Source organism: Saccopteryx bilineata, chromosome 6 (assembly GCF_036850765.1).
Source record: "Saccopteryx bilineata isolate mSacBil1 chromosome 6, mSacBil1_pri_phased_curated, whole genome shotgun sequence".
Classification (NCBI taxonomy): domain Eukaryota; kingdom Metazoa; phylum Chordata; class Mammalia; order Chiroptera; family Emballonuridae; genus Saccopteryx; species Saccopteryx bilineata.
Window position 1 is genome coordinate 38519003 of NC_089495.1, and position 72089 is coordinate 38591091.

The 72089-nt window shown below is 41.0% G+C and overlaps 1 protein-coding gene and 1 non-coding gene across 4 annotated transcripts; one reads left to right on the forward strand and one right to left on the reverse strand.

Moving 5' to 3' along the window:
* The first annotated feature begins 12716 nt into the window (after window positions 1-12716).
* ANKRD10 (ankyrin repeat domain 10) lies at window positions 12717-49343 on the forward strand. 3 transcript variants are annotated; one of them, XM_066236503.1, is made up of 7 exons: window positions 12717-13079; window positions 17287-17439; window positions 22701-22792; window positions 24011-24046; window positions 34510-34745; window positions 44497-44592; window positions 47738-49343. In XM_066236503.1, the coding sequence occupies exons 1-7, from the start codon at window positions 12870-12872 to the stop codon at window positions 48211-48213; spliced, it is 1299 nt and encodes a 432-aa protein (XP_066092600.1). In that variant the 5' UTR covers window positions 12717-12869; the 3' UTR covers window positions 48214-49343. The 3 variants fall into 3 exon arrangements, with proteins under 3 accessions (XP_066092600.1, XP_066092601.1, XP_066092602.1); XM_066236505.1 differs by lacking the exon at window positions 12717-13079 and adding an exon at window positions 13198-13797; XM_066236504.1 differs by lacking the exon at window positions 24011-24046 and having other exon boundaries at window positions 12718-13079.
* A 16014-nt stretch (window positions 49344-65357) lies between these two features.
* TRNAS-GGA (transfer RNA serine (anticodon GGA)) lies at window positions 65358-65433 on the reverse strand. The gene has a single exon. It is a non-coding gene; the product is annotated as a tRNA-Ser (tRNA).
* Window positions 65434-72089: the final 6656 nt, after the last annotated feature.

A 72089-nucleotide genomic window follows, 5' to 3' on the forward strand; every position in this document is an offset into this window, starting at 1 on the left:
TACAGAATGAATATGAAGCTATAAAATAAGTGAAAGAAATGTAATAGTAATGTAACTGAAAGAAAACAGACTCAAAAGACTATATATTATATAATTCTATTTACATAAGATACTGACAATAGGCAAATCTATAGAGACAGTAGATATTAAGGGTTTTCTAGGGTAGGAGGTATTATTGATGGGGGCATAAAGGGAAGCAACCGAGCTATTGTGGCATTTCTTTTAGGGGTAATTAAAATGTTCTAAAATTGATTGTGGTGATGGTTGCACAATTCAAGATATACTAAAAGCCACTGAATTGTTCACTTTAAATATTTGAATTTGTAGTGTATGTAAATTATCTCAAGACATTTGGTATTCGCAGAGGGATAGACACAGGCAGAAATGAAATAGAATAGAGAATCCAGAAATATTTTTTTGATAAATACGTAAAAGCAATTTAGTGAAGGAAAGATAACTTTTTCAACAAATGGTACTGAAGCAATTGGACATCATATACAAAAATTTAAAGCTTGACCTAAATCTTATATAGTATAAAACATTACTGTAAAGTGAAGCATGGAGTTAATTATAAAATAGAAAACTACAAAGCTTTCAAAAGAAAATACAGAAGAAGAATTTCAAAACCTAAAAGTTGGCAAAGAGCTATTAAAGATGACATAAAAAAGCAAAAAGAAGGATAAACTACTCCATCAAATGTTTTTGCATTAAATCAAAAATTTTGGGGCTGTGATATACCCGTTAGGGTGATGAAAAGGAAAGCTATAAACTAGGAAAAAACTATTTGCAAACTATGTATTTGAGAAAAGTTTTACATATAGTAGTTATACATTCTTTTCATAGCCTTTTATCGCTTTCCTTAGCTATGCCTCTCTGACTTACTAGAATAAAAAATACATAGCACTTTTACTCTTGTATAGACAAGCAAAGACAATAGGGTAGTTAACTCCTCTGCTCTTTTTCCTACATTTTCCATTCTTTTTCTTCTTTGGGCTCTAATCTGGATATGGAAAATTTGAAAAAGGAACCCCTGCTCCAGCGGCCACCCCTTGCTTGCTACAGGATGTGACAAGTAGTGGGAGCTGGGCTTCAGCCCCCAGCTGTGTCCTTGGGCAAGTGCTCCTCAGGTATGAGCCCCACCCAGATCAAGAGCTCAGAGAGGACTGGTCAGTCTTGGCAAGGAGAAGACATTCCATCTTCTGAGTAATCAGCAGAGGAGTAGGAGACATTCCATCTTCCAAGTAATCAGCAGAGGAGGAACGAATGAGGAGAAGGAGGGCTTAGGCCAGAGTATGACGTGGCATTCCGGAGACATGGCTTCTGCTACTTGCCACTGCCCGTGTTCTCTGCAGAACAGAGGGAGGTACTCCTCTCGTTCCAAATCAGACTTCAGTGGATTTTATGGCCAGAGCTGCATTTGCATCTTTGTTTTGCTGGCTTCTAGGTACAAGAGGCATAGTTTGTTTGGAAAGATGTACAACACCTTGTAGGTTTTTATACAGTGTGTTTTGTTGATAATTCTAACTACTATGTAACTGCAGTTATTTTTTTTTTGCTTCTGAAACAAGTTAGAATTTTTAATTTTCTAATAGGTTACTTTTGTCTATTGTTATTTTTAAATTTTATAATGAACCTAGATCACCTGATATTTGGAAGAAAGGAACTTACTGGTGATTGTTGAGGTTTCTTTTGGGAACAAAAAAGTGAAAGGGAGTTTGGCCAACTGTACTTTAAAGTGTGTTACAAAGCTACAGTGTATTAAAGAGGGTGGCACAGGAACAGACAGAAAGAAATCAGTGGAATGGAATCAAGTGTTCAGAAATTTTGATAGTTGTGATATTTAGTATATGACAAAGAATTATTTCAGACCTATATAAGATGTTTAGGAAAAATGGGTGAACTTCTGGAAAAACATTAAGTTAGAGCTTTAACACATCTACACAGAAAAACAAACTGAGATGAATTAAATATTTAAATATCAAAAATAAAAGCATTCAGCGGTAGAGCGTCGGCCTAGCGTGCGGAGGACCCGGGTTCGATTCCCGGCCAGGGCACATAGGAGAAGCGCCCATTTGCTTCTCCACCCCTCCGCCGCGCCTTCCTCTCTGTCTCTCTCTTCCCCTCCCGCAGCCAAGGCTCCATTGGAGCAAAGATGGCCCGGGCACTGGGGATGGCTCTGTGGCCTCTGCCCCAGGCGTTAGAGTGGCTCTGGTCGCAACATGGCGACACCCAGGAGGGTCGCAACATGGCGACGCCCAGGATGGGCAGAGCATCGCCCCCTGGTGGGCAGAGCGTCTCCCCTGGTGGGCGTGCCGGGTGGATCCCGGTCGGGCGCATGCGGGAGTCTGTCTGTCTCTCCCTGTTTCCAGCTTCAGAAAAATGCAAAAAATAAAAATAAAAAATAAATAAAAGCATTGCAATGAGTGATAGAAAATATAAAGGAATTGTACCAGTCTGGGTCCAGTCAGTAATTTAAACCAAATTATTGTGATAGGATGGTAATGAAAAGGATGGAGAGAGAACACTGAAGGGTGCCCCAGGGGTGAGGGAGAGTGCTCAAGGAGGACAAACTTGGGAACTGAGACCAGCACTCAGACTCCATGGAGCAGGTCTACCTGCGGACCACCGGGCAGCGGAGAAATTGCGGTCAGAGCTGGTCCCTAGTCGCAGGGCAGCAGGAAACAGACTCTAGGCTGGGCTCCGAGGGGCTGTGAAGCTGTACCCTCTCTCTGCCACATGCTCTCCCACCTTGCACCAGCAACAGACCTCACAGAAGGGACAAGAAAGAGAATAAACACAGCACTCCCAGACCATGAGGAAAGGATGTCATCTCTGGCCGTATTCCTCTAGCATCTCCTACTATCGAAGCTCAACATTGTGCCTACCACAAGGGAGAAATGCTTAGAGCATCTAGTCCATTATGATAGAGTGGATACCAAAGCAGATCGAATAAATTCCTAACTAGCACAGAGATATTTTAATAACTTCAGCAAACTTAGCCCAACTCCAAGGATAAGTTTCCATGAAGAAAAATGTCATACCTGACGACATAAAAGACAATTTTAGCAAAGTAAAAGGATCCATTATAATGATTAAGACAATTCTTTGTGATATAACTGAATTGATATTCTTTTTTTTTTTAATAAATTTTTATTAATGGTAATGGGATGACATTAATAAATCAGGGTACATATATTCAAAGAAAACATGTCTAGGTTATTTTGTCATTAAATTATGTTGCATACCCCTCGCCCAAAGTCAGATTGTCCTCCGCCACCCTCTATCTAGTTCTCTGTGCCCCTCCCCCTCCCCCTGAATTGATATTCTTAATGAAAGGCTCTTATACATTAATATTTACAAATAATCAAAGCCTAGCAAGTGGCAACTCAGCAGCAATACACAACATATGGAAACACAAAACACATAGAAAGATGCTCAATAGCAGTCTCATGAGTAAGTTTACAAGAGCAAGTTAAAAAGAGCATGTGGCAGTCTGACCAGGCGGTGGCGCAGTGGATAGAGTGTCAGATTGGGATGTGGAGGACCCAGGTTCGAGACCCTAAGCTCGCCAGCTGAGCATGGGCTTACCTGGTTTGAGCAAGGCTCACCAGCTTGGACCCAAGGCCCCTGGCTTGAGCAAGGGGTCACTCGGTCTGCTGTAGCCCCCCCCCCCCCCAGTCAAGGCACATATGAGAAATCAATCAATGAACAACTAAGGAGCTACAACAAAGAATTGATGTTTTTCATCTCTCTCCCTTCCTGTCTGTCTGTCCCTATCTGTCCCTCTCTCTGACTCTGTCACACACACACACACACACACACACACACACAAAGAACATGTGGCAGGTGCTTGATAAATACTTGCTGAATGACTCATTTTTACACATCAGATTTGCTAAATTTAAAAACATGATTAATTCCCAGTACTGATAGGGTTGTATACAAACAGGCACTCTCAAACATCGTTGATGAGAGTATAAATTAGCCCAGACTTTCTGAATGGCAACTTGGGAATGTATGAAAAGCCATTAAAATGTGCAGAAAATTGACCTAGAGATTCTACATCAGAAAATGAGACAAGTATGCCAAGAACTATATATAAGTATATTCATTGCACCATTGCTTATAATTGCAAAAAAAAGTTCATCAATAAAGGATGAGTAAATAAATTATGTTACAGACACACATCTGTGTACTACATAGCTATTAAAAAGAATAATAGCAAATTCTATTACCAGCAAGGAAAATTGCCTAAACTTTAGTAAGCAATGACTGTGCTACAGACAGTCTGTAATATGATTCCAGTTTACATGAAAACAATCTTGGGTAGTTAATATATAAGTATACTTATATTTGTGTGTGTGTGTATGAAAATGTATACAACAAATATGACAGCGTCTGGTATGGAATTACAGGAGATTATTCTATTTTGGGGATGAAGAGACCAGGGGTGGGCAGTGCCTCCTGGCCATAGGTCAGCATGCTGTCACCAGCAGCCTTGTAGACGCCAGTGCCTAGGAAGGGCCATTGGTCTTAGGAACAGGGCAGGGTCCAGGAGACACACACAGTAGCTGGCAGGCGCTTAAAGTGGTGCCACTTTCTGACAACAAGGCCTTTGGAGGCCTTGACCACTGTAATTTAGCCTTTAAGAGAAAGAATGAATCTAACGGCAATACCAGGAAAAACTAGTAACTAAAATTTTTATAAATTGCCTGGTGGCAGAGTCAATAATAAAGTTCTTTGCAGAACATATAATAACCTGCATCTTCACAATCTAAAAATCCTCTTCATATCCGCAATCTTATCTGATCCTGACAACGACCATTGTGCCCAAATTAGGTCATTTTTGTCTTCCTTTAACGAATGAGGAGACTAAGGTAGAAAGACTGAGAGATACTCCTCCCTCCAGCAAGGGAGACCCATTAATCTTTCCTAAGATACCACGCAGCCCTCAGAAATGGAGAAAGGGGGAGAAGTCACCAAAATGAGAGGTGTAAGTACCCAGCTGCAGTGCCCTGGGCCACCACTGCAGGATGGCGCTGTGTCTCCACTCCCACTCTGACTGCTCCCCCTCAGGCTCCACAGTCACTCCCGTGTTTGAAAGGACCAGGGGTGCAGGGTTCTAGTAGAGTGGATAAAAAGACAGATGCTCATGTGTTTGTCTTCCAGGTACAGACCATCTTGAGACCCGAGTGACAGGATGTTTTCGCTCCAACCTCACTCCCTGGTAGCCTCTGCGTTCCTGGCTCACATGGCCTCTCCATGCTGCCTCGGTTCTCCTGCATCCACTCACTTAAGTTCCTCTCTGTTAGACAGTGATGGGTAAGAGTACTTTTAATTTGACGACTTACTTCCTGTTATTTTATCAAATGTTTGGGATTACGTTATCCTTGGTAACAGAGAATCCTGTTAGGCTAAATGCTCTTGTTTCTGGAACATTCTTAAGGAATAAATTCAACAGTGGGAATTTCAGGGAGGGTGAGGAAGATGCGGTCGCACCAGGTGCCTGGGTCTGGTCCAGTGAGCATGATTAGCTGCCTCCTTCTGAGAACTATGGCTATGTCTGGAGGGAAATAGGCCTCAGGGTGGCCACGTGGGGGATTTCCTGGCCAGCTCTGCTGAGGGAAGTCACCAACCCCACCCAGTGGCAATGTTGAAGCACACTTTAATAATAGTGATGACTCACTAGGGACTTTTCTCTCCAGTAATAACACTGGGAAATTAAGGAATAGGCTAAAACATTTGAAAGGACTTCATGGTTGCCAAGTTAAAGGTCAAGGGGACAGCAGACTACATGTGATCATCATTGGTGGTCAGCCGGCCCCTCCTCAGGAGCAGCCCTAACCCTGGCTGCCTTTGCCTTTAGGATGGCAGGTACCTGACCATCCTGCTGTTTCTTCTTTCTTCAGAACTTACACCCCTTCATCCCCAAGTATTCTACTATCACAAATCTGCTTCTGAATGGAGCATAGGTCCTTTTGGCCTCTGTCCACAGTTCCCAGGAGAGCTCCTAAATCCATTGTAATTTCCTAAGTGATAAGATACTATTAGAATCTCTTATTCTAAATCACCACATATTTGTTGACCGGAGTGTTTAAAGTGAATGTTCTCTCTGAAGATAGAGACACACAGGGAAGAAACACACAGTAGGGAAAAACTAGGGTTTGCCCTAGTGTTTTTGCCTAGGAAGGAAAAAAATCTTTTTCCATTATACTGCTAGTCACTTTTTAAACGAGATATAAGTAAGACACAGGACAATCAATAAGATTCTAGAATTTTTATGTTCCTTATAACCAAAATCCCTGGTCCATAGCAGGCCTCCCCTTTCTGAAAATGAGCCGCCAACTGATCTGAGATTCAGCCTGCAATTTCATGTCAGTTAACAAATTTGTGTTGGGGGCTTACTGTGGATGGGGCACTGTCCTGGTGGAAGGGATACAGGGATGATGGAGAGAGACATAGAGACAGAGAGGTACGGAGACAGAAAGAAAGGGAGAGAGACCGAGGGAGAAAGAGAGAGAGAGAGAGAGAGAGAGAGAGAGAGACAGAGACAGAGACAGAGAGGGACAGAGAGGAAGAGACAGAAAGAGAGGAAGAGATGAAGAGAAGGAATAAAAGAGATGAAAAGAGAGAAACAGAGATAGGAAGAGGGAGAAGCAGAGAGATAGTAACAGAGAAAGATGCTGAGACAGATAGAGGGAGAAACAGAGAGAGAGAGAGAGAGAGAGAGACTGAGGTGGAAACAGAGACAGACCTGGAGAGAGAGAGGGAGCGAGGCATCAATCCATAATTTTATTCAACAGAACACCTGGTAGGAAGTGGAAATCACAGTATTTTCAGAGTGAGTTCTCTGACATGCCTGGGGGCTCCCTTCCAGAGCAGACAGAGGCAACCTCTGGAGACAAGCATCTGCTTTCACACTTAGAGCCTCCAGGAGCAAACTGAGGGCATGTTTCTACTCATCAACGGACCCACCAATGTGGAGGCAGTCTCAGGGCACGCCTCTTGCTATCAAGATTTCCTTTATTTCCTTTTTCATTTTGTGGTTTTTTAAATTTTATTTTATAATTTAAAATAAATAACATTTATCTGTCGAGTTTTAAATTTTTTTCACTTGGGGGTGACTGGAAACATCTGGAAACTCTCCTCCCAGAAGTGTCTTGTGAGGAACAAAGCTCCTGTTGTCATCAGGGTCATGGCTTTTGAAAGAAGACAGAGGAGTCAGGTACATTCAAAGGTGTCTAAGCAGATCTGTGAGGGAGTCTCCCAGTCTTTGGTGTCTCCAGAGCAAACCAGGACAGTAGGATGTGTTGGTGCTGCCATAATAAAGTACCACAAACAGGGAGCTTGAACAACAAAATATGTACATTCTCTCAGTCTGAAGTCCAGAAGTCCAGAATGAAGGTATCCACAGGTTGACTGCTCCTAAGGCTGTGAGGGAGAATCCACCCCATGCCTTCCCCCAGCTTCTGGTGCTTCCTAGCCTCCTTGGTGCCTCTTGGCCTCTGCTGCATTACCCTGATCTCTGACTTCATCTTCCCATGGTGTTCTTCCTCTGTGTGCATCTGTGCCCCAAATTTCCCTTTTTTTATAAGGACACCAGTCACATTGGATTAGGGGCCTGTTCTCTACTATGATCACATCTTAACTAGTTACATCTGCAACAACCCCGTTTCCAAATAAAGGCACATTTTGAGAGACTAGGGGTTAGATGTCAACACACAATTTTGGGGGGAATACAGGTCAACCCAAAACAGAGAGAGTATACTGGGGACAGGGCAGGAAAAGCTTCTGGCAGAGGCAAACTCAGTTTTAAGAACTGAGTAAACAGCCTTTCATGGGCAATAGACGGACAGGCCTCAGCTGTAGATTTTATTGCTTGGGGAGCAATTTCCAAAGCAAGGTGTGAGTACCACTAACGGTGAGAGCAGACAGATTTGGAAAGCACTTAAACAAACTTTATTTTGTTGTGTATTTGTTTAAATGGGTAGGAAAGAATATGTAACCAGCACCATAACTTGTGAATGTTTTGTTAATAAAGATATAAAGTTGGTAAGTTTTAAAAAGTTAACCTATTTTAAGAAAAATGTGCATAGCACAGATCCTACATGGATATAAAAATCCACATAGAAGTGGTGAAAATTCAGTTGGCATCTGAATGACCAAAGTTTGGAAAATTGTTTGCTATGGACTGAATATTTGTGTCTCCCCAAAACTCATACCAATGTGATGCGATTTGGAGTTGGGCCTTTTGGAGGTGGTTAGGGTTAGAAGAGGTCAGGAGGGCAGGCCCCTTGATGGGATTAGTGCCCTTATACAGTATGAGGAGACCTGAGAGAGATCGCTCCCCCTCTCCCAAATGAGGACACAGCAAGAAGGTGACCATCTATGGATCAGGAAGAGGCTTCTTACCAGAACCCAATGGTATTGGCACCCTGATCTCAGACTTCCAGCCTCCAGAACTGTGAGAAACACATTTCTGTTGTTTAAGGTCTCTAGTCTGTTTTGTTTTTTTTAATTGATTGACTTTAGAGAAACAGAAAGAGACATCAATTGTGGTTCCATTATTTATGCATTCATAGGTTGATTCTTGTGCCCTGACCAGGGATTAAAACCTCAACTTTGGTGTATCAGGATGATGCTCTGATGCTCAAACTAAGTTACCCAGCCAAAGCCTATGGTATTTTGTTATGGCAGCCTGAACAGACCAAGATACAATTATGTCCAATTTTAAGCAGATTTGCCTTCTTAAAAGATGGATCTGGCAACATGGTGGGAAATGGATGGGAGGGGAGAAAAAATAGATGATAGAACAGTAACATTCTGGTCTCACTTTTAGAGCAGGGTGAGGGCACCATCAGAATGGGACTTCCCACCCTCTAGAATCAACTGTAAGTCACGCCTGTTTCTCTCTATGAGCCCCACACCCTCCTCTTACCTGGCACCATAGCAAAGCACCTCACTGGTCCAGACAGAACATAATCAACTGTTCAAATGATGTGGAGATATTTACCTGAAACCTATGTACGCTTATTGATCAATGTCACCCTGTTAAATTTAATTTTCTAAATAATTAAAAAAATAAATGACAGCTCCTTTGTATGGTTACACATCCAATTTGAGCAATTCCTCACACAAAGCAATTCTTTCTTTTGGAAAACCACAATGCCAATCTTACACACAGGGTTTTGGGGTTTGGTTTTGATATTCAGTGGTACCTTGAGATACGAACAGACCAACATTTTTTTAAGATACGAGCTGCAATTTGGTCCGTGTTTTTGTTCGAGATCGGAGCAAAATTCCGAAATGAGTTGTGATTCGGGAAGCTGCCACTAGTTGGCGCACTGGTGCATGGGTTCAGTATCGGCCTTTTGATATACTAGTTGACTTACGAGCTTGGTTACAGAACCAATTAAGTTCGTATCTCAAGGTATCACTGTACTGAGTCTTGTGTCTTCTTGCTTTCTTTTGTTTATTTAAATCATATCTTTAAATACCCAAGTTTGCTAGGTTAAAAAAAATTATTCAAACAATTAAAGAAGAAAATTGTTCAGTGATTCTTGTTAAGGCATGGTAGGGTATTTACTCAAGTAGGGCCATCACAATGGGTGTAGGGACCACTGTAATGGGTAAGACCCTATTATTTCTTACAGTGGGGGAGATTGGACTCAATTCTCAACACAGCATGTACAAGTTGGAATGTATAGCCACAACACAAGCTGGGTGTCTATGGATGGAAAATGGAAACATCAGCTAAACATCAGGAATTCTGGCTAAACCAACTTGACAGGATTCTTGCTGAAGGCAGGAGAGGGTGAGCAGATAGCAGCTGAGGGCTGTAGGGAATGAGGAACTGATTAGACATCAGGGGTGATCATATATGGGGGATGGGGATTCTAACTAATCCAACTTAATAGCCTTGCTCAAACTGGACAATGAGGAGACGAATGCACAAGTCCAAAAATGGAGGCCTCGTTGAAATTCAGGGAGCCAGAATAGAGTGGGGTCAGGAAGAGAAACTTTGTCATTTATTTCTGGTTGCTTTGTCAAATAAAATCAAAAGATGTGAGTTATGAATCTACTATTTTTTCCTGTTTTTCCTAGAACTTTTTAGAAACAAGAGTCCTAAAGATAATCAGAAATTGAAAAAAGTTTTAAGAGGTGCATTTGGAAACACTCAATAGACTCCCCCTTATAATTCTCATATCCACAATTATGAGACATATCGTAGAGATCTATCATCATATATATATGCTGTCCTATTTCTCTACAGCTACTTAAATGTGTATATAGTCCAAGTAACCCTAAAAAAACATAAAGTCATATTAATTGAGGAAGGATGCCCTCTATGAATCCTATCACTATAACCTACTTTATTTTTCTTTATGCAAAATAAATTCCAAGGTTAAAAAAACTTAACACTGGGGTGGAAACTAGGTCTGGATATTATTCTAACCTCTGGCACAGTCACGCAGGAAGTTTGTCCTTGGGCAAGTTCCTTAGCTTATCTGTGTCTCAGTTTCATCATTTGCAGAATGCAGGGTAAGAAAGAGTAATCCCTCCCTCTGCTTACTATGGATCAGAAGGCAGGATTTTGTCCTTTCCCAAAATGGAATGCCTCTTTCTTAGGAAGGGTGGGAATCATTATAAGGATGTATATCATAAATAGATAATTTAATTAATATCAGCATAGTGTATACAAAAAGAAATGACTGAATTCTGGAATAGATCAAGCTTGAAATGCATTTAAGCATATTTCTACTTTTTTGGTCCAAACAAAAGTATATTGCTTGAACTACTGAAATATTCTTTCTTGCCACATTTAATAAATTATAAGCTCAAGAGAAGACAGTATAAATCTCATTAGTATTTCCCATTTATTAGTAATCGCTCACTGAATTGAAATATTTGCTAGTTTTTATCACTTTATCTAGAGCAGGGATACCCAAACTACGGCCCATGGGCCACATGTGGCCCCCTGAGGCCATTTATCCGGCCAGCTGCACTTCCGGAAGGGGCCCTTCTTTCATAGGTGGTCAGTGAGAGGAGCACAGGATGCATCCTGGAGTACTGTATGTGGCAGCGCCGCAAAGCACGGCATCGCTCACATACAGTACTATTTACGGTGAAGCGGGACTCACGCGTCACGACTCCAGAAGCGCGTCATATCACTTGTTACAGCTAGCAGTGACAAATATGGAACCAGACATTGACCATCTCATTAGCCAAAAGCAGGCCTATAGTTCCCATTGAAATACTGGTCAGTTTGTTGATTTTAATTTACTTGTTCTTTATTTTAAATATTGTATTTGTTCCCGTTTTGTTTTTTTACTTTAAAATAAGATATGTGCAGTGTGCATAGAGATTTGTTCAGTTTTTTTTATAGTCCGGCCCTCCAACGGTCTGAGGGACAGTGAACTGGCCCCCTGTGTAAAAAGTTTGGGGACCCCTGATCTAGAGCACTTCCCAATGTGTTTCATTCACCATTGTACTCAACACATTTCTTGTATGGATAGCTGTTGTTCATACTATAAGTTAACAATTTCCCTTTGTGAGGCGCTATTTTTAATTTGTTGTTTTATTAACTAATGAGGCAATGTCCTATTTATGCATCAGACATGTGGTTGCCCACTTAGTTTGATTACTGTGATTAGAATCTTGTAAAAGAAAAAAAAAAGGAAGCAATATACACAAGGAAAAAGAATATATACAAATCAAACTCTCTTTATATATAGAAAAGTACTATAAGTAAATACCCATAAACGTTAAGTGGTTATTTCTCGATAGTAAAAATTATTGATAATTTTCTCATTTTACTCATTATCAGAAAAAAAAAATCTATTTAAAAAACAAACAAAATAACAATGATTATCCCTGGCCTGGTAACTCACTTGGTCACTTGGCTGGAGCATCCTCCAGATATGCCAAGGTTGCGTGCCATCCGGTCAGGGCACATACAAGAATCAACCAAGAATGCATCAGTGGAACAACAAATCGATGTTCCTCTTTCTCCTCTTTTCTCTCTCTCCCTCAAGTCAATAAAATAAAAAAATATTTTAGTGACTGAAGTAGAATTTACTATTTCATTGCATGCAGCAATTTTTTCCCTCAGCATTGTAGCTGTCCATTCTCGCAAACGACCAGCAGGCGCCCTAGTTAGGGCAGAAAGCGCGGGAACTGGTCCTCTGCTCCCGGACCGGGATCTCGGGTCTTAAGGAGCAGTGGTCTCCCACTGGGCGATTATAAGCGCGCGACCGAAACCTCCCGGGGACCAGCATCCCGCTTGTGGGAAGGTCACAAAACCCCAAACCTGAGGCTCCGAGGCATTTTATTAAGGCAGGCGGGCTTCTTCCTAAAGGCCCCGCTGCCGGGCCGCCCGCCGCGGAACCAACAGCACCCTGGCGGCCCAGTGTCTGGAGGGGCGCCCCGCGGCCCCGCCCTCAGCCCCTTCCCGGGCCGCCATGCCCCGCCCCCACTCCCGGCCCTCTCCACTGCTGCCGGCCCCACCCCGACCCCCGAGCACCGCGGCACCGCCTCCAGCTCCCGGCCCCCGCCCCCGGCCCGGGTCGCTCTCAGCCCCCACCGCCCTAGGCGTCTGCAGCACCGCGGACCCCGCCAGGCCCCGCCCACACCGTGCCAAGCCTCCCTCAGACCCCGCGTCTCCGGGCGCCAGCCTCAGGCCCGGCCGCTGCGACCCCGCCCTCAGCCCCGCCCCCCGTGCGCGCTCCGCTCGGCAGCCGGCGGGACGCGGCGGTGGCGGCGGCAGCGGCTGCTTGTGCTCCTTTGTGCTCGGGCGGCGGCGGCGGCATCTCAAGTCGTCACCGACGCGTCCTCCTAGCCCGGCGGCGCACGCTCTTCGGTGACGGACCATGTCGGCGGCGGGAGCGGGCCCGGGTGTGGAAGCGGGCTTCTCTAGCGAGGAGCTGCTGTCGCTCCGCTTCCCGCTGCACCGCGCCTGCCGCGACGGGGACCTGGCCGCGCTCTGCTCGCTGCTGCAGCAGACGCTGCCTGCCCACTTAGCCGCCGAGGACTCCTTCTACGGCTGGACGCCCGTGCACTGGGCCGCGCACTTCGGCAAGGTGGGCGCGGGCGCTTTAAGGCGCCATTTTCCGCTGCTTCTCTGTGAGGGTCGGGGAAGATGGGGGCTGAGGCGCGGGAATGCAGCGACGGCGCCCCGAGGGGCCCGGGGCGTGCCGGGAGCGCGGGGCGGAAGTGGGCCCGGAGGCGCCCGGAGGGGCCTGGGGCGCTTGTGCGGCGGCGCAAGTTTCAAACGGGGGCGGCCTCCCGGAGGCGCCGGCTTCCCGGAGGCGCCGCCCCTGGCCGAGTGAGGAGCGGCGCCTGTGGTCGGGAGGGAGGCTCGGGCCCACCCCCGCTCGCCTGCGCCGAGAACCCGGGCCTCTCGCGGCCGGCCGGCCCCGCGGGTGGCGGTGCGGAGACGAGGCCCTCGAGGGGGCGCGCGGCTGCCCGAGTCCCGGCGCGCCTGGGGGACGCCGCGGGCGCCGGGACCCGGGCGCTGTGTGACTGCGGGCCCTGCAGGTCTTCTCGCTCCCGCTCTGACCCAGGGGAGGATTACAGGCGCCGGGAGCGGAGCCGCGCGAAATGCGGAGGATCGGTGGGCCAGGTTAACGTCCCTAAATGCCGAGTGTCGCCAGCGTGGAGCCGCGTCCGCGGGAGCCGGAGCCGGAAGGGGTCTGCGGCTGTCGGAATCCCTGCCCCGCGCTGCTTCGGTCGGAGGCGCCCCCTCCCCTGTCCCCTGCTCCGCGGCCCGGGCCTGCGTCCTGGTCCCGCGTGAACGAGGTGACCACGAGCTATCTGGAGAAAGCTTCTCTGTTAGCTGAAGGTTGTATTACAGATGATTTCGGTGATGGAATAAATAACCTGATTGAATTGTCAAGTCACCGGGCCGTTGTGTAAAATGAACGGTGACACTTGAAAGTAAAAGGTTTGGGGGAGTGTTTAGAATGTTGTCCGTGTGCTGCGGAGACATTTAGTTCTCCTAGGTCTACTAGAGTTAGCGAGGGTTGTATCATCTTACGTGTAAATTACTGTAAAGGTGTTAAACAAGGTAGGATTGTCTTTCTTTGGTAATTTGATAACAGATTGCTACTTTAAAATTTTTAAAGATCAGACGAACTTTTTCCAGTCAGTGCAGTAAATGAGTTTGTTTGATCAGAGAAGCAGTCATTAAGTGAGATTTACAGTGCATTTCAGAAAGGACTAAGATTTATCTGCCAAATATCAGGGGCAGTTAAAAATGTTTCCCTTGGAAGTGATGAGGTTAGATTGAAGCAAAGAAATGTTTTTGCAGAAATAGATGCAGGATAATGCAGGACAATGCGACCACAGCTTATTTCAAGATCTTAACATTTGAATTTGCAGTTGATGAAGTTTCTTTACTTTTCACTTCTTGGTGCTGCACTCACAATACCATTGTGTCCTTTGGGAAACAGTTTCTGATTCACCTCATGAAGTGGGAAAGTCAGAGGTATATTTTATTGAACGAAATGAAAGGGAGTTAAGATAGTAAGGGTGAGGCAAGTAACCTAATCAACTGTAAGATCCCATGGCACAGGTTTCTAAAGTTGTGTTACTGTAGTACCAGTTACTGAAAATGGGCACCCGTGGGAAATCAGTGTCTTAAACAAAGTAATAGAACCCTTTTCTGCCCTTCCCTTTGTAGCCTTGAATGTAGATTTCCCAAGGCAATCAGTAATCTGAGGCATTATCTCCCTCCGGAGTACATCTTGCTCTGATTTATTTTTACATTAAACTGTAGGTAACTCAAAGCATTGATTCTCAACATTTTTTGCCCCTCTTTGTTTTGGGGGGAACCTTGTAACCGGCAAGGACAGGTTTGTTTGTTTTTTAAAGATTCCCCTGTTGATGCCTATCTTTCCTACCCTGGTAGAGAATGACACAGTATTGTGTGTTAAGCCAGTACATTCTGTAGAATGCTTAAGCCTCACTACAAATGGTCATTTAGAGTATTTACTAATCCAAGGGTGACTTTGAGTATAGTTTCTAGGGAATAATAATGGCCATGACTACTTTAAAATGCTTAAATGGTAAATGTTACCTTGTGTGTATTTTGACAAAAGTAAAAGACTTTTGTAGGTCTCTTTTACAGAACAAACTTCATAGATGAACCAAAGAGGGCAAATGCTATAACTAGAGACAGTCACTGTAGTGTTTTCAGCTGTCTTTAATCATGATTGTAGAGCCTTTGATACAGAAGGGGCCATAGAAAAAGCATCATTCAGTCTTTGAGAAAAAACTGTTTGGACAGAAATTAGACCAGGATTCAGGGCTATAGGTGCCCAATCCAGTAAGTACCCCCACCCCTTGAAAACAGCTTTCCTTATTTTATATACATCTATGCCTGCACTGTTCTTGGCCTGTGCAAAACCGAACTTAACATTTAACATATTATTAAGTATTCCCAACTTTCAAGCTTGTGTTCCTGGAAATGTGCCAATTGTGCACAAGTCGCCTAACTTTTTAAGAGGCTTATTTATTTGTTCCCAGAGCACTAAACATTTAAAATCTCTAATTATACCTTGCTTTTACAAGCTATTAAACAATATTTTTCCAGAATTCCAAGCCTAATATCCTAAATTGAACTGAGAGATAACAGATTTCAGTCCAGGGAGCTCTCAATTGATATTAAGATGAACTGTTTTTAGCCTGCCTATTGATTTTCATCTGTTTCATTTTTGTTGAATTTGGCAGCTGTTCATTTTATCACTAGTATTGGCACTTTTTCACTTAGTACATTAATAAAGGTAATATATAAAAATATACCCAAGTTGTCTATCAGCTGCCACTCCAGATTCAAGTTCCTTGAAGACAGAGGTCATGTTTTAAATTGGTATACTCCCAACTGTGAGAGTTCCTCTCACAAAAATGTTGATTGCAGTAATCTGTCCTTTGCAAGGAAAGGCGTGAATTGCTGAAAGAGGATAGGGAGGTGGGGTAAGATGGGAATGTAGCTATTTGTTCTTCATTTGAGGTCTGTCCTCTGGAAGAGAAAGAATTTTGGCAATTAATGTGCATGGTGCTTCGTGAGGGGAAACAGGGCAGTCTGGAGTCCAGCATCTGAGGACACACCAGGTGGAAGAGTGTAAGTCCTTGAGAACAACAGGCCTTCTTGGACAGTGCTTGGCATGTGGTAGGCATTTGTTAAATGTTTGTTTGAGTGTGAATTCTTTTACCCAGAGGCTAGTATAATATGGCACCTGGCTGCAAAGTCTTATCTTGACTCCTGTCTTGCTTTCAGTCACCTGCTAGGTACAGAGCTCAGCAATGCTCTAACCCTTTTTTTGTATTTTTTTCTCTGTACAATCAGTTTGAAAAGACTTAAGCCCTGCCCTCTCACTCTCTCACTCTACACATCTTTTTTTCTGAGAAAATAATCTTAAGGGTGGGCCTCAATTGAGTATTCATCAAATGCTGCATTTTATAAAGGTGTACAATTGTACAGACTGCAGAAAACAGCCTTTGACTATGAGGAGTTTACCAGGGCTACACAAACTTTTTTGTGTATATCTTTCCGAAGTTAGAAGCGGGGGAGGCAGCCAGACAGACTCCCGGTATGTGTCTGACCGGGATCCACTCAGCATGCCCCCCAGGGGCGATGTTGCTCCTTTGCTGCCTGAGCCATTCTAGCGCCTCAGGCGGAGGCTATGGAGCCATCTTCAGCGCCTGGGCCAACTTTGCTTCAATGGAGCGTTGACTGCAGGAGGGGAAGAGAGAGGTAGAGAGGAAGAAGAGGGGGAGGGGTGGAGAAGCAGATGGGTGCTTCTCCTGTGTGCCTTGATCCAGACTCGAATCCGGGACCTCCACCTGCCAGCAGACACTCTTTAACGCTGAGCCAACCGGCCAGGGCCCACAAACTTTTTTTAAACACCAATCACTGTAACATTTTTATTCTTTAAAATAATATATGAAGTGGCAAAACGTAGTTTTGATAGAAGTCTGAATATGCAATCAAATCTTATTTTGTCTTTTTCAAGTGTAGGAAAAACAAAGTGTTTAAATTTGTGTAGTATCAATATTTTTGACTATCAGTCCTGTGACTTTTTTACAAGGAAAAATGTTCTTTTAAATGCCTTTTAAAATTTGCATGGTATTAGGATGGAATGACTTACTTTGTTTCCTTAAATAGAAAAAACAATTTTGTAACAGAAAATGCCACTTAATCTCTTATAGAATTTAGATTGTGTAACAGTTAATGGTATACCGACATTTATGCATGTTTCATTTCTCCTCCTCCTCCTGTCTTTGAAGTTGGAGTGCTTAATACAGTTGGTGAGAGCAGGAGCCACACTTGATGTCTCCACTACGCGCTATGCACAGACCCCAGCCCACATCGCTGCTTTTGGGGGACATCCTCAGTGCCTCCTGTGGTTGATTCAAGCAGGGGCCAGCATTAACAAACCGGTAAGGGAGTGCCAATGTTGACTTGGTTTGTTTTGTTTTCTTTTTCCAGTTATAATTACGTGATGTTGAGTTTTCAATCAAGGCCTTAATTAGAACTTGATACTTCTACCTGTGGGCTAGTTAGAATTTATGTTTAAGTTACATGTGGATAACAGGCCTTTCATATAGCAATGCTTTCTGCTTTTAGAGTAGTCTCACCTGTTATAAGCCTTACTGTGAACCACAGTGACCCAACTGATTTGCTCAAGGTTATAGCTGTAACTGAAGGAATCTGGCCTTGAGCCCAGCTTTCCTGGCTTCCCTGCTCACAGCTGCCTTAGTGTCATTTCCACTGATAATTGTGAAAACATATCCATGCTAGCAAAAGAATGGCTATTAAATCACCCCTGTGGTTCAGTTAGCCTTAGCAGAGTGACCAACTTGAGTTAATGTTGCTTCAGATATAAATTGGGAGTGATGATGATGCAGATAAGTAGCCATGTATCTATAGGAAGTGACTCCTGAACACCAAATGGAAGGATTTTTGTATTCAAGCAGACATACATGAACATGAGAGCGGAAGTTTTTTTCATGGTGTGTTTTCAGTATTCCTTGTCAGTTGTTAAAAAAACCCACCACACTAGAAGAGAGTTTAGCTTATTTAAGGGAACTGCCCTGAACAAGCATTTGGTAAAAGACTTCATGGACGGTCTGACTGGAGTGTCCCCAGTCTCAGTACCCTGCTCCAGGATGGATTCTTCTAAGGGACTTGTGCCTCAGGATTTGTAGCTAGTCTTTATGCCTCTCTGCTTTTAGTTTTTCCCTTTGACCTATTTTTATGTCCTTTTCCTACTAATAATTATCAAGGGCCTACTGTTTGTAAATGAACTGTTATTTCCTCTTCTTTTTTGTCTTTCCTTAGATTCATCCCTTGATAATCACTTATAACGTATTTGAGAGCCACTCTCCTAGAGATAATAACACAGCTACCCACCTACAAAGCAAGTAATTGAGAAAAGGTGTTCTAGCAGTAATGTAACACAAGGATCAGTGGGAAAGGGGAATGAGAGATAGAGAGGGAATTTGCTCTTCATAATAGACTTTTCGGAGTGAGGACTGTATAGGGAGAGCCCTGGATTTTAGGCCTGTTTCGGTTATAAACTGGAATTCGAGGTGGCACAATTTTTAGGCTTACTGTGCTACTCCTTTCTCTTCCTTCCTTCTCAACACATGGATGCCTTTATACATACAGACCACTCTGCTTTGTTACTGTTACCCACTAATTCAGGAGTCACTGACTTTATCATTATTGATCTAGGCAGTACCTGTCTCCCAGTAGAAAGGGCACTGGGGCCTGATTCCACACTTTGCTTCCTCATCTCTCTCTGGCCTTGGGCAAATAATTTACTTGTTCTATGGCTTAATCTTCATATCAAAAAAATATGGACAAGCCATGAATGGCAGTAATTAATATTTAATATGGAATTTACAGAATATTCTGTATGTTCTCATTAAGTTATTCTGTAGCCTCTGATTTATAGCTAAAGAAATTGTCTAATGCTATTTTTCAGACTTTAAAATCTAGATGTCCACTTTCCGTGTAACGTTTTTAGCAGCTCAGTATTTTTCACAGGTAAAATGTTTGCTCCCCCCACCTCCTCTAGAGAGAACACTGTGTGGAAATCTCTCCTGCACTCTGCTCCCAGGGCTACCGTCCCCAGATTCCACCTCCTCACAGCCCTTTCTATGTTTTTGTTGTTGTTGATTTGAGAGAGAAACATCGATTTGGTTGATTGTCGTCTGTGCCCTGACTGGGGATCTAACATGTAACATTGGCACATCGAGGTGATGCTCTAACCAGCTGAGCCACCCAACCAGGGTGCCCTCTATTTTAACTGCTCTCCTGGCTCAATATCCCCAAATTATCTCATGTGTGAGGATGTTGCTTGTATTTACTAAGCATCCTGGCATTGCTCCTGAGAAGATTTCAGTTGGCTGTGGTCCCATGTGCTGAGCTTCGGTCTGAATCTTTGATGTCATCTTACTCCACTAGGTAACCGTAGGACTGCTGTGACAGGTACTCAGTGACCTTTGAGGTCCCAGTAGCCCTTTTCTTGATTCCTTCAACACACTGTTGACTCATCTTGAGGTAGATGGTTTTTCTAATTTAACAGATAAACTATTACAAAGCCAAATCCAGGTTTTTCTTAGCTTTTTTTGTTTGTTTGCTTGTATACATGTAAGTTTTTTGAACCTAGCATTATATTTCTTAATAATATTTTGTTTTAACCCATCTATTAGTTTTAATCTTTTGGCATGTTAATGACTAACCTTTTTTTCAAGTTTAGTAGATACTATCTGCCATTTCTAAGGTTGCCATGGGGGTTTCTGAAACTTAGATGTATTGTCTAGAGATTCAGTGTTCTAAATTTACACAAAGGAAGTGAAGTTAGTTTTCAAGTGATTTATTTTTGTAAGTCTGTAGCAGCGTTTCTCCCCATGACACATAAAAACTAATTACTAAAATTCTGTAGCACACCAAAAAATATATTTTTTGCTGATCTGACCAAAAAAATAGGTATAATTTTGATTCATTCACACCAGACAGCTATTATGTAGGCTATTGTCATTTTTTTATTTGACAATCTAAGGGAAAAGAGGTCAGTGTCCCTGACTAAATAGTCAGGTATTACGTGTTTTAAAAATTCCTGCAGTGCGCTGGTTGAAAATTACTGGTTTATAGTGACTACCCACGAGTGTAATTTTTTATATTTGCAATACTCCTTTTACAGTTTTGCTGGCATATGATGTTGCTTTTATTTTTTCTTATAACTAGATTAGATTATAATTTTTTTTTTTTTTAATGAAAATTAAAGGTGACTTGTCTGTGTTCAGACTTCTGGTAACTTCTCTCACTTCCTTTATTAGTCAGCATTAGCAACAATACTTCTAGAATCATACTATAAACTGTTTGGTACGTATTTTTGAAATGTTGTTGGTCTGAAATGTAACCGTAAAATGGCTCTTTACTCATACTCTCTTGGCTGCAGAGCTTCTTTTGATTGTTTGCTTTTTGTTTTATTTTAATTGATTTTAGAGAGAGAAGGAAAGAGAGAAAACAGAAATATCCATCTGTTTCTTTATGTGCCATGACCAGGGATCGAACCAGCAACCTTTGGGTATCCAGACATTGCCCTAACCAATCAAGCCGGGACTTGGCTGCAATTTTCTTTAGTGTTTATTCTGCCCTTTATATTAATGATGTTTTCCTTTTGTAACAGAACAGGAGCAGGGTAGTTTTGCTTTTTCTCTGTTATCTGTTAATTGCTCCTTCATCTTTTGGAAATAGCAAAAACCCTTGCTTTTTTCTTCTTGTTCTAAAGGTAGCTTTTAAAAAAACAAAACAATACTATATTTCTTGAGGGATTTTGTTGTTGTTTTGCTTTGTGTTTTGTTCCCTGCAAAATCTCATCTAAATCTCAGTTCTACTTTTTATGGCAATACTTGTGTGGAATTTTTATTTGTCCTCATTATGTACCTGCCCCCCCAATTTTGAGGAGGGGTAGGAGTATGTTTTTGTTTTTTATAAAATCTGAGTTCAGTAGATAGTTCTTTGTATAGCTACATGGTTTTATGTGTTTCTTCAAAAATGGGATTATTATATTTAGTCTACATCACTTTTGAGTGTACTTTAAAATAAATGTGCACACATTTCCCTCTACTAAACAGTCAGGCCTTTCGGGGGGTGTGTGTGTGTGTGTGTGTGTGTGTGTGTGTGTGTAAACTAATGTAACACTTTCCACTTTAGCCCTCACCTCAGTTCTCCTGTGAGCTACTCTGCATTGGTGAGGAGCTCAAATATTAACTGGGTTTATCAACAAACTGTTTTCTAAGTACTAGATAATTTTCGCAGTTGCCCCACTCCTACTTTATGTCTTTATCCTTAATTAATGTGGTATTCTTCTTCAGCCAAGTTCAGCTTCCAGTGACTTTGAAGTGTGACCGATTCAGGAACTGTTGCTGCTTAGCCACTTGGAATTTCCCAGGCAAAAGTCCTAAATCAATGTATTTAGCAAAATAACTTCTCTTGATTGTTGTATCTTTCTTTACCTCTTGTTTACATAAGAGCCTACAAATGAAGTTGTGTTTCAGATTTTTTTCCATTTGTGCAGTGTAAACTAATGCATATTTTTTTTTGAATGACTACAAGTAGTGTTCAGAACTGTTTCCCGGAGTCTGTTCCTTCCTCTACCTCCTCCAGCATTGTTTTTTGAAGCACAAATCTGGTTCTAATGCAGCCTTTCTAAGCGAAGGCCTTGAACAGCGTTTCCATCACAAACAGCCTGCATTGTATACAAGCTACCTATGTTTGACACCCGTGCTCTTCTTTCCAATCATTTCCTGACCCTTTAACCTCAGCCAGTTTTCTAAAGTATAGTCTTAATTCAAGTTCAGGTTTTAAAAAAAAAGACCCTAGGGAGGCTCTGATGATATCTTGACTCAAGCTAGCCTTGTGGTAGGTAGATACAGGTAAACCAGACTACACATTAGATACTGGTGCTATTTCTTGGCCTTGATTACTTTTTTTTACTTGTCAGAAGATAATTATTTTGGCTCTTATTTGCAATATATTTGTGCTAAGATTCAGCATAAAGTTATTTCCAAACCATCTAGAGCAGTGGTAGTCAACCTGGTCCCTACCACCCACTAGTGGGCGTTCCAGCTTTCATGGTGGGCAACCAAAGTATAAATAAAAAGATAGATTTAACTATAGTAAGTTGTTTTATAAAGATTTATTCTGCCAAACTTAGCGAAAATCTGACATAAAGTACTTGATAAGTAATTATTATTATATGCTTTAACTTGCTGTAACTCTGCTTTATAAATTTTATAAAGTTACTTCCCTACTTTATAAATCACCATTACTGTGGAACCAGTGGGCGATTAGAAAATTTTACTACTAACAGAGATACAGAAGTGGGCGGTAGGTATAAAAAGGTTGACTACCCCTGATCTAGAGTATACATGCTATCATATTAGCTCTCACTGCTATAGAAGCCCCACAGATTTTTTTGTTCTTGATTGAATCGTTGCCCTTTTCCTGGTCTGCTCTTATTTTCTCTTCACATCTACATTTCTTTGTGTTCTGCTTTAAATTGGGATTATCACATTGTTTTATTTCAAAGTTGAATGATATGATGCATGGACTATGTTAATTATTTACTTGAAAATCAGAAGTCTTGTGTCTGCATATTTATGTGTGTTGCTTTTTGTTGTTTTAGGACTGTGAGGGCGAGACTCCTATTCACAAAGCAGCTCGCTCTGGGAGCCTAGACTGCATCAGTGCCCTGGTGGCTAACGGGGCTCACATCGAGTAAGTGTCTTTGTTTATTCTTCCCAACTAAGATGTAGTAAAGGGTGTTGTGTTTAGAGACAGTATTTAGAGCAAGCAAACTAAACTTTGATTTTAATGTTAGTAATATAATTTTGATTTTTAGATCGGTCGATGATAGCAGAATTGTGTAGGTTAAGTTGACCAGCAGAAGGGGCCTTGGTTTCATAGCACTATCAGAATTCTTGCCATGAGAGAGAGCATACTAGGATAGAAAGAACAATTGACTAATAACATTTGAAACCTAGCAACAATGACTTTGCCACTAACTAGTATCTCTGTGGGCAAGTCTTAAAACTTTCCTTGCTAAATTGTAATTTCAAAACAAAGGCCTTGGATTGGATTTAAGCATTGGCTCAAAAACTCTTGCAGACAGTTAGCTTTTCTAAATTTTATTTCCTCATCTTTTAGCAGATGTGACCTATTACGACTTTTGATGATATATAACATTGTAAAATGTTAACTATCCATTAAAAACATCAAACTCGCTCTGAGCTTTTGATACTGATGGCATTATTTTAGTATATCCTTGTTGTAGCCCAGTTAGCATCAACTAGCTTATTTATGACTTGTAAAACAATATTTTTAAGAATATCTATTTCACAATGTTATTTTGTATTTGAATCATTAGCTAGCAGTGACATTATACATTTATTTTAGGTAGTAAATTTATTTGTATTTATTTTCTCTTAAAGATTTTATGTTATAAAATTTTTTCTTCTGCAGTTCACAGCATTAACAAAATGGATGCGGTTTTCACCCTTAAATGTTGAGTGTAAGCTATAGAGCTATAATAACCAAAATAACTATGATAATATCAGCTTTTTTGTTTTACCTTGAGTGTCTTGAATATTTCATAAAAATTAATTACAAGCCACTTTATTCTAATTGGAAATGTGAAATTTTAAACACTGGGAGAAACAAAACCCACCAAACTAACTTAGTTTAACCCTTTGGTTTCCACTTCATTGTTTTGACTCTATTTAATCAATACTGAAAATAGACCCTGAACAGTAAAAAATCATATAGGTTGATGCAAGACCTGTCTAATACCAGGGGCTATCATTAGGCTCTTAGTATCTTAGCTTCTGTTTCATTAAGTATTGTTGTGAAGATTAGTCATTAGTTTGGGCTTGGATCATTTACTTATGTAGTGATTTAGTATTATAAATATGACCTGTATTAACTGTTACATTGCAGGGAACCTCGTGATTTCATATGTAGTTATGACTTAAGGTAACGTAAAAACAATTGAATATCTATTATATGATGTTAAAAACATTGAGATGATTCTCAGTGGATTGCTTTAAAGCAAAGATACATATGCAGTTTTCTTAGCTGTATTCAGATTAAAAACTCGTTTTTAACAATAAGCTTTGCTTATAAAATAGTCATAAAATAATTGATTAAATTGCTTGTCATTTATTGAAATAATTAGAAGTTGATCTTTTTAATGATTTATTTTTTTAAACAATATTAATTGGTCCTGAACATTTTATTACTAAAATGTTAGTTATACTCATTTTAATGGATAGCTTAATCCTTTAAGACAATAAATATCTATTGCTATGTCCTTTTAATAGGTGTCTTTAAAATGAGATCATTTTATTTACAATTCTGTCCTTGGTTACAGGACCTTCGAGTGTCTCTTTTCCACCAAGTGTGACTGAGCATGGCCTCGAGTGCCAGTCTGTTTTTCCTTCTCAGTATAAGAGCCACTCCCTCGAGACCCTGCATTATGGTGATTTCCCTTGACTGAACTTTAAAATATTTTTTAGAAATATTTAGCCTGAGCCACCTAGCCAAAAGCGATTATTAAAATTATTATTAGTCTTTGGCCTGGAGATGGAGCACAAGTAATCATTAATTTTATATGGGGTTATTTAGTTTTAACATCTAGATAAAATGTCAATTGTGCTAGTAAGCTAAATTGTAAATTGCTTTTTGATGTTTGTTCTGTGCGTTTTTATAGTTTTAACAGTTTTAGTCTACCAACAAATCAATAATAGTTTGATTTCCCCAAATTATGATACCTGGATCTATTGTACTTGTTATCCAGTAATGCTGCTTATATAGTAAAGTGTAGTTTTAGCAAATGTCATTTTCTTGTTTTAAGATCAAGGGGCACATCATTAATTTACTTAAAATTATTTGTTTTTTTTAGTTCAGAACAGGCTAGATTATTAGTTCTTCACATTACATGCCATAATACTTAGGAGATAATAAAATATTTTTTCTCTTCCTGTGAATAAATTAAAAACTGTCTTACCAATATTTTATCACACTTGGTGGTATTTAATAATTTTGATAATTCCTATTTTGTTTTTTATCCACTGCATAAAGTGGCCAAAGTCTTAAGTTGCTGCTTTTTGATCATTGATGTAGATAGTGGTGAGGGCAAGTGTACCACACATCTGTGGCTAGAATGGTTTGTTGTATAACTAACTTGTCAATGTAGGCTGCATCTCTAAGATAACGCATGTCAACTGCTGTGCATCGTATTACATTTTCTAGCACCACACGTGAGTATATTGATGGAGTTTCTTTTTCTTCTCTTATTTTACATCTTGAGTTTTGGTGCCAAGTTTTCTTTTTCATGTATGGTTTGTTTCTACTTATATGATGGTCATTATTGTTTAGATCTAAAACTAAAATTACACAGGATTAAATGTCAGTTCTGTGACCTCACTAAATGTTTGTATACTTAAAAATGATCTAAACTTCTAGATGCTTCTCATTTTTTTTCTCAAATATGTCAAGTATGGAGTTTTCATTAAGTTTGTCATCCTTAATTTCATTTATTCAGTTTTTCATGGCAGCCAGTATTTGAGTGCTGCTTGTTTCACATCTAGGATTTTTGATTGGTAGGAGAACATATACTAACATGGAAAAGTTGTTGCCTCATTTTTTATTTTGTGATCAAAGTAGTTACAATATAAGATCGTTTTGCTATGATTTTACTACAAGGTGTTTGGAAACTTGCTATCTGCTAATAATTTAGAAGGTGATTTTATTACCAACATTGTAAAGTGCAGATTTTGAGCCTTGTATTGTCTTTTAGTATGTTGGCACTGATTAATTTTGGTTACTTTGTATTTATTTTCTTGAGTGATTAAAGTGGAGAATGTTCCCATATCAACCAGGTATTAACGTAACATTTTTATGCCTCAGTAAAAATAAGGGATTTAGCAGAATTTAGAGTGAAGCCAGACTTACTTAAACGTCTCAGGCAAATTTCCTAGACCATTTTAATACCACATTATACAGTACTAGGGTTTGATTAGATTATGACAAGTCTCATAATTTTGTATAGGATAATATTTCTGTAGAAGCCGTTAATTCTGTGGTAACCAGATTTTCAAATGGACTACATGTATTTTAACTTAATTATTTTGGTCCCAAGAATAACTTAACTATGATCATCAGATAGCTGAAGAAGCATCTGTAGCCTTATATAAACAAGTTCAGTGACTCAACTCTAAAAAGTCTTTCTTGCCTAATTTAGAAAACAGGCACAGTCGGCTATAATAAAAGTCCAAAATGTGATATTAATAGACTTTGTTTTAATGTTGCAAAAAAAAAAAGTATGTTGCTGAACTTTTAGAAATTTTTTTATTGAAATGGAGTTGGTTTAGTTTGATTCATAATTGGTGACCATATATATGACCCACCTTTATTTGTTTACCCATAGAGCCCCGTCTGGAAGCAAAATTTTCATGAGGGCAAATCATGTGATAAGCATATTTTTAATATTAGTGTAAGAAGTGTCTTTACAACTTTTGCCTATGGCAAGATGTAACTCAGATTTACTTTATTAACCATTCATTTATGTTTGAAATTTGTGGTTTCTTTTACTTTTTGTGGTTTCTTTTTATTCACTTATTTGTCCTACAGAGTAATAATAGTCCAACTATGAAATTTATTAGAATTAAAACTCTGAATTAGTAGTTTCTGATTTTGGATCCTGTGTTTAGTCACTCTTACCTAGTGTTGCCTCCCTTAACTATTATTATTTTGGCAAACTTGTTGGATCTTGCTATTCCCTGGGTCTTTTTTTCTTGTATTAAAGTGTTACAAGCAAGATAAAGGAATTAACTTCCTGAAATAGCTATTAAAGTTCAGCCTGCTGGGCAAGAGCAGATGGTGGTCTGATAATATTGTAGAGTTGTTGACAAAGTAGTTTAGAATTTTTATTATTTTCATATTTGAATATTCAAGTTATTAGGTTTTAATAGTTAACTATTGCTTCTATAAATAGTGCTTTCAAATAAAACCAGTGATTTCTAAATATAAATATTATTTTTCCTTTCCTAAAATATAGTGGGAGCATGTTAAATATTTCATCATTTTTGAATGATGCTCTTATATTTTAATGTATGCAAACATAATTGGGGTTCATTAAAATGTACAGCTATTCTTATTAATGTTGAACTTAAAATGAAAACTTGGCACCAAATTTATTTAGGTAGAAACTTTAAAAAATAGTTTCTTCCTATTGTTACCTAAAGAATATGTTTAAGAAAGTCTTCATAATTATATAAGAATTTGGATACCAAAGGGTTAAAAATACACATTTTCTTTTACTGAAGAAATTTTAAGATGTTTGCTAATGTTTTGTTGTACAAATGGACATTTAGTAATGTTTTTAATCTTTTTTTTTAATGATTCCATATTTGCTTATTTCCATCTAGGAATAGTTACTAATGTATTTGAGATACAGCATACCAAATTTTAAAGTAACCAGAATCGTGAGTTAATAATGGTTTTTAGTCCATACTGTTAAATTTTGTTGAAATGACAATTAAATTGGCTTCATGCTAAAAATTATTACAAGTGATTAACAAAGGCAGTGTTTTAGAGCAATAACTTTTGGTCAAGGAGGTCACATGACAATGGCTTACGCTCAATAAATGTGCTTCTGCACCTTATGTATGTATATGTATTTTTAATCCAAATGTTGCCTGCAAATATGTGATCCCTTATTATTTAAGTTTCCTGTTTTATGAACCATTGCCCATTTTAAATCACACAGAAGATTCTGAATCTGTAAAAACTACACATGTCAATGTTTTACAGCTACGTAATTCGAATTGACTTGATTTTTTCAAGTAATCCTAGAAAGGGGGAGCATTCCATATAGAAACTGCTGAAACTGCCACAGGTGCTTCTCCGAAAACCTTACAGTTGTGGCATTGAATGTTCAGTATGGCTTCCTTTCTCCACACGAGGCATACTGTTGAGGTATTTGTTGCGGTGATTGGTTTTAATGCTAATCTAGGAATTCAGATATAGATTCTTTAGATTTGCATGCTTTGCTTACCCTAATTTATGATATCTACCTTTTTATTTGTAAACTAACAGTAGTTAAGTTGAGATCAGAACTTTAACAGAAATATTATTTATATAAAAATTTGTGGTTATTCTTTATTGTCACATGGCATTAACAAAAAGAAAACGTCCTGAAGGTGATGTGACAAGTCAGATTCTAAAAATTATCTTTCAGGTATTTCCTGATCTGTGGTTTTTCAGGTTAAAAATAAAAAGTTCTTATTAGAATGGCTTCTCATATAGTCTAATGTTGTGACACTGTAAGTGGAAAATAGATGGGGGGAGTGTTTTAGAGTTCTTTGGATAGAGATTCTTAGATATAATAAGTTTAATATTCTATTCAGAATTTTACAGAAAATGTCTGTATGTATGTATATGTATATGTATATATATGCATTTATATTTTAACTTTAATCAAGTTTTAAAAAAGAAAATCTTGATTTTGCCAGTTATTCAGCAAAGCAAGTAATTTATAGTAAAGATTATTTTATGTCTCCCCTGTTTTTATATTCTAATTTTGAAAGAATATTAGGAACTATTGGGAGAAAATGGGTGTCTGCCCAAAGATGGCTTTTCATCTTCTGGCTCACTGGTACAGAAACTAGAACCTGCAGATCACTTCCATTATAAATAGTAGCAAATTGATCTGACTAGCCTAAACATCTGATTATGTCAACTTTCATTTAAAGAAAATAAATTTTAAACCTTAACATACTAGACCCAGTTTGGAAATCAAGTTAACAGATACCTGATCTCTTTACATTTCTGCCCGTTTTCAAAGATTTTTAAATTGGATGTTAGGACCAGAGATGGTAACTTAGAGCTATTAAACAACTGGTCCCGTGGGGGACCCTCTTATTTTCAGAAATAGACAAAGGAAGATTTTAGATCAGGTGTAGTCTGTTTACCCAAGTATATCAAACTGAAGATGCTAAATTAAAAAGTGGATGTTTTTAAAAATAGTGTAAAAATAATGTCTGTACTGTCGTTACTGCCCCAATTATCATGCACAATAAGTTTTTGGCAGTGATTTTGAACATTTTTTTCCAAATACTGTACTTTTTTAAATTAGTGTATAAAGTCTACAGTTCACATTAACCCTTATCTTAACGAGTACCTCACTTGAGGTTGATAGTAATGGCCAACAGTTAGTGCACTGTGGCCTTATCGTACACCCACAGCGAATATCTGTGAATTGATTGAAGGGTGAAGGCTTGACTGTTAAAAGTGTTCTGATAGAACATAGTACCACATTTGAATATGAAATTACAGAACCTTTTAATTCTAAATCACATTAATATGCCCAGCTCCCATTGAATTTTAGGAAACTAACATGATACTTTAGGTTTAATACCTACTGAAACCTGAAACTGAGTAGAGTTTGGAGGTTTAATGCATTGACAATTCATTTTAACCAGTATTACTGTTTCAGCTCTTAAAACAAAATTTTAAAACATCAAAATTGAAATATTCTTAAAAATAGAACAGCTTATATAAGAAAAATTTAAGACTTGAGCTTCTTTTATTAACAATTAAAATGTTTTGAGAATAATTATATTATTCGTATTAAACACATTGCGTAACTGAATTGTAAAACAGAACTTTAAACAGGGAACTCTCAAATGGAATAAAAATGATTGTATTCTACATGCTCTCTCAAGGTCCTTTATTTTACATTCTTGTAAAGAATGTAAGTTTACCTTTAGATATTTTTCTTGGTATTTAACATTTAGTGATTTAATAGATTTGGCAACTTTTTAAAAGGTTTTATTTTTGTTTGAATTGAATAGTTTATGACACTACTAGAAAGACTTTTTTCAGGAATCCATAGACAGCTGTTAAGAATAGAGAGGACTGCCTGACCGGTGGTAGTGCAGTGGATAGAGCATTGACCTGGGACGCTGAGGTCCCAGGTTCAAAATTATGAGGTTGCCGCTTGAGCACACAGGATGACCGGGTTGACCATGGGATCAACAACAGGACATATCAGAAGCAATCAATGAACAACTAAAGTGCCACAACTATGAGTTGATGCTTCTCATCTCATTTCCTTCCTGTCTGTCTCGCTAGGAAAAAAAAAAAGGACTGGTTACCAGTTTTGTTTATTAGTTAAATGTTAACAGACCCACCGTGCTGCTTGTTTTTGAATGACCTGTAAACTAAGAATGATTTTTACATATTTAATGGTTGAACAAAAAAATTTAAAAATATTTTGTGACTCTCATATTAAATTTTAATTTCAATACTCCTCAATAAAGGTTTGTTAATATATAGTTGAGCTCAGTTGTTTACATATTGTCTAAGGCTGCTTTCAGGCTACAATGACAGAGTAGTTGTGATTGAGACTGGCTTCTAAGGCCTAAAATAGTTATTTTCTAGCCATTTGCAGAAACAGTACCTAACCCTGGATTAGATGATGCCTAACATTCCTTTCCAGTTTCTGAAATATGCATTCAACAATTGAACAGCCACTTGCAAGTTTTTAAACGTGAGCAAAGCAGAATTAGTGAGTTAAACATTTCACAGGGGTGGGGACTAGAGTAATGAATGTAGGTAAGGAGGAGAGGAAATGGGAAAGAGAACATTTAGGCAGAAGAGGGGTTTTGGAGGGTTTGGTTGTTGTGTATCAGTGTCAAGTATTAGTAATCTTTTGCTTGAGAGGAATATCAAGGCTATTAAACTGTGTATTATGTACATTCAGTCCTTAGTAACATGAGAAATAATATAATTTAAATCTTAGCACTCACAGGAAGCAGGGAAAGGATACTTTTTGTCTATCTCCTATAATACTATTGGAATGTGGCCAAAATTATAATCTCCTAATTGATTTTCCCAGTTATCAAATGCCCCAGATTCTGGTACCTGTTCATACATTTTATAGAATGTTTAGACGTCCCTATGGGTTACCGACTTCCAGTTCCCCAAAGTTAATATGAGAAACCAGTAGAAGTTCAGTTTGACTTGTGGTTGTTCTCTCTTTCTTGTGTGGTCCATGCATAGGGAGTATATAGCATGAATTGGCTGTAGTTCCTTTGAGTTTTGAATATAATACTTCACACAGCCTCAAAAATTGGTTAACTCTTTCTCAATCAGGTTCTGTTCAAGTGGTTGACTACTTTTGGTAGGAGAGGAGGCAGGGTAAGGTGATGTTGGCTGTATTATCTTAGATTTAGACAGATACTCCTCCTGCTCAGATATTTACGGTATTTCCCCATGTTTAAGATGCTCCCATGTATAAGAGGCAACCTTAATTTTGGGGCCCAGAATTTGAAAAAAATGTATTACATAAAGTTAATTGAACTAAAGTTTTATTCGACATAAAATCCATACAACTTCCTGTCTCTGTCAAAACTCCCATTCATTAGCTTGTCCTTATCTGTGTCTGATGATGAATCACTGTCTTCAACAATGAGCGCAAAACAAGCATGAAAAGGCGGGAAATGCAAGTGAAAAAACTACAACCAGTATAAAAGGCACACCCAAGTTTTAGACCCCAAATTTTTCAGGATAAAGTGCATCTTACACATGGGGAAATACGGTACACTCTATGGCAGGGGTCCCCAAACTAAGGCCCGTGGGCCACATGCGGCCCCCTGAGGCCATTTATCTGGCCCCCGCCGCACTTTCCGAAGGGGCACCTCTTTCATTGGTGGTCAGTGAGAGGAGCATAGTTCCCATTGAAATACTGGTCAGTTTATTGATTTAAATTTACTTGTTCTTTATTTTAAATATTGTATTTGTTCCTGTTTTGGTTTTTTTACTTTAAAATAAGATACATGCAGTGTGCATAGAGATTTGTTCATAGTTTTTTTTTAATGTCCGGCCCTCCAACAGTCTGAGGGACAGTGAACTGGCCCCCTGTGTAAAAAGTTTGGGGACCCCTGCTCTATAGTCTCTGGATATTGGAACTAATTTGTTGCTTATTTTTCTTTAAGGTTATATTTTCTTGAAAGAACAGTAAACTTGCTATTCTAACCCAATTCAATCTACTGTTTAGTTTCTGAATGAAGAGTAAAGGATTAAGTGTATTTTGAATGTTACTCTTTTTAACAACTTTAGAATGTTAGCATGCTCCTTAAACAAGCTTTCCTTGGTGAACTGGAACTTGTGGTAAATGCTAACATTAAAAAAAAAATCTATGTTTTGTTCTTTTTTATTCTCTGATAAGGAGTAATCCTCATTCGCAATTTTATTCTAATATTAAGCAGCAGCTTCTCATTTCTGTATTTGATTTTGGAAAGGACGCCCATATTTAGTTAGAAATGATCATTGTGTAAACTTTGCTTATGTTCTGGGTCTTTTTCTTCAAATTTTCAAAGTTAGATTTTTTTTTTTTTTTAATTTTCAGGTGGCAACTTATTTTTTTGTTTATATTCTTGATGGACCTTTTTGGACCATCTTCACTTGTGATACCTTCTGAAAATTAAACACACCATTTGAAAATCATCCCTATACGCTTACTTTAATAACATAAAAAAGTGTTAATATTTGAATAACATGTTAATATTAAAAAGTATATGGTCATTTTGTATACATGTAATTTGCTATGCCTAAACCTCAGTGTTTACTTTTAATTTATATATCAAAATAAAAATACTAAGAATTATAGAATAATATTCATCAGAATTCACAGCTATTAGGTAAAATTAAAATGTCAGTGTTAGTCCCCAGTAGTTGCTCACAACTGCCTTACATGTTTAAGAAAATATTGTGGGTTTCTGGGATTCTTAAATCTTGTCTCTTTTAGATCTAATAAAATTGAATTTGGCTTTTGCCTTTCTTTAAAATGTATGATACGTTTATCTCATCTCCTGAGAAGTGAAGACATGTTTAGTGATAACCCAAAAATAAATAGATTTTTCATTCCTGAGGTTGGAGTTTTATGAGTATGATGACTGGAAATAATGATTTCTAGGCTTACTGTTATCTTTTAAAATGAGAAACCCTTATTTGTCCCTGATTTTCCAGTTTTTTTAAAAAATATATTTTTAAATATTAACCTAGGAAATAAGCATCGAGGGTTCTGCATTGGTTATTTCCCTTACACAGAATAAAACCTTATTTGATACCATCATACATTTTCTCTGTTCTTAGCATAGCTTGCTGAGTAGGTATAGGAGGTTTCTTTGCTGTTGATACTTCTGCAGTTTCAGTTTATCAACCTGTAGTTAACATTTGTTTTGCTTTTTTTGCAGATCTATTGCACAGAGTGTATTTTCTTGTCCTCCAGGGAAACTTCAACATGGAGTTGCTTTCATTCTCTAAATTTTTATTTTTTTCTAATATCTACAAACTCAACTGGTTCTTTTATATTCATCTTACTCAGTTATATCACTTACGTTCTGCCACCACTTCTTTAATTTGAATCTTAGCTTTTGTAGTAGAAGATATCAGACTTCTACTTGTTAGGGTTATTAACCACATAAGATGTTGATTCTTTTCAGTAGTAGGACTCTTAGCCTAGGGCATGAGTTCCTAGAATAGTTATTAGGCTTTCACAGGAAACATTCACTCAAATGCTCTAGAATGCCAATTCCTACAAGTTTTTTCTAAGCAAGACCAAAAAATAAAAATAAAACATAAACCCTCAGCTTTTCACACCTCCAGTTTGATGATACATTATTTAAATGTCAGGATATCCTTTTTTTTTTATTTTTTTTTATTTATTCATTTTTTTTAGAGAGGAGAGAGAGAGGGAGAGAGAGAGAGACAGACAGAGAGAGAAGGGGGGAGGAGCTGGAAGCATCAACTCCCATATGTGCCTTGACCAGGCAAGCCCAGGGTTTTGAACTGGCGACCTCAGCATTTCCAGGTCGACGCTTTATCCACTGCGCCACCACAGGTCAGGCTGTCAGGATATCCTTTTAAACTTCCACTTATAGTGTCACATGTTAGCATAAAATCTGGCTTGTCGGTAAGTAAATTACACACCTTTGTTTTTAGGAAGCCAATTGTTATGAATGCCATGGACAATTTCAGTACATGTTTGTTTGTTATGATCTTATTCAAGCTAAAGAAATGAATTATTAAAATTAAGTGCAGATAGTATAGAATTCAGGTTAAGTCTGAAGTTAGCATAAATTTAGGTTCTTCAGACTAACAAAAAATTATTTGAGAAGTTAAATAGGAAGATGCCTTTTTTTAAAGTGTACTATATTGATTTTTAAATTACTATCTCCCAAATCTTGCTTAGTAATCGAATGTGCATAAGAGAGAAGTTAGTTACAGAACTAGGATGAGTAACTCCTTCTTTAATGAAGTAAATCTGTATACTCTTTCATATCACCTTCAGATAGTTAGTCAGTTCGGCAGGAGCAGAGACCAGATGAAAATGCTAATGGGGTGTAATTCAGTGTTTTTGTGTTGTACAGCCTGAGAAATGCCAGTGGCCTGACAGCAGCAGACATTGCTCAAACCCAGGGTTTCCAAGAATGTACCCAGTTTCTCTTGAACCTCCAGAATTGTCATCTGAACCGTTTCTATGATAATGGCACCTTAAATGGGGGCCATCAGAATATATTTCCTAATCATGTTAGTGTGGGAACAAATCGCAAGAGATGCTTGGAAGATTCGGAACCTTTTGGAGTGAAGAAAGCTAGAACCGAAGGTGAGACCACTTTGTGGGCGGGAGAGAGCACACTTGTTTCCTTTTTATTTTTACTTATTTTTTATTTTTTAACACGTTTTACTTTTTCATGGCTGAAAGCACCTTCAAGATGAGACCTTCACTTAAGGTGGCACTGTTCCCGGAGGATTCTGGTGCAGTGTTGGTGGAGTTTTTCCTGTATTGCTACTTTGAAGATTGGCCATTTAACAAAAAGGGGAGGATGTAACAGGACAGTGTTGACAGCTCAAATATAAATGTGTGTATATAACTTTTCTGCACACCGGGTTTACCTGCCATGAATTAGATTTTTCTGATTGTTGTATCTGTTGGAAATATAACTATTAAAAAAATCTGCCACTGTGCCTGATTTTTTTGTTTTCCTGTAAATGTTCCTGAGCTTGTAACAATTGTTGGTCTGGTAGTAAAACATAGTTTCACATCTGGGAAGGTAGATGTTGGTTGTACTCTTCTACCTGCACGTGATTTAGCCTCAGCTGGTCTTCATACCCCACATTGTAGTGTTGTGTGTTTGTCACATGATCTGGTGTATCTTTTTGCCATTGAGGACTTAAGTCTCTAAGGTAAGTCAAGTTTTAGGTATCCTTCCAAACCTTTTTATCTTAGTTTTGGAGTTTGCAAATAATCAGAATCAGCTAGTTGCTCTTTAAGTTGAAAAAAACCTTCCTTGTATCTAGGAAAAAAATTATGTATACATATACCTATATGTAAAATATCTTAATGAGAAGACTAATAGTTTGGCAGGAATGTTTAGCAAACTTATTTAGAAGAAAATTTAGAGATGGCAGTAAAAAGTAATCACTGAAATTATGCACTCAGATAAGATTTGCTGAAATTAAATACAAGTTGTGCCTTTTGGCTTTTAAAAAAAGTCAAGTAATACTAGTGTGAGAAAAGCCGGCTGGCTCAAGGTTTTAGTTGACTTTAAATTTGATGTGGGTCAACACTATCCTTTTTTCAGTGCTCTGTCTCTTTACTTTAACTGAAGTATATCCAGATGAAAAGAGAGTTATTTTAGGACAAATTGTGTTCCCTACTTCATAACTTTTAAGGTCTTGGTCATTATAAAAACTTGTGATTATGTGACATTTTTGTAGAAATGAATGCATGAAAACTCAAATGTAAGAGTTTATCAAATTCATAGTGTTTATAAATTATGAGCCTAATAATCTAGAAGGTGCAAAGTTTAAAAGTGGCGTTTTTTAATGGTGAAGTATTACTCAACATTTATTTGTAACATGTTTCAATATATTCTAATGTATTTTAAAAAGCTCTTTAAGAGCATCCACTTTTTAAAAATAATTCTTTTTTGTTTATTTAATGCCTGATTAATATGTTGGAATGATATTATGTTAGCTTCATCATGCCTTCATGCAAGAATTGTGTGTCTTTGTCCATGTATGTAAGTTTATAGGATAAATTTTAAATTCTGGGGTTTATTTTTGTTTTGTTTATTTGTTTTTAAGGCTTGTCACTTAATCTAAAAAGACACAGAAATGTACCTAGAGTGATTTTTAAACTTGTTTCTGAAGGTTTTGCAGTTAGCTGATTTGGCTAATACCTCAGTGTTTTAAGTGTACTAATAAGCCTTTCCAAGGATTCTTGAAACTTGAATTTAATTTTTCTAAACCCTATTACTACACACACTTGGTTTGAAGCATCATGAAGATTCTCAGGGGATTTTATTTTGCTTCTCCAGACGAGGATTCATTTTGATGAACCAGGGTTAGCGATTCACATTTTGCACATTAAATTCACCATGCAGCATTCCCAAATTGCCCATTCCTAATAGCCTGAGGATTTCAATTCAGAATAAAAGGGGTTGACGTCTGGCATTCATTTAAGTTTGCAGGAAATAATAATGCAAACCTAAGGCTGAGCGCTGCTCCACATGTGCATGAAGTGATGGCAACCTCATTTCTCCTCTTCCAGTGTTAATCATTTGTCTACTGAGCATTATTTTAGTTATTTACTCCCTAAACTTTCTAATATTCCCGCCTTTGGTGGTGAGATTAAGTCCTGAGATTATCCCACATGTCACTTAAGAGTGTGTATAATTCATATTTGTAAGCAGAGATAGGTATATTCATTCCACCCCCACTCCTACCACTGCTCTCTCTGGGGAAGGAAGAGTAGGTTTTTTCTTTTTTTATGTCACCATTACATACTTGCTGTGAGTGGTGTATTGGGGCAGTAATTCTTGATTACTAAAATAAGATCTTGCCCCCCCCCCTGCATGAGTGTTTTGCGTGAAATTGTTCATGGCTTCATAGGTCATTTCTATTTGACCAATTTTTTAGTATGCAATTCAAGCTTGATTACTTTAGTTCATTAAATTTCTGGCATTTTGTCTTTATTTGCTCTTTTAAATACGTGATTTTTTAATGGAAATTTTATCTTAGATTTTTATTTATTCATTTTTATTAGAGAGAGAGAAAGAGAGAGAGAACAGGGAGGAGCAGGAAGCATTAACTCCCATATGTGCCTTAACCAGGCAAGCCTGGGGTTTTGAACCAGCAACCTCAGCATTCTAGGTTGATGTTTTATCCACTGTGCCACCACAGGTCAGGCCTAAATATGTGATCTTAAGTCTTGACTCATTCTGAGTTCATTTTGAAGATTAATTTTTGGTTCTGCCAAAGTGGAAGTATTTTTTTCTAATGTATTGTGCATATAAAATACTTCTAAAATAGCTACATGTGAACGTATTTAGTAGAGTGTAAAATCTTTTTTTTTCTTCGTTGAAGTACAAGTTTGATTTCTCCTATGGGCATCTAATATAATATCTTAGCTACATAAAGCATAGTTTGAACCAACTCTTAAAGATATGCCCTGTAAAATTCACTCTTTAATTCTTACTTTACTATGGAATCATGTCTGAAAGTAACTCTTCTCCACAGAAAATAGTATCTCTTGTTAATAAACTTTTCAAACATTTTAAGGTAATTGGAGTGATTTTCCCTTGGAAACTATATTGATGTAAAAGAACTAAAATGAGTAATAATGCCTACTCCTGGTCAGCAAACTCATTAGTCAACAGAGCCAAATACCAACAGTACAACGATTGAAATTTCTTTTGAGAGCCAAGTTTTTTAAACTTAAACTATACAGGTAGGTACATTACTTATTGAGGTAGCGCCTGCATGTGGTACTTTGTGGAAGAGCCATACTCAAGGGGCCAAAGAGCCGCATGTGGCTCGCGAGCTGCAGTTTGCCAACCAGGGGTAGGCCTTTTGTACTGCTCAAATATAAACTGTCCTTTGGAAGCAAGTTATACTATAAAATAATGTAAAGTGTATTTACACTTTAAAATATCTTCCATGCAGTCATTTATGCAAATATCAGAATGCACTTTGGTCAGAACACAGATGGTAATAGATGTGGCCATGAACTCCAGTGTAAAATAAAATCCAGTTATTTGAGCGGTTAATTTTGATGCAAAGTATTTTGGGATGATATTTCCCCAATATGGGATTTAGTTCATTTATGATGTGCAAGGAAGTATCTATATAATTAGGTTTGGGGTTTTCCCCCATTTATAAACCATTTGCTCAAGATCAAATGAAAGGACTTCAGATGGAGCTGCTTTGTACAGGTTGGTTTAGTTAGCTTAATCTTCAGGACTAACACACAATAAATACAATTATCCATATATGTATTTCTTAAGAGTTACTGTTCAAATTATCAGTGATCCTGGTTTTGAAAAGAACTGTCCCACCCGTGACGGAAACCTTTATCTTGTTTTAGCCAATAACTTTTGGGGGTGCAGCTCTAGAACCTTGAGTGGGGAGAGGCACTGAATGACAGGCCAAGTCACTTACAGATTTATTTTGGAGACAATTTCCATAAGAAGTAGGTTTGGTAATACCAGGTCTCAGATGTTTACTAGTTTTGTTTTACTCAAATAGGTAGGTATATTACTGATTTTAGCATCTCATACATAACCTGTAGGTACTTATATAAAAACATCTTTTAGGAAATTATCTTCAATGTGACTCACTTTAAAATTAGTGAGAAAGTTTCTCAACACACTTCCAGGGTGAATTTAACTTTTTTTTTTTTTTTACTTAATTGTTCATGTTGACAGCCTTAATGATGGGGACAGGAGGGTGGGTGTAGCTGAGCACATAAGTAGAGTATGTTAGCTAGTTATTTAAATGTGAGATTCAAGAAATCATTTTTTTTTTTTTGTATTTTTCTGAAGCTGGAAACGGGGAGAGAGAGTTAGACTCCCGCATGCGCCTGACCAGGATCCACCCGACACGCCCACCAGGGGTGACACTCTGTCGCGACCAGAGCCACTCTAGCGCCAGGGGCAGAGGCCAAGGAGCCATTCCCAGCGCCCGGGCCATCCTTGCTCCAATGGAGCCTCGGCTACGGGAGGGGAAGAGAGAGACAGAGAGGAAGGAGGGGGGGTGGAGAAGCAAATGGGCGCTTCTCCTATGTGCCCTGGCCGGGAATCGAACCCGGGTCCCCCGCACGCCAGGCCAACGCTCTACCACTGAGCCAACCAGCCAGGGCCTCAAGAAATCAGTTTTTCAATGTAGTTCTTTATTCTATAGACATGAGGTGGAGTCTCATTTATATTAGTGTTCTCAAACCTGAAGTAAATGGCTATATTTCTAAAAATTTGACCAGTTAGAGAATACCTAATTGTGTTTGAATAACAATTGGTTTTTTTAATCCCTAAAGATCCTATAGCATTTTATAACTGATCTCAGTGAATTACACTTAACCAAGCGATTTCTATGATTCCTACTGTTGCAACTTTGAATTCAGCCAACCTCAGGTGCCCCGTCACTTCCCAGCAGTGGACAGCTACCGCTACTGTGGGAATCAACCGCTGGCACCTCTTCAGGATGGTCTGCTTCACGTGTACCTTTCATTCGAGTTATTTTTTTTATTATTTTTGTATTTTTCCGAAGTTGGAAATGGGGAGGCAGACAGACTCCTGCATGTGCAGGACCGGGATCCACCTGGCATGCCCACCAAGGGGGCAATGCTCTGACCATCTTGGGGCGGAGCTCTGCCACAATCAGAGCCATTCTAGAACCTGAGGCAGAGGCCACAGAGCCATCCTCAGCATCCGGGCAAACTGCTCCAATGGAGCCTTGGCTGCAGGAGGGGAAGAGAGAGAGAGAGGAAGGAGAGGGGGAGGGGTGGAGAAGCAGATAGGCGCCTCTCCTGTGTGCCCTGGCCGGGAATCAGACCTGGGACTCCCGCACGCCAGGCCGACGCTCTACCACTGAGCCAACTAGCCAGGGCCACATTCGAGTTATTTTAACGCCAAACATCTTAGTGTTTCCAGTATTGTCAGTGCTACTCCATGTCCTTTCCACCTCCACTGCCCCACCCCCTGGTCTGCTGCAGTATGGACTGTCAAAAGTGCCAGAAGACGTTCCCTTAGAGTAGAACCACCTTCACACTAGCTTAAGTACTATTTTTATCAACATGACCTTTATTTTAAAGGTAGTCATTTGGGTTAAAAGTGCTCTGTAGAACAGAATAGTTCTAATTAGTAATGGCTGGTGGGAAATACTGCTTTCTGGTTCTTTTTATGGGTAACTGAGGTCAATTCCCAGTTAAGTGACCTGCGCCTGACCCCCACCATTGCCCCTTAGGTGGTGTAGGTCTGCACCTGGGAAGGCCCTCTGGCATCGTAAAAATGCACAAAGAAAGGTCACTACCCCAAACTTCACTTAAACCACTGTATGAAACTACTTGGCAGTTTTTGTACATCAGATGGTGTTCCTGGTATAGGGAATGTCTGGGTGTTAAATAGGGCCGTTCCTACGTTTTAAACTGCTTTCTCAGTTTATGTAGTTTTAGAAGTTCCCTGAGAATTGGCTTTAGAGGGTTTTTTCAACCCTTGACTTTTAGATGGGAATATAAATGCAGAACTCTTTTGTCCTGGGCACTTCCCTGAATGGAATATTAGCTCCTGAGTTCAAGGATGAGAGGATTTGGGCAGTAACTATGCCTGTGGGGAAAGGAAGCTGTTTATCTTGAGCCAGTTTTAGATTGTTTTTCTTCATAAGTGTGTATTGTTTAATGTGTACTAGAAGCTCAACAAATACCTGCTTTGGCAGCAACTAAAAGGTAAGGACACAATAAAATAATCAGTAATTTTCCTTTTTAACTGTGGAAGTTAATAGAAAACAGGAAGGTGCTCTTCTAAAACAAATACAATAAAAATTTACAGTTTTGGAAGGAGGCTTTTTCTGATGGGTTTCAGGTCACCTTTCTCAAATGCAACGTGGAATGTTTAAACAGTTCCTGTGGCAATGGCAGTAGATACATGTGGGAGAAAATATCACAAGTGACATCTGTGGTTATAGGGAAAGGAGTCAAGTTCAGGTTCAATGTTAATATTCTGAGAAACTAGTTTTAATTTTATGACAATTTTAAAAAGCAGGTGCAACCTTAGTGTCCCCACCTAGCTAATTTGAGTACTCTGTGGGTGCTGAGAAGAAGTGAAGACTATAGAATATATTACCCAAGCTTCTGGGGGAGCTGTATTAACAGCAAAGTAATGAAATAGCCATGCAGCTATTTTGTGGGAACAGCTCGCTACAAAGATTATCTATCTACAGAGGAAGAAATTCTTGGCTGGCTGTGTTAACATATGCCTAGCACATTAAAGAGCTTCCCACATTGAAAAGTTTGACTAGCAAAATATAAAAGCATTTGGTTTTGTTTAATTTTTATCCTCTAATGAGAAATTACCTATGTTAACAAAAGATAATCTGCTAAATGGAACCTTACTGTACCTCATAGGCCTTGAGTGAAGGGGCTAGTTTTTGCTTTAAAATGGCATTGTGTCCCAGCTCCTTTTTATATACACATTTTTGTGTTGAATGTCCCCAAACTAACTTGGCCACTGACTCGGGACCCCCTCGTGGCTGGTCTTCCTTCATGTCCCACTTCACCTCTCCCCTGAAATGGTGATTCATTTTGGTTTTACTGGTTGCTTTCTGTGTTTGTGCCATTTATGGCTAGAGTGTGCGCTTCATTTATTGACATTGGGTACTAGACTAGGCACAGGTCTCAAGGAATGAATTGACAAATGTCCTTTTACAAAGATTTTGGGGGTGGCCTTCATGTCCATCTGTCCACGTTTTTTTTTAAACCTGCTCTTCACAGATCCGGAATTGCAGATACAACTTGGTTGTCATTTTCCCCAGCAGACAGTGGCACTGGAATTCCAAAACAAAACCAGACAAGGATGTGGCTACTTAAAGCATTATTGCATCCCCAGTGATGTCTTTTTTACAAGAATGTTTGTGGGTTTGCCACGATAGTCTGCACCAGTTCTCAGTTAACTGCTTATTTGGCTTATCTGACAATGGAGAGGGTTGAAGGAAGAAACCAGACCCACACTGACTGCAGGTTTATCTCTCAAGAACTGAGAGTTGTGTGGATTTTGTCCGTTGGTATCGGATTGACCTCCTGTCACATCTCCACCCTTTTTTAAGGTGGCCTATTTACCACTAATCTCTTAAAAGTTCCTTGTTTCATACTGATTTGGGGCCTGTGGAGGATTACAAAAAGCATTGAGTGGAAAAGGCTAAAAATCCATGGTTTAATGCCTCTGGTTTTTCAAAGCATCTATATTTGTAGAATGCTTTTGGCCTCGTCACCTGCACAGACATGTTTTTTTGCAACAACACAAAATAACACTGTTCTGACCTGTGGTGGCACAGTGGATCAAGCGTCGACCTGGAACGCTGAGGTCGCTGGTTTGAAACCCTAGGCTTTATCGGTGAAGGTACATAGGGGAGTTGATGCTTCCTTCTCCTCCCCTCTCTCTTTACTCTCTCTCTCCTCTCTAAAATAAATAAAATCTGAAAAACAATTTTTTTTTTTTTTCTATTTTTCTGAAGCTGGAAACAGGGAGAGACAGTCAGACAGACTCCCGCATGCGCCCGACCGGGATCCACCCGGCACGCCCACCATGGGGCGACGCTCTGCCCACCAGGGGGCGATGCTCTGCCCATCCTGGGCGTCGCCATGTTGCGACCAGAGCCACTCTAGCGCCCGGGCCATCTTTGCTCCAATGGAGCCTTGGCTGCGGGAGGGGAAGAGAGAGACAGAGAGGAAGGTGCGGCGGAGGGGTGGAGAAGCAAATGGGTGCTTCTCCTGTGTGCCCTAGCCGGGAATCGAACCCGGGTCCTCTGCACGCTAGGCCGACGCTCTACCGCTGAGCCAACCGGCCAGGGCCAAAAACAAATATTTTTAAAACCCCAAAATAACACTGTTCTATTCCACATACTAATTCAGAATCTGGGTTTCTCTTTCACTAAGACTACATTGTCATCTATGGTCTTAACAGTTAAGGGAATAATCTGCAATATGCTAATTTCTATATTGAAAATGACTTGTCCCTGACCACAGTGGCGCAGTGGATAGAACGTCGACCTGGGATGCTGAGGTCCTAGATTTGAAACCCTGAGGTTGCTGGCTTGGGCAAGGGGTCACTGACTCAGCTGGGGCCTTCCCATTCCCCGTCAAGGCCTGTTTGCAAAGCAGTGAACAACCAAAAAGTGGCACAACTAAGAGTTGATGCATCTCATCTCCTTTCTCGCCACTCTGCTCTCACAGAAGAAATGACTTGTGTGCTTCTAAACTAGTAATTAAAGCTGCTCAAAGTTCAAGTCCCTACTTACTTGAAATACTTAGCACTAAAAGTTGTTACTTATTTGTTGTATATATTTTTGACCCCAAAATAATGCTGGATATTTATCTGAGTAAAGAACCAGAAATGTGTACAAAGGTGCTTTTTTTATAAGGATAGTTAAGATATTCATGATAGGAAAGAAAACTGAAGCAACCCAAACTGGAAATTTGGTGGTAGGAGAGTTATAATACAGTAGATTTCTAACTTCAAATATTCTTTTGTACCTAGTTGATGGCATACACTCATGCCATGGTAAGTGAATAAAGCATAAAAGTGATTGTTAGGATCTGATTTTGGAAAAACATGTTGAAGACTAGATTTGTCCTTATCAGATGGAAGTGGCTGCTCCTGAGAAGTGAGGGTTACTAGGGTTTGCAGGAAGAAGTGGTGTGGTTTGGTTTGGTTTGGTTTGCACAGAATTTATAATACTTGGAGGGAAAGTATCTCTAAGATACCGGGAATGACAGTTTTATAAGAAATGTACATGTAGCTTCAGCTCCAAATATCTTGAAACTAAGACTAATGTATCCCCCCCCCCCCCAGTTTTACTGTATCTTGAAGCTCAGGGGCTAGTGCCACATCGGGATAGCATTGACAGGCCTGTCGTGAGGTGACTTGTACTTTATTTCCTGTTACTGAAATTACTGAATATTTTCTTGTGTGTGAATCATTTCCATGGTATTTATTTTGTTACTCAAGAATTGTTCTAGTATTTCTTTATGAAAAACAAATGAATATTTTGGAGCAGAATTTAGAGTGCTGAATTTTAGAGATGTTTTTGTAAATGTCTCTGGATGATAACAGTCTAAAATGAGAGTTTAAGTTATCAGTAAAACTAAAATAGGCATCTTAAATTCCTTGACTTCATTGAAACTGCATACTTTGGGAAATACACTGGAAAGGTTTCTTGGTAGTGTACTAAGTTCATCATCTGTTGATTATGAAATTATTTGACAATTGTGGAATGTTCAGTGCCCTAACAAAAAGAATGAGGAACATCTGTTGTAAAGTCTTGTATGTACAGGCAATCTAAAACTGTGTTTGTTTCCTGTGCAGCTCAGAGCTTGGATTACTCCATGCCACCAGTGAACGGCGAGGTGGAAGACGATCCTGACAAAATGCTCGTTGATAGAGAATTTGCTGTTGTAACAGGTGGGAGTGGACAGTTTCCCGTTAGCTGCAACAACAGTCCAATGGTCGAAGACACCAAACAGCAGGAGGGTGGTTCTGTTGGACTAAAAGAAATAGAAATATATACTGTTTCAGCAATGCAGACCCCTTGTCGTTGCAAGAATCAGTATGCATATTATTTCTAACATAAGCTTCTCTCAATCGACTTTTGCACTTTGTTGTCCAGTGTTTTAAAGAATGTTATAATTTGCATATCTTGGGCAAGTTTGTAGATACAAGGATAAGTGTTTTTGATGCATTCTGTGGATATGAAAAATATAAGTGCAATCTTTCTATTTTGATTTTAAACTTTTGCTTAATGTGCCTTGTTTAATTTTAATAAGATTTTGCATTTTTAATTTTCTGTTGGAGGACTTTGGGTGAATATATCAAAGGATTATCTGGTGCTGGTAATTACAAAGTGATAAACAGCAAGAAGGATGACTCGCTATAAACATTGAGAACTAGTAAACATTGTGGTTTTGACTTGTAACCAGTCAGGCCAGTACAGAGTCTGTCACTTGACACTCAGTGGTGGTTCTGCTTTCTGTGCCTTGCACTCTAGGCCTAGTAAAACAATGAACACCATGTTTCACAACACATTCTATTGCTAACATTTTTAGTACATTAAATTTTAGTATTGATAATCATCAGTTTTTAAAATGCAAAGGCTTAGTTTCTTTTAGCTTTTAGAATAAAGTTTTATCCATTTAGTTAATGCTTTTTTTTAATCATCCTTTGATTTAGGTGACCATGAAAACATTTTAGCCATTCTTTTAACATGGTACCATATTTAGAAATACTGGCTTTTAAAAAGTTTTATTAATACATCTTTATGCTAAATTCTTCACTGAGGATAAAAGATTACATATTTTGTTCCCCTGAAATGAAAAAAATCATTTCAGTAAAATAAATGTGTATCATTCTAGGAGCTACAATTGTTGTTTTTGCCAAATAATTAAATGAAACAAAGCTCAAAGTTAGCTTTTAAAAAATGGCATTGCTACATGCTTTAAAAGAGACAGGCATAATCATTCTTGAATCTTCAAACGTTTTGGGTTAAATTTAATACCAGGCTTGAACATAACATTGAAAAGCCACACTCTTTTCAAGCCCAGCTTATCCCATATACAGGTGCCAAGTAAGCATTCCCATATATTCCACCATTTCATTTATAAAACCGTCTGACTGAATAAACAAAAATTTTAAATCACTAGAGATGACTTGTAGATAAGCCAGCGAGTGAGAGGGAGGTGTGCGTCCTGAAAGGCTGTTTGGGGCAGAACGAAGGACAAGATTAGAGATGGCCAGAGGTATGAGAGTCCTGGCCACGTGAGGTGGTGTCTAGCTAGTCTCTAGCGTGTCTGCTATTCTCATGCTCAGTTTTATTAGATTTTTCATAATGAATCAAGGTTATCAACTAACCTTGATTTTGAGATTGTATAATAGAACTAATTTACTTTAACTGGCCACTACAGGAAAACTGCACACAGAGCATTAAATGAAAAAGCGAGTCTCGTACATTCATCTCTGAGGCGGTGCTTATTACTTTTGCAGACCCATCACCCAGAAATGCAGTTTTCATCTTTGTTAGTGGTATACCAGTATTTGTCTTCCTAACTATCAAAGTTGTCGCTAGCTCTGTGAGTTTTATCAACCAAGAACAGTTTATACTTTTATTTTTTGTTAAAAGTTAATATAAATATTTCCCTGGAACAACTTGTTTATTTTTCTTTTTATTTTACTTCATGTTCAGTTCTTGAAATACTTGTTCTCTAGCCTTGAGTTTTATCTAAATAGAAAAGCTGTCATTTAATTTTTTTTTAATTTCACAATCCTCTGAAGAATTTATAGCAATTATTAAACCATAATTGTCACTTAAATTGCCAGAAAATCAATGATTAATGGAATGTTTAGAAGATATTTTTGTTCACTGAACAAGCCGTGATTTTTTTGTTGGCAGGGAGGTTTGCAGGACATGCAGAAACCTGTGTTCAAATGCAGATCAGAGGTCTGTAGGTGGTGAACCTGAAAGGAGGCGCTTCCTGGGGAGAGTCACACGTTGTGCGCTGTGTTAGGGTGATCTTATGTACAAAACGGGCCCTCATCTCATAGCTCAGCTTTTCTGTGTTTACTATCATACCATGCTTCAACAGTGCAGAACGTTGTGATAAACTTTAGTGTTATCGAGCAAGACGTAATTTTAGATCATTCTCTATACTATATACTATTCTGTGAATTCCTGTGAAATTGACTAACTCTAGTTGCATTATACAGAAAAATACCTTAAATTGCCTATTCTCTTGTGCCCACGTGTTCTGTGATTGACTTTTTTTTTTTTTTTTTTTGGTAAGACATCCTTCTCTTAATGGATGCAGATTAAACTAGCAACATTTTCCAACCTAAGTTGGTTTTGAAAGTGGAACCTTGGATATCATAATCACCGTAATTGCTGAACTCAGAAGAAACTCTTCAGAACTGCTATTGGCCCAAGACTGTATGCATGAGAACCATTAGCTCCTTCCTGTAGTCTCTGTACTCTGCGGAGCTGCTATGTGGCATTTTGCAGAAGTACTATATAGCCTTGAGTGTCATGAGGAAAAACAATTCCTTTTCATATTCCTGTGTATGCTTCCCTACTTGTGAGGTGTGACACTAGCTCACCTAGTCCGAGGAGCTGCCTTAATTCACCTGCTTCATGAGAGCTGGAGAGTTTGTGGGGGTTTTTCAGCCCTCTGTGGAATCCTTAACATTCGGTTCTGAAGGACTTTTTCAGGGGTGATTTTCAAAACCATTCTTTGAAACTAGTCTCTAATGGGAAGTTTTTATGACAGCTTTTCTGTACTATTGGTATTTTTCATACAGTAGATTTGTCAACTTACATTTTTTCATTTGGCTCCCGAACACTACTGAAATTTATAAGTGTTTCCTATCTTACCAGGCAAGTGCTACTGTTGTGTTTTATTTTTAAACCTATGTACAGTTTTTACTTTGGAAAAGGAACTGGTTTGTTTAAAAGGAAAGAAACTAAATAAATTCCTTAAAATTGTAGCAGCAATGAAGCATTTTATAGTTTTTTCTCCCCTCTGGTTCTGAATTTTGGTGACAGGTGTATTTCTTAATGCAGATATGAAAAACAGTAGCTCCGTATCGAATACATTGACAAATGGATGTGTCATCAATGGACATTTGGACTTCCCTTCCACGACTCAGCTCAATGGGATGGAATGCAGGAATGACCAGTGCTTAACAGGATCTAATGGAATTAGCAATGGATTAGTTCCGGGACGGCCATTTCCGAGTAGCCAGGGTTCTCTCTGTGTTAATGGGACTGAGGAGTCAGAAAAGACCATGAGCGTTAACCCCGAGATGTGCGGTTCTCTGCACCTGAACGGGAGTCCGAGTAGCTGCATAGCTAACAGGCCTTCCTGGGTAGAAGATATTGGGGAAAACTTGCACTATGGACATTACCATGGGTTTGGGGACACTGCTGAAAGCATCCCTGAGCTTAATAGTGTAATAGAGCATTCCAATTCTGTGAAGGTGGAAGAAAGATACGACAGTGCCGTCCTGGGCACCATGAACCTCTACCGCGGCTCTTAGACAAGTGGCCCGGCAGTGTCTGCAAGCATCAATCCTTCCTAGTAACCGACTCAGAATACTAATACTGCATCAACTTAAAGGAATGCCACAACTTGTCCTATTTTTTTATACTTTAACTTTCTGAAAAAATAAACGTATTTGACAAGTTTCTTGTGAGTCCTAGTGCATGCACAAGTAGGGTTTATTTAGTGCACAGTTGTTTCTTCCAAGGACAGCAGGCCTCTTAAACGATGCACTTTCGGAATTTAATTTTTCTACTGCCTGTCTCAATATTTTCTTTTGAATACTGTTGCCATAAATTGGCATTTTTTCCTTTTGTCAAATTATATCTGATCAAGATGAATTGGAGGCAGTCAGTGAGGTGCTTGGTAATTTAACTCTTTGCACATGGGCATCATTTTGAAAAGCTTGCTTTCACTCATTCCTGCAGAGTTTTTGACAGGACAGCTGTTACCCTATGCAAGGTACAGCTTTACAAAGATTATTTGCAGTGCTTTGTATAAAGAAAAGAACATTTGTGTTTTTGAAAGTCTTTCATTGAAACTTCGCAGCTTGCCTTGTGAAGGTTTTACTTGTAGACATACATAGTGGTTTGGAGGCATAAGTCATGTCCCTTCTTTAATAATGTAACTCACTCCCTGGGTTTCACTGAAAACACACGCAACCTGGGACTGACTTTTGACTAACTGTTTTTATTACACATTTCCTACTTTGTCTTTAGAATTTTTACCACAGAACAGTTTCCTTTATATGTAGTGGACTTTACTATTTGTAGGAACTGAAGGTCAAAATATTTAACTGACTATTCTGACATATTTTCTTTATTCTTTCTTTTGTCCTTTGGGGGTTTCTGCTTTCACATATATATCACTATGTATATCCAGTAAACTGAGAGAATTTTGACTCTCAAACTGTTAAGTTTATGGTTTTATAGAAATTTAGCTTTTGTTTAGGTGACTAGTGTTACACTGTGCAAATATTGTAACAAATTTTTACTTTTCTGATTTTTGTAATAAAAATTGGTGAACATAGAGAAAATGTCAAATGAACAACCCAATGTTCTAGAGTATTACTAACATTTTGTTTTTAAAGTGTCCTTTTCAAATTGAATAAAAAACTCTCACACTCAATCTTTTCCTAGGCTGTAGTTTCTTTCCAAGCGTGAAGAGTGGGGGTGTCTATGGAAGGAATGGGAAGGGAGGTAGAAATTTAGTATTGCCGCTTGACTGGGTGGTGGTGCAGTGGATGGACCATCAGACTGAGACACAGAGGACCCAGGTTCGAAACCCCAAGGTCACTGGCTTGAGCACAGGCTCATCTGGTTTGAGTACAGCTCACCAGCTGGAACCCCAGGTCCCTGGCTTGAGCAAGGGGTCACTTTGTCTGCTGTAGCCCCCCCCACCCACCCCTGCCCCCCCCCCAATCAAGGCACATGGGAAAGCAATCAATGAACAGCTAAGGTGCCGCAACAAAGAATGGATGTTTCTCATCTCCCTTCCTGTCTGTCTGTCCCTATCTGTCCCTCTCTCTCTGTCACAGAAAAAAAAATGTAGTATTGCCTTTCATTTTGCATATAAGATTTTACTTTTCTGATCCCCCCCATGTAGTATTCTTTACCACCTTTGATTTATACTCTACATTTATGAAAGCTTTGTCTTGTTGGATTGGGGTTGGAGGGGCGACAGGTAATAAATTGCTGTCAGCTAACTATATTGTCCTTTTTTTTTTAATTTATTGTGTTGACATGGTTTCAAGGTCCTTGTGTTATTTTCAGCTACTGTATTTACTGAACTTCTTTGAGTCAGCATATACTAATGAATATAGGCCTTTTTATTTGTTTTTTGTTTGTTTTTTTACAGAGACAGAGTCAGAGAGAGGGATAGATAGGTACAGACAGACAGGAACAGAGAGAGATGAGAAGCATCAATCATCAGTTTTTCGTTTGGACACCTTAGTTTTTCATTGATTGCTTTCTCATATGTGCCTTGACCGTGGGCCTTCAGCAGACCGAGTAACCCCTTGCTCGAGCCAGCGACTTTGGGTCCAAGCTGGTGAGCTTTGCTCAAACCAGATGAGCCCACGCCAAGCTGGCAACCTTGGGGTCTTGAACCTGGGTCCTCTGCATCCCAATCTGACGCTCTATCCACTGCGCCACCGCCTGGTCAGGCTGAATATAGGCCTTTTTAAAGTTTAATTTACAGTTACTAAATAGCCATCTGGCATGCCTCTTTGTTATTTAAAACACATTTTACTGTACACGTATTACTGTAAAACTTTTTTATTTCAATGTCTCCTAAGGGATCCCCAAAGAATGTTTCTGAATTGAGTGCCTGACTCAGTGGTTATCCAAGTGTGCGCCAGGGCACACTGGTGCACCTTAGAAGATTTCCAGGTGTGCCCTATGGTATTCCAGAGAAATATGTGTCGGGGACCAAAAAACCAATAGGGTTTTTGGAGTTTAGATTTTGGGGTGACAGAGGTGTGGGGAATTGGCTATAAGCTGACAGTCTGCCCAACCCCCCACCTTACTTGCCTGATTAGGTTGCAAAAGGCTGTTAAGCTGTGGTGCTGGATTACACTACCCCCCATGTTCCCCAGAAAGACTGGGGGCAAGTTTCTTCTATCCTTTGTTTGGTGTAAAGTTAAGATGATATGTATGGTGGGGGTTTTCTGCACTCAACACAATTAAGAGTAAAAAAGGGAATTCTTCAATGTATTAACGAGGAAATGAGAATTTGCTTTTCAAATATATGCCCAAACATTGAAGAAATTGCTTAGGACACATCAGGCTCATGTTTCTCATAAACACAAGAATGAAAAAAAAACATTCGCACTGGGACCTGCCAAATTTACTAAATCTTACTAAGAATGTATATATATAAAAAGATAACTTTTTTGTTTTTTTTATTTTTTTAACCCCTTTTTTACATATTCTAAAAAGCATAACAAAAAATATAACAAAATGTTTTTAATGCCAGAATAAATTTAATTTTGTCATTTATTTCATTGGATTACCATAAAAGCACGTTTGGACTTTTTTTCTTTAATATTTGACTTAATTATTATAACATATTTCTCAGAAATTTGTATATATCAATAGTACGCCTACAATTATTTGTAGGACTTTAAATGTGCCCCAACTTCAAAAAGTTTGAGAACCACTGACCTGACTTTTCAGAAGAGACTGAATTTTCTTTCATTTAACCTAAACCACCAACATATGCTGAAGATGTTGTAAATCTCATATTGTAAAATTTGAGACCAAAAGAGGGAACATTAGGCTTTGGAAGTGTCACAAAAATGACTCTGTGAGAACAGAAGATGCTGACCGTCAGCACCACCTTCTCCCACGTCCACACAGGCCCAGGTAGTCAAGCTCCAAACCCAGGTGGCCTTGGAAATATTTTTTACCAACTGACCCAAGAACTACTTCCACCCCTAAACAAGAGAGCTGAAACCTAATGCCATTTATTCCCTTCTTGACAATTTAAGGTATTTCAGAGGCTTCCTACTTAATATTTGCTGGAAAACATTAAGTGAATCTCTTAAAAATATGCCAGTGGTCAAGACATTTGGTTAGTCTTGGAAGTTGGACAATGACTGCTTTTTTAGGGAAAAAATATTGCATGGAATCTATTGTAGGGCAATATTCATACTTTAGTGGGTATTGATACAAAGTTTGTCATATTGTACTGCAGAGTCATTGACACTACTAGTATATTAAGTTCTTGTTTAGAGATACATAAGGAAACTAAGATGGAATTATATCAGGCCTGTAATTTGCTTCAAAATAGTGTAGGAAAGTGAGTGGAGACAAAGGTCAAACAGGATTGGGTATGAGCTGACATTGACATTAGGTACATGAAGGTTTATTATTCTGTCTACTTTGTATGTATTTGGGGGGGATTTAATTAAAACAAAGGAAGGAGGACGTTTTAACACTTGATTAAAAATAAGCTTATATATCGCTATGCTTAACTCGCCTAAGTTAAGTTCATTCTGAAATATTATAATAGCTCACTGATTTATCTTGGTCTGAAGACTTTTAAGTGCTTGTATTCTTAAAATACTAGTGGTTGGCCTGACCTGTGGTGGCGCAGTGGGATAAAGCGTCGACCTGGAACACTGAGGTCGCTGGTTCGAAACCCTGGGCTTGCCTGGTCAAGGCACATATGGGAGTTGATGCTTCCTGCTCCTCCCCCTTCTCTCTCTCTCTGTCTCTCTCTTTCACTCCTCTCTCTCTAAAAAATCAATAAATAAAATATTTTAAAAAAAAAATACTAGTGGCAAACAATTGGGAAATGAAATAAAAATTTGTTCATAGTAACACTAAGGTGACCAACTTTTTTACAATGAAAAGGAGGACAAAAATAAATTGAAGAAAACAATATCATAAATAAAAGAAACATTTTATTACAACAACAATAATACACTATAATATGATAAATGCATAACATTTGTAATATTTTATACTGTAATGCTTACATGCCTATTAATTTTTAATAATAATTGTAAGAAAGAAGTACTCATTTAGTAAAACTAAATATTGAACAAAACCACTAATTTGGAGTGATATTCGGATGTATTTATCATTTTCTAATTAAACGTCTATTTTATGCAACTATTTAATCAAAATGCATTATTAATAGATTTGGTTTGATGTTAGATTTCCAATTTAAAACTCGAATTTTGGGAAAATACTTGTGAGTAAAATTATACGTATTTGGAAATTATTAAATAGATAATGAATTAATAAAACATGAATTGTGCTTACCTGTTTATGATGGAATATTCACTGAGAAAGAAATAATCATGAGTCTACAATGTCGTATGTGCCGTGTCATGTTTCAGTAAAAGTACACAAAGCCGTTTGTGCGCTCTCTCAAGGTCTCCTGTGTGGAGCGCATGCATCTCATAATCGCGTCTTGCCGCACTGTACTGATCCTTGACTAATCGTCATGTCAAATATAAATACGTCACATCACATGCAATGGATTCACTCTGCATCAATCGAATACGGACATTTACAGATTAATCTTCCAATATCAAAAAGGAGGACATGTAGGAGGACACTTTTCAAGGGAGGACGGAACTTACAAAAGAAGGACTGTCCTCCCTAAAGGAGGACGATTGGTCACCTTAGACACCCAAACCATAAAAAAACTCGGAATATATCTTAAAAGCTGTTTAAGACAACTACACTGAAACTTTAGAACATTGCTGGCTGAAAGTAATACTAAATAAATGTTTCGGTTGAGGTACTTCAGGAAGATCTGTCCAAATACAGATATTGTAATTGAAAAAGGGAGGGATATTTAATAGCTTTTGCAGTTAGTCATGGGGATTTTACCTAACACCAAAACCGTAGTGGTAGTTTCTTAAAGGTTAATTGCAGTATTGAATCAGAAACCAGTATTAATGAATTTACTTTTTTTTTTTACATTAAATCTTTTTATCTTGAACTTTGAGTGAACCTCTAACCATGTTTGATTTTTATAACATCATACATTAGCTATTTGGAAAATATTTTTTACCTAAGTTCTGCAGATTGTCCAAATTTTGAAACATCCCATTATTTTTTTTATTTTATTTTATTTTTTTCTGAAGCTGGAAATGGGGAGAGACAGACAGACTCCCGACTCCCGCATGCGCCCGACCGGGATCCACCCGGCACGCCCACCAGGGACCACGCTCTGCCCACCAAGGGGCGATGCTCTGCCCCTCCGGGGTGTCGCTCTGCCGCGACCAGACCAGAGCCACTCTAGCGCCTGGGGCAGAGGCCAAGGAGCCATCCCAGCGCCCGGGCCATCTTTGCTCCAATGGAGCCTTGGCTGCGGGAGGGGAAGAGAGAGACAGAGAGGAAGGGGGGGGGGGGGGTGGAGAAGCAAATGGGCACTTCTCCTATGTGCCCTGGCCGGGAATCGAACCCCGGTCCCCCGCACACCAGGCCGATGCTCTACCGCTGAGCCAACCGGCCAGGGCCTGAAACATCCCATTATTTAATACTAAAAATCACATACCATGGACAAACATAAAAGTCAGAAGCTGTGAAACACATGGTAGTGGATACAAGTTTTGCTATATTTTAATTTTTGCTTGAAAGCTCAGACTTTATCAATGGCCACAAATACCTGTCAGTTGTTTTCCTTGGAGTGGCAGGCTCACTTAATTTTTTTAAATCATACCTTCAAAACACGTCTTAATAACCATAGTTTGTCTCATTTTTTTTACATAAAAATGATATTTTCAGAAAAAAAAATTACATTGTAACACAACAGCCACGCAAGTGCTTTTCTGGGAGACATCATTGTACTCTGGTATGCAACTAAAGTCCTTTGTGCATACTTCCTATTTTATCACACAGAATGTACTCACTGGTTCAGATTTAAAAAATTATTTTTACTGCATCAAGGACACCCTTAAATGACTTTTTTTAAAACTGCAAAACAGTGAGGAATATCATGATAACCAGGACAGTTGTTGCTAAGGCTTTGACCACTGCTTTTGAACCATCAGTGCAAGTGTCAACATAGGAAAGAAGGAAATCACATCTTGGTAATATACTCGTGAACTTTTGGGTCCCCTAAAATGGCCTGAGGCCCACAGGAGTCTGCAGCTCATAGTTGAGAACTGCTTGAAAAACTGCCCTCAGTGTTTGGAGCAATGAGCTCTCAGTGACTGATCAATGCTGGGACTCTAGAGGGGTGTTTATTGAATTTATCAGCTTTTCTCTAGGTAATTATTTTTTTTTATGAAGACAACAGCAAATGGGAGAAGACTAATAGGAAACAGAAACAATACATTTTGAAGAGTTTCCCTGAAAAGGAGAGCCAAGAAATAGGCCATAGGGAGAAAGGGGACGTGTCATCAAGAGAGTTTGAAGATGGGAAGATACAGAAGGAGGACTGGTGTGCAGGTGAAAGGTGGGCCTTCCTGAGGATGAGAGAAATGGCAGGGTTCTCCCCACCATGAAGCGGGCAGAGGGCTAGGTGGTCAGTGTGGGTGCAAGTTTGTGCAAGCTTTCTCCAGATTCCTCCAATTTTCTAAGGGACACATTGAGGAGTTGGTTTGTAAGGGGGCAGGGGGCCACTGCCATGGCCATACAGGTTCTTATTGGATTTGGGCAGACGGTAAAGGAACTGTGGAGCCAGAAAATAGAGGGCCATTCTGTTTATTAACCCTTTAAGTAGTTTGAATGTTCATGTAGGTACTCATGCCTCCTGACCGTCCAGAGCAGGGGTCCGGAACCTATGGCTCGCAATCCAGATGCGGCTCTTTTGATGGCTGCATCTGGCTCACAGACAAATCTTTAATAAAAAAATAATGTTAAAAATATAAAACATTCTCATGTATTACAATCCATTCATTTCCTATCGCTCATGTTCATGGTTGCGGGTGGCTGGAGCCGATCACAGCTGTCCTCTGGGACAACACCAAATTTTTATTGGATAATGCATAACGTACACGGGTTGTTGTGAGGTCAGGAAATAAACTTTCCTCCTTTTAATCAAGTAGTCAGCTAGCTAATTACAGAAACCCTTTTGACAAAGAAGATGGCTAAAAGAAAAAAAGGATGAGGAGTATCGTACTTTTCAGCAGGAATGGACAGAGGAATTCACCTTTGTGAAGAGAGCATGTTCTGCAGTGTGTCTAATATACAATGATAAAATTGCATCGATGAAACGGTCAAATATAAAGCAGCACTTCAACACACGTCATACTACATTTGCATCAAGATATCCAGCAGGGTACAGCAGGAAGAAAGCATGTCAAGAGCTACTACGGTGCAGAGTGCAAGCTAGTCAGCAGCAACTCTGTGTTTGGACCCAACAAGGTGACTGGAATTCAGCTAGCTTTGCTGGTGCTTTATCAATTGTGAGAAATGGAAAGTCATTCACAATTGGGGAGTATGCCAAAACATTCATGCTTGATGTTGCCAATGAACTTGTTGACAACTTTTCAGATAAAGACAAGATAAATGAATAAAAGACATGCCTCTGTCAGCAAGAATTGTTCATGATTGTGCTATCATGATGGCAAATCAAATTGAGGCAACACAAGTGAAGGACATAAATGCAGCACCATTCTTTTCTCTCGCTTTGGATGAGTCAACAGACGTAAGCCATTTATCCCAGTTCAGCGTGATTGCAAGGTATGCTGTCAGTGACACTACGTGAGGGAAGTCTTGCTGTTTTGCCTATGAAAGAGACAACAAGAGGGGAGGATTTATTCAAATCTTTCACTGAGTTCACTAAAAAAAACAATCTACCGATGGATAAACTTATTTCAGTGTGTACTGATGGTGCTCCGTGCATGGTGGGGGAAAACAGGATTTGTAGCGCTTCTTCATGAACATGAAAAGAGACCCATCCTAAGTTTTCACTGCATCTTACATCAGGAGGAGCTTTGTGCTCAGATTTGTGGCGAGCAGCTTGGTGAGGTGATATCACTGGTCATTCAGGTGGTCAACTTTATTGTTGCTGAGCTTTAAATGATCGCCAGTTTAAATCACTGCTGGATGAAGTTGGGAATAATTATCCTGGTCTGCTTCTGCACAGCAATGTGCGTTGGTTGTCAAGAGGGAAGGTGCTCAGCCATTTCGCAGCTTGTCTGATCAAAATCCGGACTTTTTCTTGAAATGAAAAACATCGAGCACCCTGAGTTAGCTAACACTGAGTAGCTCCTGAAGTTCTACTATCTCGTGCACATGACTGAACATCTGAACCAGCTCAATGTGAAAATGCAAGGCATTGGAATTACAGTCTTATCCCTTCAACAAACAGTGTTTGCATTTGAAAACAAGCTGGAACTCTTCATCACGGACATTGAAACAGGTTGTTTACTACAATTTGAAAAACTGGGAGAGTTTAAAGATGCATGCACAGCAAGTGACCCTGCTCAACATCTTGATCTCCAGCAGCTAGCGGGCTTCACCTCTAATCTCCAGTCATTCAAAGTGCACTTTGGAGAATTTCGTGAGCACACTCGTCTTTTTAAGTTCATCACCCATCCACACGAGTGTGCAGTAGACAGCGCTGACCTGAGTTACATCCTCGGTGTCTCCGTCAGAGATTTTGAGCTACAAGCTGCTGACCTGAAGGCCTCAGACATGTGGGTGAATAAGTTCAAGTCACTGAATGAAGATTTGGAAAGACTTGCACGACAGTAAGCAGAGTTGGCAAGCGAACACAAGTGGGGAGAAATGAAAAAACTTCAACCTGCGGACCAGCTGATTGTCAAAACTTGGACTGCGCTTACCATCACATACCACACACTGCAGCGTGTGAGTATTGCTGTACTGACAAATGTTTGGCTCTACGTATTCATATGAGCAGTCTTTCTCACATTTAAAGAACGTTAAGACCAACCTAAGATCACGTTTAATGGATGGAAGTCTCAACACCTGCATGAAGCTTAACCTCACCACGTATCAACCAGACAACAAAGCCATTAGCAAAACCATGCAGCACCAGATGTTGCATTAATGGTAAGAAGTACTTTATTCATCATTGGTTAGCAACAGCATAACAACATTATTAAAAAGAATTTAGAGACTTACTGTACTTTAAAAGTGTTGGTCTTACATAAAATGCACACATATACTTGTATTTAGTGTTAAACATATTGTATGGTTCTCATAGAATTACATTTTAAAATATGTGGCGTTCATGGCTCTCTCAAAAAATTCCCCCCTGGTCCAGAGTATGATCGCCACATTAAAAAAAGGCAAATGTATGTTCTTTTTCCATAAATTGGTTATCAAGCAAACATGATTTTAAGTTAATAAAACTGTAACTGAAACTAATTTCATTTTTGGAAAAAAAACCCTCACTCCCAGGGGTCCGTGAGCATGAAAAAAACTCACCACTCAAAGGGTTCAAGTCTCATAAATGGCAGACGAGCAAACAGGCAAGGAAGATCGCTTTCCTTTCTTCCGGGGGCTCCCACGCCCTTCAGCACTCTCCCTCTCCGGACTCTCCAGCAAAACAGGCTTGGGGGGTTCTCGTGGGGAGGGGGCCTTCTCAAGCAAAGAGCAAACAATCGTCCTTCCCATGGAGGCAGGCAATTTGCAATTTCCAATCTGCTGCCCTGAGGGCAAGCACCCACAGCCTTCCACAGACTGCACGCATGGCACAGACTTCCATAGACTATACCCACATGGCACTCCCCTGCGCCAATGCAAAATACAAGCAAACCTAAACACGCCTGTTTACCCAACATTCCACCCCTATAGGATTGCTCGCTTCACAGTCTACACCACAAGTATCCCAGTGTGAGGAATGAGGTAAATTACATAAGCAGACTGCAGCAACAGCACAAGTTATACAATTACAACAATTTCAAAGGTGCCCTTCACAGTGTCTCCCTGAGCACTCTGCCCAAGGTGTACATTGGAGATCCGTCTCTAGCCCCCTACTGCACGGTAGGTGGGAAGGCCTGTATAGTCCAGGGCTGTGTCCATGGAAACTAAAGTGTCCTCGGTGCCTCTGCAACTGGATGAGAGCAGTTACCTGGTGCAGGAGGGCTTCCACAAGCTGCCCACCCCCATCAGGGTCTCATACTGTTCAAAAGTGGCATGTCCATTCAACAAGGGAGAAAGTGCCCCCCTCTGGCCGCAGTCTAAGAATCCATTACACCTCTCAGTGATCAGTCCATGATAGTCCAGCTGTCTGTGCAAATCATCAAGGTAAAAGTCCATTACAGGCAACTGGGTTCACATGTGGCCTCAGGCCTCCCCCCTCATCCCTGTAGTCATGGCAGTTCTGAAGACACGGCCTTGAGGAGGAGCACGTGGCAACAGTGGCCAACCTCTTTATCTCTGCTCTGGAGAGCATGATGCCATCCACCCCTACGTCCCACAATCGCAGCAACCCTACCAGGGAGGTACTCTTTGCTCCTGGGTTCTTACCTATGGACGCAGCTTCAGCCCGAGCCTCCTCATCCTCAGAAGAGGAGCTGGAAACGCCTGCCCCCAGGACTCAGAGCCACTCTGCCAACACAGCTCCATCTTGGACTCCTGCAGCTACCGGCTCTCAGCCTAAAGCTGAAACTGCAGATGTTCCTCCAATGACTGCTGCTGCCAGCGTTCAATTTTCAGGGCAGACTGAAACTCATGAACCCATTTGGCCTCCTTCTCCAGAGACCATTCCAGTTCCAGGCACCATTGGTACTCAGCCTGCATCTGCAGCTCTCAAACCCAGTCGGCCTCCTTGTCCAGTTCAAGCCATTGCTGCTGCTGGGTCTGCAGATCATCCTGGAGCTGTTCACTTTGGGCAGCATCTCACAGGGTTGTATAAAACAGCCAGCCCACGGTCCCCAAAAGGACAGCCATGGGGAACCATACAATGGGGAGCAACGACCAGTCTACCACACTCTTCAAGGGTGTCTGTGCCTCCATACCAATCTGATCCCTATCTTGCTGACTATACCAGATGTAGGGCGGGGGGGGGGGGGCACTGCCATGGCCATACAGGTTCTCATTGGATTCGGGCAGACGATAAAGGAACAGTGGAGCCAGAAAATGATGGGCCATTCCATTTATTAAAGTCTTGTAACAGGGATGAGCAAACAGGCAGGAAAACCACTTCCCTTTCTCCCAGGGCTCCCAAGACCCTCAGCTCTCCAGACTCACCCAGACTCACAGACCCCCCCTCGCCTCAGCACTCCCCAGCCAAACAGGCTGGGCCAAAATCTTAGGACTACCAAGCCCCTCAGCACTCTCTCCCTCTCTCAGGACTCTCCAACAAAACAGGCCTGAGGTTATTGGGGGGGGGGACCCCTTCTCCAGCAAACAATCACTCTTCCCATGGAAGCAGGCAATCCACAATTTGCAATCTGCTGCCCTGAGGGCAAGCACCGCAGCCTTCCATAGACTACACACCATGGCGCTGCCCCACGCCAACGCAAAAGACAAGCAAGCAAACCTCAACACACTTATTTACCCAACAGAAGGTGAGAGTTAACAGGCTGGACATGGGGTGTAGATACTGGGATCATCTCATGTTGGTAACTATGCAACTAAAAGTGATACTGGACAGAAGAGTTGGTAGTCACATTGGACTTAATCTGAACTATGGTTCAGCTAAGCAAGTACAGCTAAGCACAGAAAGTTGTTGGAGTAGCTGGGATAAGGCACAGGTGTAAGCTGGTGGAGGCGGGAGTGCAAGGGGTCTTAGAGGGAACAGAAGGCTGGCAAGTGGCACAGACAGTGGTGCTGGTGGTTCTGGCTGTTGAATGTTGGCTGGAAAGTAGGGGGTGAGGGCTGGGCCGTGTTTGCAGTGAGGGTCCAGACGGGTGGGTAGATAGTCAAGGCAGTGCAGCCAGGGAAGTGAGGGGATGAGACAGTAGACGAGCTCAAGGGACTGAATCACTTTGTGAACACTGACGTAGCCCCAAGTTATGACTTGAGTAACTTGTAGAGCAGGAGTGAGCCAGGCACGCAAACCCTCAAGGGAAGAGGGAACGGCGCAGGGTGATGAGGGGGTGATGGTCTAGAAGCAGCACAGGGGCCGGTGTGAAAGAACCCAGGCACTTCTGAGGGCTCGGGAGAGATCCCGCCCTGCAGAGAGCGGCCTCGGCCAGAGGAAAGATGCAGCATGAGAACTAGAGTGTACTGGGCATTTGCTCATCAATCCCTGGCTGGGCTGCAGAGAAGGTGAGGGCTAAAGAGGGCACACAGAGGTGGACGGGACTGGATTGGAGTCTAAGGGTGAGAAACAATAATTGGGGAGAACTAGAAACAATCTTAAGTTTTAAAGATGCATGTTTGCCAGACTTTGTCTTAATGATGCACCAAAAGGACCAGTCTATTAAGCAACAGAACAATTTGTAGCAGAGGAAAAATAATTTTCCTTCTACCCTTCTAAGTTCTGGCTAGACTAATAAATTGACGTGAGACAGATAAACAGAAAGTAACTAAATGTATTATGTCTATATGGCAGTCCATAAAACTATGGGGCCCCAGGACAAATAGGGCAGTTAAGATTTACACGCCTTAGGAAGCTAAGGAGAAGGGTGTGTCTGTGTGGTTTAGGACTGCAAAGGGGAGGAAGGCAATCCAGATGAATACAAATGTTTGGTAGACAAATGTTTGCTGGCCACCTTGGACAATGTGACCCAGACAGGACTTCTATCCAACAGGCCTGACTCGGTTCCTTTGTGTCTCCCCCATTTAGTTCATGGTAAACTACAGGTATCTATAATGATGGACAGAACAACTGCTCCAAATGCTTTTAAGCAAGGGGAAGATCAGAATTTCTTCCCAAGACTTTTTGTTTTTTAAAATTAACCACCTTAAAATAATATCCCCAAAAGGCATTTTTTGAGGTGGCAAACTGCCTCCCCTCAAATATGCACAAATAAATTTGACTCAGGCAAGTGGGATGTTTATGGTGTCTTTTTTTTTTTTTCTGTTACTAATAATGCAGGAATGAGCATCTGCACAAACCTCTCTTTGGTTTCATAGGGTGGGAAACTAAGACTTGATTAGGTCTCAGAAACCTAGTCTTAGAAACAGGCTAGCTGCGTTGGTGGGTAATCTGAAATGAGGAGTTTTAGATGGTGGTTTTAGAAGTGGGAATGAGGTTAAGAAAGAGAAGCTGCAAAGGCTGAATGAAATGGGTAAAGGATTTGAAGGAGGTTGGGAGGGGAGGGTCTCAGACAGGGGAAGGAGAAACGGTATCCTTGGGACGTCTGTATCCCTCTGGGACCCCACAGCAGACAAACCGCACAGTAAGTTAGAGGGTAGTTTAATATAGAAAAATGACTAAACTATAAAGGGAGAATAATGAATGATATAGCTGGGAAGACAGTTCTAAACGTATGCCAGGGCTGAGGGGGGGGACTACAGAAGCACAAGTTTGCAGAGGGGTCCCTGGCCCAGGCTGCAGTTGGAGCCTCAAGGGGGAGCTGTGGTTACAGCCCCCTGGATGGTAATGTGCCCCAAGTGCCTGGACCAGGGAGAGTCCCCAGACCCAGCAAGCAGGGAGCACGTTTCTGCGATGAAGGGAAGCTGAGGCTGGCGTGGGCACCCAGAGGTCACTGCTGCCATCATGAGGCCTGGAGCATCTGGAGTCCATGTGGGACAGTCACAGCGAGGTGGTCACCAGGCCCTGGCTTCAATGTCACTGAGGGAATGACTGAGTCAGAGTACCCCCGGCTACCCCACCACTACCAACCACATGGGCATGCACCACCCATGCGGGGCAAGAAAGTGCAAAACACTTCCCAACCAGGAAGAGGCTCCATCCTCCTGCTGGGTCCCTTAGTGCCCTCCACTGACAGAGCTTAGCGTCATGCCCACAGTGATGGAGACAAGCTTGGGGTTCAGTCCGTTATCCCAGAGCAGGGGTAAGGGTGAATGTGGGCTTAAGAAGCTATGAGTCGACAGCTGGCACAGCATCCACTCTGGATGTGCCAGGAAGAAATTCATTAAAACAAATCACAACGGGGCGTGATTAGGGCGCAGTCCGCTGTCAGATCTTAGAGTCATTCAGATATATGTGCAGTTGATCCTCGTTATCGGAAGATTCCAAATTTGTGCATTCACTGACTTGCTACAATCTATTTGTAACCCTAAAATCCACACTCACGGCGTTTTTGCGGTCGTTCACAGACACATGCAGAGTGGTGAAAAATTTGAGTTGCCTAACACACGTTTGCAGCTGCAAGGTGAACAAGGTCTTCTCATTCCAGCTCTCAGACTCGAACAAGTGTCCTTTTCATGGAATAGTGTTACATTTTTGTGCTTCTTGTTGATAAGATTTCCTTATATGGCCCCCAGGTATAGTGCTGAGTTATTGTCTAGGGTTCCTTCTTTTTTTTTTTTTTTTTTTTTTTTTTTTTTTTTTTTTCACTTTTCTGAAGCTGGAAACAGGGAGAGACAGTCAGACAGACTCCCGCATGCGCCCGACCGGGATCCACCCGGCACGCCCACCAGGGGCGACGCTCTGCCCACCAGGGGGCGATGCTCTGCCCATCCTGGGTGTCGCCATGTTGCGACCAGAGCCACTCTAGCGCCTGAGGCAGAGGCCACAGAGCCATCCCCAGCGCCCGGGCCATCTTTGCTCCAATGGAGCCTTGGCTGCGGGAGGGGAAGAGAGAGACAGAGAGGAAAGCGCGGCGGAGGGGTGGAGAAGCAAATGGGCGCTTCTCCTGTGTGCCCTGGCCGGGAATCGAACCCGGGTCCTCCGCACGCTAGGCCGACGCTCTACCGCTGAGCCAACCAGCCAGGGCTAGGGTTCCTTCTAAGTGCAGGAAGGCTTTCAGATGCCTTGTAGAGAAAGTGCTTCATTCAGTCATGAGTTCAAGTGCTGTTGGCCCTAAGTTCAATGTTAAAGAATCAATAATATATATGAAGCTAGGTGTCTTTAAACAGAAACACACATAAAACAAATTTATGAATGGTTGGTTTGGTGAAGATATGACCAAAGGCTTTCAGGAACCTAGCCCTGTATTTCCCCTAGAAGCCATGGTTCAGCGTTTGCTAATTCATTCTGTAGAGCACAATTACTACAAATGCTTGGATGTTTCATCATTGTGGAACTTGCGACCAGCAACCATATACAAAATAGTAAAACAGTGGTATAGAAGAATGCTGAGAATGATATTTAGTTATATTAATTTGGGCCAAGCACAAATTAAAAATCACTTTACTGGTTTGAGTTATAACTGAGTCACTACTTGTCTTATTTCTGATCCAATATCTTTACATGTAGCTTCCTGACTATCAAAATAAAGTTGAAGACATGCACACCAAGAACCAGTAGTCCCAATCCTAGTAGTATGCTGGAGAAACATTCACAGTTTACACTGTGACATTGTGTTAGGTATCTATTGCTGTGTACCGAGCACTTAGATCCTTAAAAGAATGTTTATTATCTCTCTGTTTCTGTGCACCAGGATGTCAGTGCAGCCTAGCTGGGTGCAGACAGGGAGCAGCCTAATCTCAGAGTGCCATAGGGGGTCTGTGTCTCCAAGCTCACTCTCAGAGTTGGTGCAGGATTCAGTTTCTCACGAATTGTTGGACTGCGGACGTCAGTTCTTTACTGGCTGCTTGTTGGGGCCTCCCTTCTTTCCTTACCATGTGGACCTCTCCATCGGGAAACTCACATTATAGCAGCTAGCTTTCCTCTAAATGAGCAGAAAAGAATATGAGAAGGGGCTCCCACATCAGAAGCCACAGTCCTCGAAGCCTAGTCTCAGAAGTGACATCTCACACTCCTGTTGCCTAGAAGTGGGCTCAAGGTCATGAACATAAGGAGTTGGGTCATTGGGCCACCTCAGAAACGGTCTTCCACAGACACATACAAGGGTGTTGATCGTCACAGCAGAGAATAAGAGTCAAATATACAGCCAGTGGGGGCTGGATTTATAAATTATTGTATGGTCATGAAATGTACTATAATACAGCAATTAATAGACATGAACTAGGTTTTCACAAATGACCAGGAATAACCATCTAAGCATGATGCTGAATGAAAGAACCAACATGCAGAATAGTATTACAGCACCAGTCCATGTATGCAAAACTTTAAAATATAATAATAGTAACTATGTTGTTTATGGATACACATGCGAGTAGTAGTAAAAGTACAGAACCACATGGAGAGGAGTGATGTGCAGGCTTCAGGGAAGGCTGCCCCCAAATATGTCCCTTTGGCATAGTGATTATTTTGAATTAAAGTTACTTAAGAAATAACCAGGTGCAAGAAGGACACTCGGACCCTTCTGGAAAGCGAGAAATAAATTCCTCTGCTCAAGAGTCCCCTCCCTGCATCTGGAGGGTGAAAAGGCATCTTTATCACAACAGGTAAGGAATTCATGACCAAGAAGTTTGTGTAAATAAAATTTGTTACTTCTTTTTTTTTTTCCTGAAGCCAGAAACGGGAGGCAGTCAGACAGACTCCCGCATGCACCGACCGGGATCCACCCGGCACGCCCACCAGGGGGCGATGTTCTGCCCATCTGGGGCGTCGCTCTGTTGTGACCAGAGCCACTCTAGCGCCTGAGGCAAAGGCCACAGTGGCCATCCTCAGCACCCGGGCCATCTTTGCTTCAATGGAGCCTCGGCTGCGGGGAGGGGGGGGGGACAGAGAGGAAGGAGAGGGGGAGGGTTGGAGAGGCAGATGGGCGCTTCTCCTGTGTGCCCTGGCTGGGAATCGAACCCAGGACTCCTGCACTCCAGGCCGACGCTCTACCACTGAGCCAACCAGCCAGGGCCAAAATTTGTTACTTCTTTGGTTATTTGCTACACCATGCCCAAACCCCTTTGTCAATTCTTCACAAGTAATTCTTTTTTAAAAAAGGTTAGAAGCTGCCTGCTTTAGTCACTTCTTTGTCTCATATGTCAATGAATTTCATATATATGAAATTAAATTTATTTTTCTCCTGTTAATCTAATGTTAGCTGTGTTGGCTTGCTTGCTTGTACTTTGCCTGATTAGTGTGTGAGCATGTGGCAGTACCACGTGTGTACAGTCTACGTAAGGCTAAGGGTGCTTGCCCTCAGGGCGGATGGCAGATTGCGGATTGCCCGCCACTGTCAGGGGCTGTTCTGCTGTTTGTTTGCCTCAGAAGTGATTTGCCCTGCCAGTTTGCCTGTCCACTGTTGTAAGGCTATTAAATGGGAATGGCCCAATGCTTTCTGACTCCGTCTGCCCAAATTCAATGTGGACCTGCCTGGCCTCGGCCACCAGCATTACATGTGTCTTATGTCATTTAATTATTAGGCCAAAGAATCTAGAAGAGCCTGACCAGGCGGTGGTGCAGTGGATAGAGTGTCGGACTGGGATGCGGAGGACCCAGGTTTGAGACCTGGAGGTCGCCAGCTTGAGCGTGGGTTCATCTGGTTTGAGCAAAGCTCACCACGTAGGACCCAAGGTTGCTGGGTTGAGCAAGGGGTTACTTGGTCTGCTGTAGCCCCACGGTCAAGGCACATATGAGAAAGCAATCAATGAATAACTAAGGTGTCGCAACGAAAAACTGATAATTGATGCTTCTCATCTCTCTCCGTTCCTGTCTGTCTGTCCCTATCTATCCCTCTCTCTGACTCTCTCTCTGTCTCTGTAAAGAAACAAACAAACAAAAAAACCCCACAAATGACAAACTAGGGAAAATATTTGCAACATATGTAACAGATGAAGGGCTGTCATTTGTCAATTAACAAAAAATAGACAACGGAAAGTTCACAGAAGAAATAAAAAAAAAAAGAATCTAGAAGAAAGAATACCCTCCCCGCTAACCACCTTTAGGATAGGTCACCTCAGGGAGGGACGGAGGGAGGACAGTGGATGGGGGAAGGGCACAAAAGAGACATCAGGATTTTATTTTAATGCTTTTTTTTTTTAAGGAAGAACTGAAACAAATGCATTTAAATGAAAACATTTTAAGGACGAAGTAAGAAAGATTGGATCAGAACAACTCTGCCTGGTTCATCCAAGTCCCTCCCAGCTTTGTGCAACTCCACTCCCCCAGCCCCTCCCTGAGGTTCGAGATTCCAGTGCGGTAGGAACACAGCTTGGGTGTTCCTGTCTTACCGTTTATGACTGCCACCATGCTATCCCCAGTGAATTTTATTAACATATTTTGAGGAACAGCTACAAAAACTGCAACTCAGATGCATCAGCGAGTCGAACCCATTCCCTTTCTGCCAAAAAATTTCATTATTGTCATTTGCTGGTACTGCTTTTCTGACAGTTCATATAATTCAAGGTAATCGCAGCCAATTTTACAAGCAAAACAATACAGACCATTACATCAAATAGCACATTAAGTCTTCAACACATAACAATGACATTATTTCCTTATTTCAGTAGTTTTGAAATTCTCTCCAGAAGAGAAAGAGGAGGAAGTATGACAGGCTTCCAACACAACAAGGCCCCGTTCATTCCAGGGGAGATGGGATCCTCCACCCCCAGGCAGGGGACTCAGCGTTAAAACTACAGCCATAGAAAGTGTGCCTGTTGAAAGAACAATGATGTTATTATACATGCCAGTAATGACACCCATTAGCGATCTCTACCTCCTGTGAGCAGCCACGTATAACAATGGCAAGATTTTACAACAAAAGGAATTGATGTAGCGTTTTCCCATTAGAGGGAAAATCCCCTTAATGGAGGGGTGAATAGAATGGGGACAGCAAGGACACATTCAAATGAGCCTCTCACCTTAGATTACGTGGCAAATAAACATTACCCACTCTAGCAGCAGCAGATTCTCGCAGAAACAATATAAGGAAAGGAAAAAACCGAACTGCCAGGTTGATGACTACCAGAGGGAAACTGACCAGAACCTTCCCCACGTGTGCTGCCTGTTCATAGCTGATGGCTCCCGCCTCGTGAGCTTTCTTGGTGTTAATTTTTCCTGTTAAAGTAATTGGAGTGGTTTCTGTCTCCTGCTGAGCCCTGACTGACACACTGAGAGAAGCCGATCTCACCTGCATTCCACGCTGGCCTTCCGGAAACGTGAAAGGCCCTCGGAACCTTCCAGCCCATCAGGCTAGAACTAGAAGCTTTGGGTTTCGGATGGAATTTTAATTTGAACCAAGATACAGATTTTTTGAGGTGACATCTGCCAAGTACCGTGTTTGTGTAAAAACCATTCTGCTACGTTTGATGAGGGCTGGGAGACCTCTCTGACGGAAGATGGCCTTTGTGGTCTCTATCAGGGGCTCAGGAACCCGAAGTAATGATTGCTCTCAGCGCGCCACCAGGACAGGGAGGTGTGCGGCCGTCACCCCTGATGCTCCTGCCAACAGCAGCAGCAGGAAGAAGGAAGAAAACGAAGTAGAGAGAAGAACCACCTGAGCAGCACAAAACTGAATTGTCTTGAGCTGGGGGGGGGGGGGTTGGTTGGTTGGTGTCAGCATCAGCGGCCGACAGCTGGGGCCGTACTGCAGGAGGGGAGACAGGGGAATATGTGGTGGAGACAAGCCCAGGGGAGTTTATTTTGTCCTGATCTAGGGAAAACATTTCCTACGTAAGATTCACCTGTGTAAGTCTGGGGGCTGCCATGCTTGGTAAAGGACTTGTCAGTGTTTGCTCAGATTCTGCGGTTTAGGTGACAAGGAAGAGTCATGATATCATAGAGCGAATAGGAGGAAGCACCAGGTTACCAAGCACCAGTGGATGCACTGATGGGAACAAGGTCGTCGAGATTGTCACAACAGAGACAGTCTGGTAAACCCACAGCCAAGAGTCTGGGAAGACACGTAATGTCACATGGCACCTAGAACAGAAAACAGACATTAGCTAAGAGGGAAGCAATATGAGCCAAGTGTGGACCTTTCTTATAACGTGTGCCGATGTTGGTTCCTTAATTGTTGCAATGTGCCACTATAATGTAGGAGGTTTATAATAGCGGGCTATACGGGAGCTCTGTACTATCTTTACAGTTTTTCCGTAAATGTAACACTTTTCTAAAAATTATTTTAAGTAGGTTCTGTGAAAATTGCCAACATTTGCAGGACGTGCCCCAGTTGGACACAGAACTGACTGACCCTCAGGTAGAAGAGTTCGAGATGTGAGGGTCCACCTTCTGGACCCTGTTACTCGGAAAAGTAAAAACTAGGGATGATCCTAAGACCTCTGAAAAGGAGAACTAAGGGTGGGTGGGTCTGTGCTCTTTACCTGGTCACCAGGTGCATGCATAAATTTGTTAAACTTTAAAAATTGTTAGATACACTGTTTCTCAGCCTTTTGGCTAAAATCGAGTGTAAAAACTGTTAGGTGCATGTTTAGAAGTTTACCACCATAGGGCATTGACAGATGGGGAAAATGGACTTTCTTCGACCGTTGAGGGGGGCTGGAAAGTTTTATTGCTTCAAGAACAGTTTGTCGACATATATTACCAATTAAAATGTTCAGAACCTCCGACCGTAATCCACCTCCAAGGGGAATTTTCTGTAGACAGATTCAGTATTGCACACAATATATAAAATGACAATAATCATTGCAATATTGTTTGTTACAAAATTTTGGAAGCAGGCCCTGGCCGGTTGGCTCAGCGGTAGAGCGTCGGCCTGGCGTGCGGGGGACCCGGGTTCGATTTCCGGCCAGGGCACATAGGGGAAGCGCCCATTTGCTTCTCCACCCCCTCCCCCTCCTTCCTCTCTGTCTCTCTCTTCCCCTCCCGCAGCCAAGGCTCCATTGGAGCAAGGATGGCCCGGGCGCTGGGGATGGCTCCTTGGCCTCTGCCCCAGGTGCTAGAGTGGCTCTGGTCGTGACAGAGTGACGCCCCGGAGGGGCAGAGCATCGCCCCCTGGTGGGCAGAGCGTCGCCCCTGGTGGGCGTGCCGGGTGGATCCCGGTCGGGCGCATGCGGGAGTCTGTCTGACTGTCTCTCCCCGTTTCCAGCTTCAGAAAAAAAAAAAAAAAAAAAAATTTTTGGAAGCAATTACCTGTCATCAGTGGAGAATGGTTAAGCTTGTTTTGATGCCACAGGGTATGGGAGAGGAAAGAAAGGCAGGACAGTCTCCAAGTCCTGACAGTCCAACACCTTGGCAGGTGAAAAGACCATGACTGCAGCAGAATCCTATATGTGTTTTAAAAGGATAAAAGGACTAAGTCCCAAGCCACATATCTATGTGTACACGTGCATGTGATGTGCAGATCCCGCAGGGCTGGGAGGGGTTAGCTCTGAGGCGAGGGGTACGAAGGAGAGAAGGTGCAGAGGTCCTTCACGTGGATGCTAGACTGGCTGGTTCCAATGCTGCCCCTCCTTTGCGCTGTGCAGCCTGGACAAAATCCTTAGTCCTCTCTGTGCCTCCATTTTCACGTCTGTAAAGTGGAATCATAGCAGTGCCTACCTAGCACTCATAGGATGGCAGTGAGGATTAAATGAGCTCACCCTTGTCAGATAATTCCCAGTCACTCCCACCCCTGTGAAGAAAACAGAATGTGGGGTGTGAGGGGGACAGGCAGATGGTTGGGGCAACCCAGTGACAGAATCAGCGGAACTCGGGGATGGCGCTGGAGATGACCCGCGTCGCTCTGTCAATCTAGATTCCCCACACTAGATGATTTGGGTTCCAAATATTAATTTTTTTTGGTTTTAATGTGTAAAAAAAGAACCTGAATTATTCAGGAATATAACTCAGAACATTGACATATTTCCACTAACTTTACACCGGTTCGAAGTAGCCTCTGAGATGAGAGCCAAAATTAACCAAAGAAAGCAGAGAGTCCGCGGTGGAGGCGTCCGCCTGCCTGGGCTTCGCCGTCCCGTGCACCATGAATCGGACCAAACAGAACAAGCCGAAATGCCCCACTTCCCGTCACCACCTGGTGAATAAAGCAGGAAACAGGTTTTAACAAATATTGTTCAAACTTTATTTGATTTAAGCAATTTCTATTGAAGATGAACTGAAAAGCATTCATTTTGACATACGTAAGTATTGTATCTTTCTATCACTATATGGAGTAGTCCACATTAATAAAAAAAACAGCTGGCTGACTGCTCCCCTGCTGCGACACTGAATGAGCGAGCCATACATAACACAGGGGCCACATCTGTAAAGTGTAGAGCTCAGATCAGAAGAGAAAAACCGCCCTGACCGGATAGCTTCGAGCATCCCTCTGAAGCACAGAAGTTGTCGGTTTCAATCCCGTCAGGGCACATACAGGAACAGACCAATGTTCCTCTCTCTCTCTCTCTCTCTCCCTCTCCCCATCTCTCTATAAAAGCAATTTAAAAAAATATAGAAAAATCAAAGCAACCCTGTGGTGTTGAACTGGATTGGAAGGTATTGGTGTGAATTCAGGTTTTTCAACATAGATATAAAAACAAATCCAGATGTAAACGTGTGTGCACACATCCCCGCACACACACACAGACACACACATGGTGGGATACACAGAAATGGTGGGTACCCTGATAGTATGCAAATAGAAGAAGGAAGGAAGGCATGGCTCAAACGGATCACTTGGGGAACCCCAGCACAAATGCGGCTTTGGCCTCCTCTGGGCAACCCTATTCCTGCCTAAGTGACTAATAATCATCTCATTATTGAAAAAGCAGTCCAATTCCTCTGAGGTTGAGAAGATGTCCCTCACTGAGTTGTTGGGTGTAAGTGTTAACCCAAGTCCTCCCACACCAAGAGATCAGCTCTGACAAGAAAGCCCCAATGTGCTTTGATGGTGCTGATGGGATGCACAGGCCAGGCAGCCCGCGGTGTCCTGCTGGACAGATACAAGGGGGAGGAGACAGGCCTTTTTCCTGTTTCGCCCTCTCCCAATGTCCTTTGTGCTGTCTTACTAGGTCTCTGATGAAGACTCTCAGCCCACACTTTTCTCTCCCTCTTAAAGAGGAGGCTTCAAGTCCTCTAAGGTCTCACATAAGAAGGGAAGAAGGAAAAAAACACCCTCCCATCAGGATGTGATGTGCGTAGAACCATGGAAGCACCTCCAGGGTACTGTGGAGCTGGTGAGTCTCTGTGGCTTTTCTCTTTTCACTTTTGTTTCCTTATTTTTCCAAGTGAGAGGAGAGAAGATTGAGAGACAGATTCCGCATTTACTCCGACCAGGATCCACTGTGCAACCCTGGTCTAGGGCCGATGCTCTACCCATCTGGGGCCATGCTTGCAACCAAGCTATTTTTAGCACCTGAGGTGAAGGCTCCATGGTGCCATCCTCAGCGCCGGGGCCAACACACTCGAACAAATCAAGCTGTGGCTGCAGGAGGGGAAGAGAGATAGAGAAGGTGGATGGGGAGGTGTGGAGAAGCAGATGGTCACTTCTCCTGTGTGCCCTAACCAGGAATTGAACCCGGACATCCACATGCCTGCTGATGCTCTACCACTGAGCCAACCAGCCAGGGCTTCTCTTTTTTTTCTTTCTAAAGACTCCGTTTTATTATACCTTCTGGGCATGACCTAGATCCC

Coding starts and splice junctions, on each gene's coding strand:
- ANKRD10 (XM_066236503.1), top strand. CDS start 12,870: ATGTCGGCGGCGGGAGCGGGCCCGGGTGTGGAAGCGGGCTTCTCTAGC. Junction 13,080..17,286: donor GGGCCGCGCACTTCGGCAAG/GTGGGCGCGGGC, acceptor CTGTCTTTGAAG/TTGGAGTGCTTAATACAGTT. Junction 24,047..34,509: donor ATATGTAGTTATGACTTAAG/GTAACGTAAAAA, acceptor TGTGTTGTACAG/CCTGAGAAATGCCAGTGGCC.